General features: G+C 37.4%; 2 protein-coding genes and 1 long non-coding RNA gene across 3 annotated transcripts; 2 read left to right on the top strand and 1 right to left on the bottom strand.

The window, feature by feature from the left end:
- The first annotated feature begins 36,163 nt into the window (after positions 1-36,163).
- On the top strand, positions 36,164-40,140 carry LOC138891282 (uncharacterized). The gene is made up of 2 exons (XR_011407671.1): positions 36,164-36,349; positions 36,922-40,140. It is a non-coding gene; the product is annotated as an uncharacterized lncRNA (long non-coding RNA).
- A 1,324-nt stretch (positions 40,141-41,464) lies between these two features.
- Positions 41,465-44,416, top strand: LOC104226804 (uncharacterized). The gene is made up of 6 exons (XM_070146880.1): positions 41,465-41,669; positions 42,094-42,298; positions 42,476-42,782; positions 42,839-43,025; positions 43,593-43,780; positions 43,973-44,416. The coding sequence occupies exons 1-6, from the start codon at positions 41,465-41,467 to the stop codon at positions 44,414-44,416; spliced, it is 1,536 nt and encodes a 511-aa protein (XP_070002981.1).
- An 11,027-nt stretch (positions 44,417-55,443) lies between these two features.
- LOC138869275 (uncharacterized) lies at positions 55,444-56,610 on the bottom strand. The gene has a single exon (XM_070146879.1). It carries the CDS (start codon positions 56,608-56,610, stop codon positions 55,444-55,446), a length of 1,167 nt encoding a protein of 388 aa, XP_070002980.1.
- Positions 56,611-72,089: the final 15,479 nt, after the last annotated feature.

The following is a 72,089-nucleotide window of genomic DNA, read 5'->3' as shown; positions in this document are numbered from 1 at the left end:
TGTGAGTTGATTCAAACGAGGTCGAATGTGAGTTGATTTGAACGATGTCGAATGTTTGACTCTTTAAATGATTCGAGCGAGGTCGAATATAAATAAATTTGAGCGATGTCGAATGTAAATAAATTCAAGCGAGGTCGAATGAAAATAAATTCGAGCGAGGTCGACTAAGAATCAATTCGAACGAGGTCAAATGTATGACTCTTTAAATGATTCGAACGAGGTCGAATGTAAATAAATTTGAGCAAGGTCGAACGTAAATAAATTTGAGCGAGGTCAAATGTAAGTCGATTCGAACGAGGTCGAATGTCTGACTCTTTAAGTGATTCGAACAACGTCGAATGTAAATAAATTCGAGCGAGGTCGAATATGAGTCGATTCGAATGAGATCGAATGTCTGACTCTTTAAACAATTCGAACGAGGTCGAATGTCTAACTCTTTATATGATTCGAATGAGGTTGAATGTAAATAAATTCGAGTGAGGTCGAATGTGAGTCGATTTGAACGAGGTCGAATGTCTGACTCTTTAAGTGATTCAAACGAGGTTGAATGTGAATAAATTCAAGCGAGATTGAATGTGAGTCAATTCGAACGAGGTCGAATGTCTGACTCTTTAAATGATTCGAATGAGGTCGAATGTAAATAAATTCGAACGGGGTCGAATATTTGCCTTGGCTTAATATATAAACTTGGTGGAGATAAATTCATGCGTGCATATTTTGCTTTGTTTATACATATCCATTGGAGAAGTTTACATATGTTGGATAGGTTTACATACGTTGAAGTTTGCATGTTTTTCTGAAGTCCCAGTCCATCTAGTCCATTCATTGGTCAACCTGGAAAAGTAGTTGATAGGTTGAGCAATGAACTGATACTAAAAACTCTGAGATGATATCTTTGTCGCCTCGTTAAAAACCTTCCCGAGAAAACCCAGCTGGGACAAAACTTTGGTAGAGGAAAAAAGAGTACGACTGAGGAGACATCTATCTTTAGAAGTTGAAGTATTTGAGGTGGGCGACGTTCCAATTGTTTGGTAGTAGCTTGATTCCATTGTTTCCAGTTGGAATGACCCTTTGCTTGTTACCTCCATGATTTTATATGGGTCGTCCCAATTGGTTCCCAGTTTGCCTTCTCGTGGATCTTTGTTTGCTTGTGTTTTGGCTTTGAGTATGTAATTCCGACTTTGAGTGGCCTAATTTTGGCTTTTTTGTTGTAGTACCGCTCTGCCTATTGTTTTTGAGCTATCATTCTTATGTAGGCCATGTCTCTTCGCTCTTTGGCTTCATCGAGGTCTTGCCTTCTGTTCTCGTCGTTGCTTTGCTTGCTTTAATTTGAGTATCTCAAGTTGGGCTCCCCGACCTCAACTGGTATCATTGCATCAGTTCCATATACTAGTGAGTATGGCGTTTCCCTTGTGCTCATTTTTGGTGAGGTGCGATATGCCCATAGAACTTCTATTAACACTTCCGGCCATAATTCTTTGGCATTTTCGAGTTTCTTTTTCATGATATTTAATATTGTTTTGTTGGAGGATTCTTCCTGATCATTGTCTGCGAGGTGATATGGCGTGGAGTGTATTCTCTTGATGTGCCATTTTTTGAAGAACTCGGTGGTCTTTTTTCTAGTGAACTGAGGACCGTTGTCGCAGTTGATTTCTTTAGGGATGCTGAAGCGGCATATGATGTTCCTCCATATGAACGTGATTATTTCTTGTTCGCGTATTTGGGCAAACGCACCTGCTTCTACCCATTTGGAGAAATAGTCAGCTAAACCTAAAAGGAATTGTACATTACCGTGTCCCGTCGGGAGGGGTCCGAAAATGTACATTCTCCACTTGATGAAAGGCCTCAAAGTGACTAAATGAAGGTGTTCTCCCGCTTGGTGAATCATGGGAGCATATTTTTGGCATTGCTCGCACCTTTTGACGAAATCGGCGGCTTCCATCTTCATCATGGGCAAATAATAGCCCGCCCGTATGAGGCATTTGACGAGAGCTCGGTTGCTTATGTGAGCCCTGCAGTGGCCCTCGTATACTTCCTTAAGGACGCGCCGTGTTTGATTTGTCCCTAAGCACTTTGCTAGGGGGCTGCCAAATGTTCTTTTGTACAAGTCGATACTGACGTTGTTGTACCTGGCCGCCTGCATTAGAAGCTTCTTGGCTTCTTTTTTATCGGGCAGGAGCACTCCGTCTTGCAAGTATGAGATAATACGATTGTGCCAATCCCAAGTCAGGTTTATAGAACATACCTCGATTTGGTCTAGTGATGAATGAAGGAGAGTAACCACGTCCCTCTCTCCGGTTATGCTTTTGGTGGTCGTTGCCACTTTGGCGAGGCCATCCGCTTCGATGTTCTATGCTCGAGGTATTTGATCGAGCTGGCATTCGTCGAACTCGGGTAATAGTTTGCAAATCTTGGTCTTATATTTCTATAACCGTTGCTCCTTAATTTGAAAAGTCCATGTGACCTTATTGATGACGAGTTGCAAATCCCATCAAAGGATGACTCGTTGTGCTCCGTATTTGAGTGCTAGTTTCAACCCTACAATCACGGACTCATACCCGACCTCGTTGTTAGTCATATCAGGGTATCGTATGGATTGGCAAACCACTTCATCGGTTGGGAGCTCAAGCAGAAGTCCTAGTCCAGATCCAGATGCCTTAGAAGCGCCATTAGTGTACAGGACCCACAAGTCACGTACTTCGGTAGAGGTTTCCTTCTCGACTTTGGACATTATCTTTGCACTGACGTCGGTGGCAAAGTCGGCAAGAACTTGCGACTTTATTGTTGTTCGCGATTGATAGGTTATATCGTGCTCGCTCAGCTCTATGGCCCACTTGGACAATCTACCCGACAATTCGGGTTTCGGCAAGATACTCCTTCAAAGAAAAGTCATGACCACCGAGATGAAGTGGCACTGGAAATAAGGTCTAAGCTTCCGTGAAGCTATGACCAGGGCTAGAGCTAACTTCTCGAGGTAGTGGTACCTCGTTTCAGCGTCGATCAAAGTTTTGCTAATGTAATTGATCGGAGATGGCGTACCTTTATTTTCTCGTACTAGGACTGCACTTACTACGACGTTGGACACAGCCAAGTAGACAAGAAGGTGTTCTCCGGGTTCTTCCTTAGCGAGCAACGGTGGCGAAGACAAGTAAGCCTTTAGTTCTTTCAAGGCGTTGATGCATTCTGTATTCATTGGAGTCCATTGTCCTTTTTTAGTACGCCAAAAAATTTGTGGCACCTATCGGAGGACTACAAGATGAAACTTGACAAGGCGGCTATTCGACCGGTCAGTTTTTGCACTTGTTTTTTGCTGGTTAGATTTTCTGGGATTCCAAACATTGGGCTCAATTCCAAACATTTTCTGAGAGCAAAATATAAAGAAAATCGGAATTGGGCTCTTCTTCAAATTCAAGCCACAAGCCCAAAAAATACCCAACCTTCCCCATGACCCAGTCCATTTCAAACCGGGTCGACCCGGTCCATAACCCAAATACCCAACACCCCCTATCTTACACAAAGCAAAACAAAAAAAAACCAAAAAACCCTAAAAACCAAAAAAACCATCCGCCCCCCTCTCTCTTTCCCTCTTCTTCTCCAAAACCCTCCAAGCTCCCCCTCCAATGGCTGCCCGAGCCTCCATCGTCTTCTCCTTCACGCCCAAACGACCCCTGCTGTTTCGTCCAGCTTCCCCCGTCGTCGGACCACCCAAGTCGACCCCCCGTCTGCCATTAAAACCAAATGACCACCTTCGAGCTTCGTCTCGACATCCATGGCAGAAACAACCAACGTCCATGGTTGCTTTACCATTGCGTCTTCTACTACGTCCAAACGGAACCCATTCTTCTACTTCTTCAACGAACAATGACCAGCCACAAACCACCACTGCCACTACTTCGTCCGCCATGAACGACGTAAGCTCCAAGCTCGATTGTGTGTTGTCCAAACATCTGCTTCTGCTTCCTGCTACTTCTGCTACGACCAAGCAGACCAAACATCTGCTTCTGCTTCCTGCTGCTTCTGCTACGACCAAGCCAAGGCGTCAAGCAACTCCTCCCAACCACCCATACCAGGCCACCATAGCTGCTGCCTCTCCCCGTCGCATGACTGCCTCCTTCACCTCCCCAGTTGCTCGTCGAACACTCCTGCTCCTTCATCGAACACTGCTGCTCGTCGAACACTAACAGCCTCTCCCCGTCGCCTGCTGCTTCGTCCAGCGAACAACAGTCCAAACGCTGCCTTTTTCTTCGACTTCTCCATCACAGTAGCTCGTCGCTGCTTCACTTTGGTCGGGGTTTGTCGAAACAGTCCATACACAGTTCGAGTTCGTCGTTGTTCGTGATTCCGATCCGGTTAGTGGGTTTTGAGTTTCACTTTTGTCCGTATTTTGTTTTTGATATTCTCAAATCTAAAATCGGTAAATGTTTGATTTTTGTTTTGTTCGTGTTCATTGTTTTGTTAATTTTTCAGTTTGTTCATGTGAAATTGTTAGTTTAATGTCGTTAGATTCAAATTGAAGTTTAATTAATTATTTCTTTAGTTTGTTTCATGTGTTGTTATGTATTTTTTCAGAAATTGTTAATGTTGGTTAAATCATTTGAATCAGTCATGTTTGTTGTTTAAAATAGATTTAATTCATGTTCATCTTTGTTTGAAGTAAGTTTGTAACCCCAGTGATTTAATGTGAGTTTTTGGTTTTGGTTTTTGATTTGTTGATTTAGTTTGAATCATGTATTTTGTTGTTGATATTGTGGTCTCTTTGCTCATTCATTTTTGGTCTAAGTTAACCAGGATTGGTTCCCAATATGGTTAACTTATTCCCATTAATTTGAAGCTGTATGATTCAATGTGTTTATGAGATTTGTTGTTGAAATTTGTTTAGAAATTGGTCATATTTGCTGTATTTTGGTTGAGATTGATTAGGTGATTGGTTATAGCTGATGGGGGTAGTTTGGTAATTTGCAGTACGTTCAGGGGTAAAATGGTAATTTCAGTAAGGTCGGAGGGGTATTTTTGGAATTGAACATTTGAACAATTATTTAATATAATGGGGGACAAGACATAAATTAGTGGGGGAATAATGTAATTGTTTATGTTAAGCATGGGGGACAAGATGTAATGGGTGTGGTTGATATAATTGTTTAATATAATGGGGGACAAGACATAATGTAGTGGGGTGGGAATAATGTAATTATTTATGTTAAGCATGGGGGACAAGGTTTAAAATAAAAAAAAACATTAATTAGTGGGGACAAATCATGCAATTGGGGGAATATTTCGGGTTGGGGATTCAAGACAAGAGTCTTGTTATATATATAGTCATTTGACACATTTTAAAAAAGGAGCTTTAAGACTAGAGAGAAAAGACTTGAACTAAAAAGACTTACTTAGAAAGAGAGGAAGATATTCTGAAAATCCTAAGAGAGTGTTGGAGAGTTTAAAAAGAGAAAACAAAAACAAAGTGAGAAACTGATAAGATCTGTGCCAAGGCCTCTTGAAGACCCGGCTGAGCTAGAGGTGCCCCCGGCGTCTTTAGTCCCTGCACTACTTGCTCAGGTGTGCGAGCAGCAGGGGTCTGATTGTCTCCCCCGGCCTGTAAAGTAGTTGCTGCAGTAGTGGCTGAAACTGCCTGAGCCAAGCCACTGCAAACCGATAAGATCTGTGCCAAGGCCTCCTGAAGACCCGGAATCAGGATGGGCATAGCTGGTGCCTGAACTGGTGTTGCTGGAGCCTGGTCCAAAGCTGGGGCAGCTGGTAGATCAACAAGTTCTTCCCTCGCTGCTCTGCCTCTGCCACGTCCACGACCGCGTCCACGGCCTTTGGGGCCCCAGTGGGTGGCACTGGTGGTCGTCCACCTCGTCTGGTAGCTCGCGTCCTCACCATCTGTGAGAGAATAGAATGATCGAAGTTTAGTTCTCGAATCAACAAAGTCGCACGATAGAATTTCAAGGATGTGAAGTTTTTCCTAAAGGTCCTGCAACCTCTCGAGGATAAATACAGACGTCTCTGTACCGATCCGCGAGACTCTACTAAACCGGCTCATGACTTGTGAGACCTATGTATCCTAGGCTCTGATACCAACTTGTCACGACCCCAACCCCGGTCGTGATGGCGCCCAACATACTGCTAGGCAAGCCTGACCAACTAACAACCTCGACCCATTTCTTATACAATTCATTATTATCTAACACAGTTAAATTGCCAATTTATCATAATAAAAGTTTAGGACAACGAGTCAAATATGCGGAAATTCAGATGATAATACCACTACATAACCCATACAGATCTGGTGCACAAGTCTCGAGCCTCTAGCACAAGTTTAACAGCCTAATACATAATCAGTTTAGGAAATGTGGATAAAACGAAAGGATAGAAGGGAGAGATCTAGGCTGCGGACGCCGTGCAGCTACCTCGATGCTCCTAGATATGAACTGATCGACTCAATATCCTCACTCAGCCTCTGGAACACCTGGATCTGCACACAAGGTACAGGGAGTAATGTGAGTACTCCGACCCAGTGAGTAATAAGCATAAATAATGACTGAGAATAAGAAATCACAGAGTAATCTATAATGCGACATTTTAAACAAGTAATATGAAAGCAATAAACCAATGCAAGCGAAATATGGAGATGCTACAACAAATAAGCAGTTAAGTGACAGACATATAACAAAAATCAACACATAGAACGGTACCCTATAGTACCCGCTGCGGCGTGCAGCCCGATCCATATATTAATCATCGACGGCGCTCACTAAGGGTGTGCAAACTCCGGGAGGGGCCCCTTATGGCCCAAGCGCAATATCAAGCCATCTCGTGGCATCAACTAGGCCTTTGGACTCATATCAATATCAACATAATACTATTGCGACGCGCAGCCCAATCCCATAGTATCCTCACATCTGGTCCTTCGCCATACTCAGTCCAAAAATCATATAAGCCTCTCGGGCATTTAGTAACACAGTAGTTCTCAGCCCAAAACATCATTTAATATATCTTTTTAGTTTCAAAAACCGAGTAAAAGTGGCTGAGTTGTAAAACAGTGGAAAACGGTACGACTGAGTTCAAGTAGTAAGTCTAAACAGTGAGGAAATAGTGATAAAACTCCCCAGATGGTTCAAATAGTTGGCACGAAGCCCAAATATAGCAATCAATCCAAATAATGAGGATAACAAATAAGCTTTAATCAAATACGCGGTAAAAGCGTTACTCGGGATGGACCAAGTCACAATCCCCATAGTAAACGATCCCACGCTCATCATCAAGTGCGTGTCTCACCTCAATATAGCACTACGATGTGCAAATCCGGGGTTTCAAACCCTCAGGACATCATTTACATTCATTACTCACCTTGAACCGGCCAAAACACTAGCTCGCTATGCCCTTGCCTCCCAAATCGGCCTCCTCGTGCATTGAATCTGACCAAAACCACAACGAATACGTCATAATATGCTAAGGGAACAAAACCCAATCGAAAACAATCGAAAAATATCAAAATTCCCAAAATTAGCAAAACTTGAGCCCCGGTCCCACTTCTCAAAACTCAGAAATTTTCACATCATTAGACTCCTTATCTCCCCGCGAGTTCATACATATTAAAATCACAAGAATCGGAGTTCAATTGGCCCTTCAAATCCTTAATTTATGCTCTCTTAAGTTCAAACCCTAAACCACCATTTTTTTTGTCCATTAATTCATTAAATGTTCAGTCCTAATTCATGAAGTAACACCATAGAATCGTGTTTGAGGTCCAAGAATCCTTACCTTATTGAAGCTCCTTGAAATCCCTCTTAAAAATCGCCCACAATTCTCCAAGTCCGAAGTGAAAATGACTAACCCTTCAAAAATTCGCGAAGAAGAACTTAAATACATTCTGCCCAGACATAACCGCTTATGCGGTAAAATTACCGTTCCACGGTATTGCTTATGCGGTCAAAACTCCGCATCCGCGAAAATCACTTAGCCTCCCTGGAATCGCTTCTGCGGTCGAAATCCCGCATCTGCGGCTTCGCAGATGCGGCTCCTAGTCCGCTTCTGCGGAAACAGCTCACCAGGCCAACCCTCACTTCTGCGGCCTCCTCTTCGCATGGGCGACACTGCTTCTGCGGTCCCAATTCCGCATAAGAGGAAATACCAGAAGCAGCAGCAAATTCTGAGTTGCACAAGTCCAAAACTTCCCGTTAACCATCCAAAATCACCCCGAGGCCCCCTGGACCTCAACCAAAAACACAAACATTACCCAATACCTTATTCAAACTTGTTCCAATCATCAAAACACCTCAAACAACACCAAATCTACTAAATCACATCGAATTCAAGCCTAATTTTCTAAAATCTTCCGAAATACGCATTCGATCAAAAATCCAATCAAATTACCTCCGAATGACCTGAAATTTTACACACACATCCCAAATCACATAACAAAGCTACAGAAACTCTCAGAATTCCATTCCGACCCTCGGATCAAAATCTCACCTATCAACCGAAATTCGCCAAAATACTAACTTCGCCAATTCAAGCCTATTTCTACACCAGACCTCCAAAACCAATTCCGATCACACTCCTAAGTCACAAATCATCCCCCGAAGCTAACCGAACCACCGGAAATCACATCCGATCCCTCTAACTCATAAGTCAACATTCGGTTGACTTTTCCAAACTAGGCTTTCCTTAAAGAAACTAAGTGTCTCATTTCCTACCCAAACCAATCCAAATCAACTCGATCACACCAAATACAAAAAATGAAGCATAAAGAAGCAGAAAATGGGGGGAACGGAGTGGTAACTCATGAGACGACGGGTCGGGTCGTCACATCCTCCCCAACTTAAACAAATGTTCGTCCTCGAACGAGTCAAGAAAGATACCTGAAGCCTCAAACAGGTGAGGATATCTGCTCTGCATCTCCCGCTCGGTCTCCCAGGTAGCCTCCTCCACGGGCCGACCTCTCCACTGTACCTTCACTGAAGTTATATCCTTTGATCTCAACTTTCGAACCTGACGACCCAAAATAGTTACTGGCTCCACATCAAAGGTCAAATCATCATCCAACTGAACCATGCTGAAGTCCAAAACATGAGATGGGTCCCCAACATACTTCCGGAGCATAGAAAAATGAAATACCGGATGCACACTCGATAAGATGGGTGGCAAACCAAGCATATAAGCCACATCCCCAATCCTTCTAAGTACCTCAAAAGTCCCAATGAACCGTAGACTCAACTTCCCTTTCTTTCCAAATCTCATAACACCCTTCATGGGCGAAACCTTTAGCAAGACCTTCTCACCAACCATGTAGGATACATCTCGAACCTTCCGGTCCACATAACTCTTCTGACGTGACTGCGATGTACGAAGCCTCTCCTGAATCACCTTCACCTTCTCTAAGTCATCCTGAACCAAATCTGTCCCCAATAGCCTAGCCTCGCCGGGCTCGAACCAACCAACTGGAGATCTACACCGCCTCCCATACAAAGCCTCGTATGGAGCCATTTGAATACTCGACTAGTAGCTGTTGTTGTAGGCAAACTCTGCAAGTGGTAGAAACTTATCTCATGAACCTCCGAAATCAATAACACAAGCACGCAACATGTCCTCCAATATCTGAATAGTACGATCGGACTGCCCGTCCGTCTGAGGATGAAAAGTTGTGCTCAACTCCACCTGAGTACCCAACTCTCGCTGAACAGACGTCCAAAATTGGGAAGTAAACTAAGTACCCCTATCTGAGATGATGGAAACCGAAACACCATGCAACCGCACAATCTCCCGGATATATATCTCTATTAACCACTCTGAAGAATAAGTAGTACACACAGGAATGAAGTGCGCAGACTTGGTCAGCCGATCCACAATCACCCAAATTGCATCAAACTTCTTCAAAGTCCGAGGAAGTCCAACCACAAAGTCCATAGTGATCCTCTCCCACTTCCACTCAGGAATAACCATCTGTTGAAGCAAGCCACCCGGTCTCTGATGCTCATATTTCACTTGTTGAAAATTGAGACACCGAGCTACAAATCCCACAATATCTTTCTTCATTCTTCTCCACCAATAGTGTTGTATCAAATCAGGATACATCTTTGCGGCACCCGGATGAATAGAATACCGCGAGCTATGGGCCTCCTCCAGAATCAACCCTCTAATCCCATCCACATTGGGCACACAAATCCGGCCCTGCATCCTCAACACACCATCATCACCGATGGTCACATCTCTGGCATCATCATGTTGAACTATGTCCTTAAGTACAAGCAAATGCGGATCATCATATTGGCGCTCTCTGATGCGATCATATAAGGAAGACCGAGAAACCACACAAGCCAACACCCGACTGGGCTCCGAAATATCCAACCTCACGAACCGATTGGCCAAGGCCTGAACATCAACTGCAAGGGGTTTCTCCCCAACTGGAATATACGCCAAACTCCCCATACTCACTACCTTTCGGCTCAAAGCATCGGCCACTACATTGGCCTTTCCCGGATGATACAGAATAGTAATATCATAATCCTTAAGAAACTCTAGCCATCCCCGCTGCCTCAAATTAAGGTTCTTCTGCTTGAACAAATGCTGAAGATTGCGATGATCAGTGAATACCTTACAAGATACGCCATACAAGTAATGCCTCCAAATTTTCAATGCATGAACTATGGCAGCCAATTCCAAATCATGAACAGGGTAGTTCTTCTCATAGGGCTTCAACTGACGAGAAGCATAAGCGATAACTCTACCCTCCTGCATCAATACACAACCAATCCAACTCTAGAAGCATCATAATATATGGTATATGAACCTAAAGCTAATGGAAAAACCAATATTGGAGATGTGGACAAAGCTGTCTTGAGCTTCCGAAAGCTCTCCTCACACTCGTCCGACCATACAAATGGAGCACCCTTCTGAGTCAACTTGGTCAAGGGCAATGCAATTGATAAGAATCCCTGAACAAACCAGCGATAATAGACTGCCAACCCAAGAAAGCTACAAATCTCTGTGGCTGAGGATGGTCTAGGCCAACTCTGAACCGCCTCTATATTCTTCGGATCAACCTGAATACCCTCGCTGGACACCACGTGTCCCAAGAAAGCCACTGAACTGAGCCAAAACTCACACTTGGAGAATTTTGCATAAAGCTTCTCCTCCCTCAATCTCTGCAATACAACTCGCAAATGCTCTGCGTGCTCCTCCTGACTATGCGAGTACACCAGAATATCATCAATGAATACAATAACGAACGAATCCAAATAAGGTCGAAATACATTGTTCATCAAATGCATGAACGCTGCTGGGGCATTGGTCAGCCCGAAAGACATGACAAGAAACTTATAGTGACCATATCTAGTCCTGAAAGCAATCTTAAGAATATCTGAATCCCTAATCTTCAACTGGTGATAGCCCAAACGGAGATCAATCTTATAGAACACCCTCGCTCCCTGAAGCTGGTCAAATAAATCGTCAATGCGAGGCAAAGGATACTTGTTCTACTTTGTTACCCTGTTCAATTGCCTGTAATCAATGCACATTCTCATTGTGTCATCTTTCTTCTTCACAAACAGAACCGGTGCACCCCACGGTGACACACTAGGCTGAATGAACCCCTTATCTAGGAGTTCCTGAAGCTGTTCCTTCAATTCTTTCAACTCTGCTGGTGCCATACAATACAGTGGAATAGAAATGGGTTGAGTGCCCGGCACCAGGTCAATACCAAAATCAATATCCCTGTCCGGTGGCATGCCCGGCAGGTGTGCAGGAAACACATCGGGAAAATCCCTCACAACGGGAACAGAATCAATACTAGGAGTCTCATCTCCAACATCCCTCACAAATGCTAGATATGAAAGGCAACCCTTCCCAACCATACGCTAGGCCTTCAAGAAAGAGATCACTCTACTAGGAGCATAATCAGTCACGCCACGCCACTCGATCTGCAGTACACCCGGCATAGCCAAAGTGACTGTCTTAGCATGACATTCTAGAATAGCATGACATGGAGATAACCAATCCATGCCCAAAATAACATCAAAGTCCACTATGCTCAATAGCAATAGATCAACTCGGGTCTCCAACCCCCAATAGTCACAACACATGACTGGTACACATGGTCCATAACAACAGCATCACCCACCGGGGTAGACACATGAACAGGTAAAGCAAGAAACTCCCGGGGCGTACCCAAATAATGAGCAAAATATGAGGACACATAAGAATAGGTGGAATCGGGATCAAATAATATAGAGACATCTCTGTGGCAGACTGAAACAATACCTGTAATGACAGTATTTGAAGCAATAGCATTAGTCCTGCCTGGAATAGCATAGATACAAGCTTGGCCACCACCTGATCAACCTCCCCCTCTGGGGCGACCCCTGGCTGCCTGACCTCCACCCCTAGCTAGCTGGGTGGGTGGTGAAGTAACTAGAGCAGAAGTCGAGGGCTGACCCCTCTGCTGAGACTGACCATCACGAAGTCGAGGGCACTGCCTCCTCATATGTCCAAACTCTCCGCACTCATAGCAACTACCCGGTTCTGGAGATGGGGACTGAAGGGAACCCTCGCACCGGAGTGACTAGCAGATGCACTCGGCGCAGAAGAACCCTGAGCTGATGGGACACGAGATGAACTCTGAGCTGGGAGGGCACTAAATGAAGGTTGGCCCTGCTGAGACCCATGATGACCACAACCTGAAGATGCCCCACGATATTATGGACGGGCCGACTGAGCAGGCCTGAAAGAACGACCTCTACCATGCTGGAACTGGCCCCTCAAAGGAACACCACTATAACTGCCTGATCCTCGAGGCCTATTGGCCACCTTCTCCTCTCGCTCCTGATGGCGGACTGTCTCAATCTCACGAGTGATATCAACCACTTCCTCGAACGTAGCACCCAATACTCTCTCTCTAGTCATCAAAATACGAAGATGGTAGTTAAGGCCATCCACAAATCTCTTGATCCTCTCACGATCTGATGGAATCATCCAAATGGCATGACGAGCCAACTCAGAAAACCTCATCTCATACTAGGTCACGGTCATATTCCCCTGTGTCAACCACTCAAACTGCCTACACAGCTCCTCTATGCGGGACTGCTGTAAGCACGTGATTTTTTCCCTATGAAAGAATTACTCCTAAAAAAATCAAAATAAAATGATTCTCCTTGGTGTGCAATTTTGAGAATTTTTGTGACATTTTGGATAATTATTTGTATTTGTCTATGCATGTTTATTTGTTAAATTAATAAAAAATACAAAAATATGCCGCATTTTGCATGTAGAATTTAATTCTACAATTGTTAGTAATTAAGTTTGTTTTACAAAAATTGAAAATTACAAAAATAGGCATCTTTTGCATTTTTAGCATTTAATGTCCAAATGTACAATTTTATGCTTAATTATTACTTAATTGTGCGTTAATTGTTATTGGGAGTTAATTTGCGCTTTTATAACTTAATAATAATTTAAGGATTTTTAGAATTTAGTTTTAGAAAAATAAAAGAAGAAAAGAGAGCAAAATATAAAGAAAATCGGAATTGGGCTCTTCTTCAAATTCAAGCCACAAGCCCAAAAAATACCCAACCTTCCCCATGACCCGGTCCATTTCAAACCGGGTCGACCCGGTCCATAACCCAAATACCCAACACCCCCCTATCTTACACAAAGCAAAACAAAAAAAACCAAAAAACCCTAAAACCCCAAAAAAACCATCCGCCCCCTCTCTCTTTCCCTCTTCTTCTCCAAAACCCTCCAAGCTCCCCCTCCAATGGCTTCCCGAGCCTCCATCGTCTTCTCCTTCACGCCCAAACGACCCCTGCTATTTCGTCCAGCTTCCCCCGTCGTCGGACCACCCAAGTCGACCCCCCGTCCGCCATTAAAACCAAACGACCACCTTCGAGCTTCGTCTCGACATCCATGGCAGAAACAACCAACGTCCATGGTTGCTTTACCATTGCGCCTTCTTCTACGTCCAAACGGAACCCATTCTGCTATTTCTTCGACGAACAGCGACCAGCCACAAACGACCACTGCCACTGCTTCGTCCGCCATGAACGACGTAAGCTCCAAGCTCGATTGTGTGTTGCCCAAACATCTGCTTCTGCTTCCTGCTGCTTCTGCTACGACCAAGCAGACCAAACATCTGCAGGTTATAGTTGATGGGGGTAGTTTGGTAATTTGCAGTACGTTCAGGGGTAAAATGGTAATTTCAGTAAGGTCGGAGGGGTATTTTTGGAATTGAACATTTGAACAATTATTTAATATAATGGGGGACAAGACATAAATTAATGGGGGAATAATGTAATTGTTTATGTTAAGCATGGGGGACAAGATGTAATGGGGTGTGGTTGATATAATTGTTTAATATAATGGGGGACAAGACATAATATAGTGGGGTAGGAATAATGTAATTATTTATGTTAAGCATGGGGGACAAGGTTTAAAATAAAGAAAATATTAATTAGTGGGGACAAAGCATGCAATTGGGGGAATATTTCGGGTTGGGGATTCAAGACAAGAGTCTTGTTATATATATAGTCATTTGACACATTTTAAAAAAGGAGCTTTAAGACTAGAGAGAAAAGACTTGAACTAAAAAGACTTACTTAGAAAGAGAGAAAGACATTCTGAAAATCCTAAGAGAGTATTGGAGAGTTTAAAAAGAGAAAACAAAAACAAAGTGAGAAACGTGTTTAGTTTTCAAGTTTAATACACGCGTGGGTTGTTGCTGTTTAGTTTGTTTACAAACTTTTGGGTTTGTTCTATTGAGTTGATCCGTTTTTCTTCAAAGTTTTCTGGGCCTTGAATCTGGGTTGAATTGCTGCTGGGTTGCTGTTGTTGTTGTGTATTTACACTACTGCTGCTTCTACTGATCTTCATCTTCTTTCCTTTCTTTCCAAATACCAGGTACACAAACTGATACACTAGTTCATCTTGTAAGCCACTCGAAGCATGAATGCAAAAATGAGAAAGATTTGAAGTTGTAGTTTAATGTAGTCTTTTCTTTCTTTTACTGTCTGTATATAGAACATTATATCCGTTGTCCATGTAAACTCTTTAAACGACTCATTTTCGAAACTTGACTATAATAACTCGAAAGTATGTAAATAAAGTAGGACCTTTTCTTCATTTATTTTAGAAAACGAACTTAATAGAAAAAATGTAGTCACTATAGGATTATCCTTTTAAATAAAAATGAAACGAGCCTCGCCAAATAAAACGCACAGATTGCGGGGCCCTTACAAAATGTATGCTTTAATTATTTAGAACTCGGGATCGGCCGCTTAGCGAACTCCACGGCCTTATCCAAAATAATAAATACGCTAATCGCTTTAGGCACGCATTTTAATAATCTTACCTTCTTAAACTCGGGTGTGCATTTCATGCGAACCAAATCCAAATCCCAAAACATTGAATAAAAATGTGTTCCGGATTGCGGGTGCATTTCATGTGACGCAACCCAAAGACATGTTTTTAAACGATATTCACATTCTTTTAAAAAAATATAATAATAAAAGCGGTAAAGAGTTAAAACTTGCACATGAGCGCATAATTGTATAAAATCAGATAAACAAGCCGAATATGACAGTTGAGCGACCGTGCTAGAACCACGGAACTCGGGAATGCCTAACACCTTCTCCCGGGTTAACAGAATTCCTTATCCGGATTTCTGGTTCGTGGACTGTAATACAGAGTCATTCTTTTCCTCGATTCGGGATTAAATTGGTGACTTGGGACACCCTAAATCTCCCAAGAGGCAACTCTGAAATAAATAAACAAATCCCGTTTCGATTGTCCTTTAATTGGAAAAACTCCTTCACCCCTCGCGGGGGCGGAAAAAGGAGGTGTGACAGCTCTGGCGACTCTGTTGGGGATTTGAAAATTCGAGCTTATATAAATTGTTATATTTGGTTTTATCTGATTTTGTTACATGTTTGGGCTCAATGTGCTAATTGGTTGCCTTTTACCGCTTTGATATTATGTGAACTGTATATAAACTGTGCCGAAACCCATCTCATCTCTGAGTCTTCTGAATCATGAAGAAGGGTGTACTTCGTACGACTTCTTTTCTGTATAGTGTCAACTCCCAATTTAGAACGAGGTTCGGACAAGTTGCTAAGCCGGTGAAGCTTCTGTATTCCCGGTACGCTGCCCCCCCCTCGGCTGGAGCTGTTCGCTCGGGTAAGCCAGGTCTAGAACAAATACCCAGGTTCTGAACCTAGAATAACTCAACTTCATGCCGGATCCCTAGTAGGAAGGCTTATCTGCATCATGTGCATTTTTTACTTGGGGACTCAACACAGGGGTTGGGTCCATCTAGGAATAGCAACCTGAAATAGAAAAGACCATCCTGATGCATCCTACTCACTGCTTGTGCATTTATTTGCTTTGGACTTGCATGATGACCGGTTTTGAATATTGGGAAAAATTTTAAAAAAAAAGAGAAAGAAAGGAAAATAGCAGTGTATAGGGTTACTCTTCTGTTTTGAAAAAATAACAATGTCCAAATACTGGCGAAATTCTACCGAAATTTTGGGGAAAATGAAAAGAAAAGAAAAATATTTTTTATATATAGTTTGTTTCGCTCAAAAAGCAAAAGAAAAAAAAATAGAAAAGAGTCCCTTATTTTTAGGTTGAAGAATAGGTTGGTCATTTTGTTGAAACTAAAAAATCTTCACTTTGTCTTGTCTTCAAAATGAAAAAAAAAATAGTTTGTCTTGCCATGAAAAATGAAAATGAAAAAAGTGTTGTTCTTAAAATAGATTTTTTATTTATTTGTTTGTTTATAAAAATGCCAAAAATGAAAATGAAAAGAGTCTTGCGTTGAAAGTGGTTTTACTATTTGTTGCAATATATATATATATATAAATCCAAAATGTATTTTTCTGTATTTCCTTTCTAGAAAAGTTTTTTTTAGACCCCCAATTTTTAAGCAAAAATCCAAAATATTTTCCATTATTGATGTCTTTAGAAAGTCTTTTTAATTGTTTTAAAAAAAATTAAAAAAATAAAAATATTTTCTTTTAATTTCTTCCAAAAAAATCCGAAAATATTTTCATTCTTCTTTCCAAATTGAAAAGATAAGTCAAAATTCAAAAATATTTTTTAGAAGCATTTCTTTCATCGAAAGTAAAATTCCAAAAATATTTCTTTCTTCTTTAGAAGTTTCTCTTTCAAAATTCAAAAAAATTTCCTTTAGAAATCCTTCTTTGAAAAAATGCTCCATTTCTTCTTTATAAGTCTTTCCTTCAAAAAATAAATAATAATAATAAAAAAAAGTTTATTTACTTTATTCATGATGTCCCGAACTACGCGGGTTTGATTCTCACCGGATGTGAGATACGTAGGCAACCCTCATCGGGTCCAACCTCTCATTTTGCTAAAATAGCCAAAAACAAATAATAAAAACAAAAAAAAAACATTTCAAAATTTTTTGGGTGATGTCGAACCTCCCCTTTTGCAAAAAAAAAAAATAGCAAATATATATATATGTGTCAATTTTTAATTTTATCATAAAGAAGTCGGGTGACGCTGTTTTGTCAAGACATAGCCGAATGTTCCCGAAAGGGACGCTGGAAGGCTGACTTTGCATAAACAGCCATCTTTTGGGTCATGTTTAAGATTTGGTCCAGTTGACCCACACAGCCTTAAAAATCTTCGTCCCCGAGGCGTTGAAAGGCCGTGTTTGCAATATTGAGTTTTCTATTTTGAAAAGCGATAAAAAGGGTCATAAACAAGTTGGGTGATGTTGTTTTGTCAAAAATAGCCGAATGTTCCCGAAAGGGACGCCGGAGGGCTGACTTTGCATAAACAGCCACATTTGGGTCATTGTTTTAGATTTGGTCCAGTTGACCCACACAGCCTTAAAAATCTTCGTCCCCGAGGCGCTGAAGGGTCGTGGTTGCAACACCAGATTTTATTATAATTTGGAGAAAAAAAAAGAGTCAGCGGTCAGGTGAATACCGTTTGGGCTTTTGGTCAAAATAAGCCGAGCAAGCTTCGGCAGTGTCTTAAACCGTTCTTGCCGAAATAGCCTTAGAGTATCTTTCAGTTGTCGAAAGGTTATTTTCGTAAAAGAATGGACAAGTTTGTAAAGTGTCATAAAATAATCCTCCCGACCTCAAAATTCATGTGAAATTTGGAAGGGGCCACATTTGCAAAAATAACTGTTTGGTTGCATTTGTCAAACGGGGAAAGGAACTGGCCATTTGTTTTTGAGTTTGTAATTCTTTGATTAGAGTATGCGAGTTATTTGATTTTCGAGTCCGTTTGTTGTCTTTTGTCAAAGTCTGTTAGTATGGTCAGTTTTTTAAACTTTTGTAATCAAGTTTGTTTTAATATGAAAATTGAAAATTCCAGAAAAAAAATGTTTTATTACTATTTATCTTTTATTGGGCCGAACTACGCAAGGTCTGATTCATGCGGGGTCATGATACGTAGGCAATCTCTCCATAAGATTCGACCACAACAAAAAAAAAATGAAAAAAAGGGAAAAGAAAAAAATGAAAAAAAATGGGAAAAAAAGAGAAAAAAAAAAAGAAAAATGAAAAAAAGAGAAAAAAAAAAGGAAAAGATGTTGTTAATAATGAGGACCAACTGAGTCCATTCTAACCTGTTTTGTTTTGAATCACAAAGAAAGAAGGTGGTTGGTTTGTGGTAAGCCGGAAATACAAGATACAAAAGCACACTTTGCGGGGATTACGCCTGATGATAGAAGCATTCAAGTCCTATTGGGAACTTGTTGACTAAGGTTGATGATATTGAAGTTGGCAATGGTTTGGGCGATACTGATGCGAAGCTCAGTGGCTAAGATGCCAGTTTTGATGAAGTGGGAGGACGCTCCGTTCCTTGGTTAGCAAGAGAGAAGCTTTTGGTGGCTTATTTTGTTGTCATTTCTGTTGTCCGGATTATTAGTGTTGTAATTCGGATATTGTCTTGTGTCAAACTTTCTTATCTTTCCATTTGTCATAGCGGTTTGTTTAAGTTTTGTCCAGGTTGTTTTAGGATTTTATTCTGGTTTGTTTTTGTTTGTTTTGTTATTCAAACCATTTCACCGGTAGTCTAATGCAAAATCCGGTCTTTTATTATTTCCAGTCATCTTTTTGTTTAGTCCTTTTATCATTTTTGTTCAGCGCTGATTCTCGTGACATGACATGCGCACACAATTTGGGCCTAATCTTAAAGGTTAATCATAAAACCCCGGAAAGGTGATCAGAACATTTAAAGGAAATAAGGACGGTTTGAGATTATTCGGAGCTCGATTCATGTGAAACTAGGGCAAGTTAAACACAAAGAAAACCGTTAAAAGCAAGATTCGCCAAATTGGCATGAGGGTTGTTCGTAATAATGAGAATGAGAGTGTCGCCCAACGGTGCTTTAGAAATGACAAATGGAAAAGCAAATGTGAATATAATTGTCAAGTCCAGCACCATCAGAAGAGGCTACAAATCTTTGTTTAAATTATGTTGTTTGCACTTGGCATGTTTTGAAGACTGGAATGACGAAGGCATTTTGTTCTGCTACCTAAACACTTTATCCTTCGTTACCCCTTTTGAGCCTTATTTATTTTTCTTTCATACCCCTCATTCGGAAGCGGTAACAACAGGTTAGAAACACAAAACATGGAAGATAAAAAGAAAAAAAAGAGAGAAAGAAAAGAAAACAACAAAACGAAAAAAAGAGAAAAGAAAAGAAAAATGCTAACAAAAAAAACAAAAGAAAGTCAAATGAAAAAAGAGGAATTGGGAACTACGTTTGACCGGATTCCTCAAATAGGATACGTAGGCGCCTCACGGCTCGGTCATAGGGTGCATAATATGCATAGTATGCATAATGTAACATAGTATAACAAAAATAAAAAATCCCCAAGCAAGAAACTGGGGCAAGGGTTGCGCTTGTTGTAAACAAATATGGTTCCGAAGGTTGTAATTTTGAACCCCAAACTGATTTGTTTTTTGAGCCTTTAATACCCTTTCTTTCTAGCCCTATCCAAAACCCCACATTACGGTCCAAAGAAAGACCTTTTGATCAGTCTGCAAAAGATGCTAAGTCAGACAAATGAGAGTTTTACCGGTGAACATAACACTTTATTCCACAACAGAAAGGACTCTAATCTCCAGCAGAGAGAATCATATCGGCAACACTCCAAATCCCCAACTAGAAAGTGATACAAATGAGAGAGTCTTATCGGTGAAAATCTTCATGGGCACCATAAGGCGATGAAAGCTAAGAGAAAAACCAAAATGAGAGAGGCTTGATAGTGAAAACCCTTCGGGCACTACAAGTCGAATAAGATTGAGAATCAGATAGAGAATCGCCAAGCGAAGATCTTGAAAGACGATTGACGGTAGAGGATAGGCCACATGCGCATGTCATGACCATTAGAGTCGGTATCTGCGTTTTATAGGTTTTTATTTATAGTTTCTCTTGTTAAAGAGTCATCTTTTTCCTTTGTCTTTTATTCGGTTTCCTTTTTGTTTATCTTTCTCCTTTCATAGAAAATTCCCCAGTATAGTCTATTTGGTCAGAACAAGTGAGAAATGACTTCAAAATCTGCCATCAGCTTTCCAATTATACAAGATGAAATCTGACTAGTACATCCAAGTGGTATAGTCAGCAAGGAACAAGCGCGAGGCCAGTGTCAAGAAAGATATCCCCAGCAAAAGGGAATTGACAAAAAGATTGACGAATGTCAAGAGGGATATCCTTGCCGAAATCAAAGGTTATAAACCTCAAGGCCAAGGCCCGGGGACAAATCAAGAAGAGCAATGTACATGATTTGGGAAATTCATACGAGACTAAAAGGTCGGGAAAATGACAGTTTCCGAACTATTCCACAAAGAAGAGGGATATCCCCAGCAGAAAGGGATCATTCCTAGCAAATAATATCATCCCCAGCAAGTTTTTTGGAACGCAGAGTAGGGAAGGAGAAAGGGAAAAATCATCCCCAGTAGGAGTATCACAACCAACCACCATAGTCGAATCTTAAAAGGAAATGGCATTGATGGAGGGAAGGCATGCCATAAGGGAGGCCGTCAAACTGGGGCAGAAAATTTTCCTTTCATTTAGAAAATTTTCTGGAAGTCAGATACCCATTCGGAGAAGAATAAAGATAGCACCAGTCTCAAAGAAAGTGGTCTTTGAACCAGTTTTAACCCCAGCGTAACAAGTTTTAATAAAAGAAGTTGTTCCCCAGCGGACAGAACAAAAGGATGAAACTTGTGCTCGGAAAAAGCAAAAGGCCAGTATCATTCCCAGCAGCCTTCCGAAGAGTGAAGCACTAGTTCTGAAGGAATCAGAATCCCCCAGCAGTGTTATCCTCGATAGCATTATCCCCAGCTGATAACATTTTATCCCCCAACAGGTAAGTAAATAATTCCCCAGCAGTGTTATCCCCAGCAAGTTTTGAGGTAAGACATTTTCAAGTTTTGAGGATATGTCGGGTTCATCCGCCCTCGAATAGGATATTTCGTGTTCATCCTCCCTCGAATAGGATATTTCGGGTTCATCCGCCCTCGAATAGGATATGTCGGGTTCATCCTCCCTCGAATAGGATATGTCGGGTTCATCCGCCCTTGAATCGGATATGTCAGGTTCATCCGCCCTCGAATAGGATATGTCGGGTTCATCCGCCCTCGAATAGGAAATGTCGGGTCCATCCGCCCTCGAATAGGATATTTCGGGTTCATCCGCCCTCGAATAGGATATTTTGGGTTCATCCGCCCTCGAATAGGATATGTTGGGTTCATCCGCCCTCGAATAGGATATGTCGTGTTCATCCGCCCTCAAATAGGATATGTTGGGTTCATCCGTCCTCAAATTGGATATGTCGGGTTCATCGGCCCTCAAATAGGATATGTCGGGTTCATCCGCCCTCAAATAGGATATGTGGGGTTCATCCGCCCTCAAATAGGATATGTCGGGTTCATCCGCCCTCGAATAGGATATGTCGGGTTCATCCGCCCTCGAATAGGATATGTCGGGTTCATCCTCCCTCGAATAGGATATGTCGGGTTCATCCGCCCTCGAATAGGATATTTCGGGTTCATCCGCCCTCGAATAGGATATGTCGGGTTCATCCGCCCTCGAATAGGATATGTCGGGTTCATCTGCCCACGAATAGGATATGTTGGGTTCATCCGCCCTCGAATAGGATATGTCGGGTTCATCCGCCCTCGAATAGGATATGTCGGGTTCATCTGCCCTCGAATAGGATATTTCGGGTTCATCCGCCCTCGAATAGGATATTTCGGGTTCATCCGCCCTCGAATAGAATATGTGGGGTTCATCCGCCCTCGAATAGGATATGTCGGGTTCATCCGCCCTCAAATAGGATATTTTGGGTTCATCCGCCCTCAAATAGGATATGTTGGGTTCATCCGCCCTCAAATTGGATATGTCGGGATCATCCGCCCTCAAATTGGATATGTTGGGTTCATCCGCCCTCAAATTGGATATGTCGGGTTCATCCGCCCTCAAATAGGATATGTCGGTTCATCCGCCCTCAAATAGGATATGTCGGGTTCATCCGCCCTCAAATAGGATATGTCGGGTTTATCCGCCCTCAAATAGGATATGTCGGGTTCATCCGCCCTCAAATAGGATATGTCGGGTTCATCCGCCCTCAAATAGGATATGTCGGGTTCATCCGCCCTCAAATAGGATATGTCGGGTTCATCCGCCCTCAAATAGGATATGTCGGGTTCATCCGCCCTCAAATAGGATATGTCGGGTTCATCCGCCCTCAAATAGGATATGTCGGGTTCATCCGCCCTCAAATAGGATATGTCGGGTTCATCCGCCCTCAAATAGGATATGTCGGGTTCATCCGCCCTCAAATAGGATATGTTTGGGTTCATCCGCCCTCAAATAGGATATGTCGGGTTCATCCGCCCTCAAATAGGATATGTCGGGTTCATCCTCCCTCAAATAGGATATGTCGGGTTCATCCGCCCTCAAATAGGATATGTCGGGTTCATCCGCCCTCAAATAGGATATGTCGGGTTCATCCGCCCTCAAATAGGATATGTCGGGTTCATCCGCCCTCGAATAGGATATGTTTGGGTTCATCTGCCCTCGAATAGGATATTTTGGGTTCATCCGCCCTCAAATAGGATTTTATTTTCAAAGTAGTTGTTGAAGTCAGGAGCCCGCCTGAAGAGAGGAAAGGCGTTTTATTTTTAAAGTTGTTAAAATCTCGCCAACCTTAAGAAAGGAATGGCATTTTATTTTCAAAGTTGTTTGTTGAAGTCAGGAGCCCGCCTGAAGAGAGGAAAGACGCTTTATTTTTAAAGTTGTTGAAATCTTGCCAACCTAAAGAAAGGAATGGCATTTTATTTTCAAAGTTTTTTGTTGAAGACAGGCGCCCACCTGTATAACGAGAGGAATACATTTCAGTCTTCATTTCATGTCCTAGGTCGCCCACCAGTATAATGAGGGTATACAGTTCTATTTTCATTTCCTGTCCTAGGTCACCCACCAGTATAATGAGGGTATGCATTTTTCATTTCCTGTCCTAGGTCGCCCACCAGTATAATGAGGGTATGCATTTTTCATTTCCTGTCCTAGGTCGCCCACCAGTATAATGAGGGTATGCATTTTTCATTTCCTATCCTAGGTCGCCCACCAGTATAATGAGGGTATGCATTTTTCGTTTCATGTCCTAGGTCGCCCACCAGTATAATGAGGGTATCTAGTTCTGTTTTCATTTCCTGTCCTAGGTCGCCCACCAGTATAATGAGGGTATGCATTTTTCATTTCATGTCCTAGGTCGCCCACCAGTATAATGAGGGTATACATTTCTATTTTCATTTCTTGTCCTAGGTCGCCCACCAGTATAATGAGAGTATGCATTTTTCAATCCTGTCATAGGTCGCCCACCAGTATAATGAGGGTATGCATTTCTCTTTTCATTTCCTGTCCTAGGTCACCCACCAGTATAATGAGGATATGCATTTTTCATTTCATGTCCTAGGTCGCCCACCAGTATAATGAGGGTATGCATTTTTCATTTCCTGTCCTAGGTCGACCACCAGTATAATGAGGGTATGCATTTTTCATTTCCTGTCCTAGGTCGCCCACCAGTATAATGAGGGTATGCATTTTTCATTTCCTATCCTAGGTCGCCCACCAGTATAATGAGGGTATGCATTTTTCGTTTCATGTCCTAGGTCGCCCACCAGTATAATGAGGGTATGCATTTTTCATTTCATGTCCTAGGTCGCCCACCAGTATAATGAGGGTATACATTTCTATTTTCATTTCTTGTCCTAGGTCGCCCACCTGTATAATGAGGGTATGCATTTTTCATTTCCTGTCCTAGGTCGCCCACCAGTATAATGAGGGTATGCATTTCTATTTTCATTTTCTGTCCTAGGTCACCCACCAGTATAATGAGGATATGCATTTTTCATTTCATGTCCTAGGTCGCCCACCAGTATAATGAGGGTATACATTTCAATTTTTCATTTCCTGTCCTAGGTCGCCCACCAGTATAATGAGGGTATACATTTCTGTTTTCATTTCCTATCCTAGGTCGCCCACCAGTATAATGAGGGTATACATTTTTCATTTCCTGTCCTAGGTCGCCCACCAGTATAATGAGGGTATACATTTCTGTTTTCATTTCCTATCCTAGGTCGCCCACCAGTATTATGAGGGTATGCTGTTTTCATTTCATGCTCTAGGTCGCCCACCAGTATAATGAGGGTATACATTTCAGTCTTTACATTTCCTGTCCTAGGTCGCCCACCAGTATAATGAGGGTATACATTTCAGTCTTTACATTTCCTGTCCTAGGTCGCCCACCAGTATAATGAGGGTATACATTTCTTTTTTCATTTCCTGTCCTAGGTCGCCCACCAGTATAATGAGGGTATGCATTTCTATTTACATTTCCTATCCTAGGTCGCCCACCAGTATAATAAGGGTATACATTTCTGTTTTCATTTCCTGTCCTAGGTCGCCCACCGGTATAATGAGGGTATGCTGTTTTCATTTCATGTTCTAGGTCGCCCACCAGTATAATGAGGGTATACATTTCAGTCTTTACATTTCCTATCCTAGGTCGCCCACCAGTATAATGAGGGTATGCATTTCTGTTTTCATTTCCTGTCCTAGGTCACCCACCAGTATAATGCGGGAATACACTTTTGTCTTTTCATTTCATGTTCTAGGTCGCCCACCAGTATAATGCGGGAATACATTTCTGTCTTTTCATTTCATGTTCTATGTCGCCCACCAGTATAATGCGGGAATACATTTCTGTCTTTTCATCTCATGTTCTAGGTCGCCCACCAGTATAATGCGGGAATACATTTCTGTCTTTTCATTTCATGCTTTAGGTCGCCCACCAGTATAATGCGGGAATACATTTCCGTCTTTTCATTTCATGCCCTAGGTCGCCGACCAGTATATTGCGGGCACACATTTCATATTTTTGCATTCAGGTGCCCACCTGTATAACGAGAGGAATACTTTTGAGTCTTATACTTCTGATCTTGAAATCAGTAACCCCACCGGAAGGCAAAGGTTACAACAGGAATCCCCAGCAGGAAACAATAAAAATCCCCAGCACCGGAAAGCAGAAGGTTGCAACAAGAGGTCCCAGCACAAGTTCAAGCGCATGAGTCAAAAGGAAGAAAAGACGCGTCTTGAAAGAAGCGGCCTGTGAACATTAAATTATGCCCAGCATAACAGATCTGATGAAGAGAGCCGTATCCCCAGAGGAACCGCCGAAAAGCTTAATGAAGAAAGCCATATCCCCAGCGGACCGAACAAAATGATGAAAACTGGTATTCAGAAAAGCAAAAGGCCAGTGTCATCCCCAAAGTCTCGGAAGAAAAGCACCGGAAGAAACACAAGCCGACAAGAAAGCAAGGCAACAAGAACAAGTTGAAGATAGATGAGATCTTATGATCCGTAGTCTAGCCTAGCTTCTTGTTTTCTCTTAAGCACGGTGTAACAAGGAGATCGGTAAGCAGTGGTAATGGCATGCAACAGCAGTAACATTGCAGTCCCATGGTAGTCCCAGCTACCAAAACTTCCCGAACTACATTAACCTGATTCCCCTCTAGCCAGGGATATGTAGGAAACCTTTGAAGCAAAGGTTCGGTTAAATCTTTTTCAAAAAAAATGCTTCACACGGAGTACTCGGATGGGCAAAAATCGCTCACTTTATCTTTGCACGAAAACCCTTCGTGTCTTCGGGCAAAGAGGGGCAGCTGTAAGCACGTGATTTTTGCCCTATGAAAGAATTACTCCCAAAAAATTCAAAATAAAATGATTCTCCTTGGTGTGCAATTTTGAGAATTTTTGTGACATTTTGGTTAATTATTTGTATTTGTCTGTGCATGTTTATTTGTTAAATTAATAAAAAATACAGAAATATGCCGCATTTTGCATGTAGGATTTAATTCTACAATTGTTAGAAATTAAGTTTGTTTTACAAAAATTGAAAATTACAAAATTAGGCATCTTTTGCATTTTTAGCATTTAATGTCCAAATGTACAATTTTATGCTTAATTATTACTTAATTATGCGTTAATTGTTATTGGGAGTTAATTTGCGCTTTTATAACTTAATAATAATTTAAGGATTTTTAGAATTAGTTTTAGAAAAATAAAAGAAGAAAAGAGAGCAAAATATAAAGAAAATCGGAATTGGGCTCTTTTTCAAATTCAAGCCACAAGCCCAAAAAATACCCAACCTTCCCCATGACCTGGTCCATTTCAAATCGGGTCGACCCGGTCCATAACCCAAATACCCAACACCCCCCTATCTTACACAAAGCAAAACAAAAAAACCAAAAAACCCTAAAAAACCAAAAAAACCATCCGCCCCCTCTCTCTTTCCCTCTTCTTCTCCAAAACCCTCCAAGCTCCCCCTCCAATGGCTGCCCGAGCCTCCATCGTCTTCTCCTTCACGCCCAAACGACCCCTGCTGTTTCGTCCAGCTTCCCCCGTCGTCGGACCACCCAAGTCGACCCCCGTCCGCCATTAAAACCAAATGACCACCTTCGAGCTTCGTCTCGACATCCATGGCAGAAACAACCAATGTCCATGGTTGCTTTACCATTGCATCTTCTGCTACATCCAAACGGAACCCATTCTGCTACTTCTTCAACGAACAATGACCAGCCACAAACGACCACTGACACTGCTTCGTCCGTCATGAACGACGTAAGCTCCAAGCTCGATTGTGTGTTGTCCAAACATCTGCTTCTGCTTCCTGCTGCTTCTGCTACGACCAAGCCAAGGCGTCGAGCAGCTCCTCCCAACCACCCATACCAGGCCACCATAGCTGATGCCTCTCCCCGTCGCATGACTGCCTCCTTCACCTCCCCAGTTGCTCGTCGAACACTCATGTTCCTTCATCGAACACTGCTGCTCCTTCATCGAACATTGCTGCTCGTCGAACACTAACAGCCTCTCCCCGTCGCCTGCTGCTTCGTCCAGCGAACAACAGTCCAAATGCTGCCTTCTTCTTCGACTTCTCCATCACAGTAGCTCGTCGCTGCTTCACTTTGGTCGGGGTTTGTCGAAACAGTCCATACACAGTTCGAGTTCGTCGTTGGTCAGTCGTTGTTCGTGATTCCGATCCGGTTAGTGGGTTTTGAGTTTCACTTTTGTCCGTATTTTGTTTTTGATATTCTCGAATCTAAAATCGGTAAATGTTTGATTTTTGTTTTGTTCGTGTTCATTGTTTTGTTAATTTTTCAGTTTGTTCATGTGAAATTGTTAGTTTAATGTCGTTAGATTCAAATTGAAGTTTAATTAATTATTTCTTCAGTTTGTTTCATGTGTTGTTATGTATTTTTTCAGAAATTGTTAATGTTGGTTAAATCATTTGAATCTGTCATGTTTGTTGTTTAAAATAGATTTAATTCATGTTCATCTTTGTTTGAAGTTAGTTTGTAACCCCAATGATTTAATGTGAGTTTTTGGTTTTGGTTTTTGATTTGTTGATTTAGTTTGAATCATGTATTTTGTTGTTGATATTGTTGTCTCTTTGCTCATTCATTTTTGGTCTAAGTTAACCAGGATTGGTTCCCAATATGGTTAACTTATTCCCATTAATTTGAAGCTGTATGATTCAATGTGTTCATGAGATTTATTGTTGAAATTTGTTTAGAAATTGGTCATATTTGCTGTATTTTGGTTGAAATTGATTAGGTGATTGGTTATAGATGATGGGGGTAGTTTGGTAATTTGCAGTACGTTCAGGGGTAAAATGGTAATTTCAGTAAGGTCGGAGGGGTATTTTTGGAATTGAACATTTGAACAATTATTTAATATAATGGGGGACAAGACATAAATTAGTGGGGGAATAATGTAATTGTTTATGTTAAGCATGGGGGACAAGATGTAATGGGTGTGGTTGATATAATTGTTTAATATAATGGGGGACAAGACATAATGTAGTGGGGTGGGAATAATGTAATTATTTATGTTAAGCATGGGGGACAAGGTTTAAAATAAAAAAAAACATTAATTAGTGGGGACAAATCATGCAATTGGGGGAATATTTCGGGTTGGGGATTCAAGACAAGAGTCTTGTTATATATATAGTCATTTGACACATTTTAAAAAAAGGAGCTTTAAGACTAGAGAGAAAAGACTTGAACTAAAAAGACTTACTTAGAAAGAGAGAAAGATATTCTGAAAATCCTAAGAGAGTGTTGGAGAGTTTAAAAAGAGAAAACAAAAACAAAGTGAGAAACGTGTTTAGTTTTCAAGTTTAATACACGCGTGGGTTGTTGCTGTTTAGTTTGTTTACAAACTTTTAGGTTTGTTCTATTGAGTTGATCGGTTTTTCTTCAAAGTTTTCTGGGCCTTGAATCTGGGTTGAATTGATGCTGGGTTGCTGTTGTTGCTGTGTATTTACACTTCTGCTGCTTCTACTGATCTTCATCTTCTTTCCTTGCTTTCCAAATACCAGGTACACAAACTGATACACTAGTTCATCTTGTAAGCCACTCGAAGCATGAATGCAAAAATGAGAAAGATTTGAAGTTGTAGTTTAATGTAGTCTTTTCTTTCTTTTACTGTCTGTATATAGAACATTATATCCGTTGTCCATGTAAACTCTTTAAACGACTCATTTTCGAAACTTGACTATAATAACTCGAAAGTATGTAAATAAAGTAGGACCTTTTCTTCATTTATTTTAGAAAACGAACTTAATAGAAAAAATGTAGTCACTATAGGATTATCCTTTTAAATAAAAATGAAACGAGCCTCGCCAAATAAAACGTACAGATTGCGGGGCCCTCACAAAATGTATGCTTTAATTATTTAGAACTCGGGATCGGCCGCTTAGCGAACTCCACGGCCTTACCCAAAATAATAAATACGCTAATCGCTTTAGGCGCGCATTTTAATAATCTTACCTTCTTAAACTCGGGTGTGCATTTCATGCGACCCAAATCCAAATCCCAAAACATTGAATAAAAATGTGTTCCGGATTGCGGGTGCATTTCATGTGACGTAATCCAAAGACATGTTTTTAAACGATGTTCACATTCTTTTAAAAAATATAATAATAAAAGCGGTAAAGAGTTAAAACTTGCACATGAGCGCATAATTGTATAAAATCAGATAAACAAGCCGAATATGACAGTTGAGCGACCGTGCTAGAACCACGGAACTCGGGAATGCCTAACACCTTCTCCCGGGTTAACAGAATTCCTTATCCGGATTTCTGGTTCGCGGACTGTAATACAGAGTCATTCTTTTCCTCGATTCGGGATTAAATTGGTGACTTGGGACACCCTAAATCTCCCAAGTGGCGACTCTGAAATAAATAAACAAATCCCGTTTCGATTGTCCTTTAATTGGAAAAACTCCTTCACCCCTCGCGGGGGCGGAAAAGGAGGTGTAACAACTGCGGTACATACTTCTCCAAGAAGAGAGCGGAGAACTGCTGCCAAGAAAGAAGTGTTTCACCAACAGGCCTACGCCTCTCAAAATCCTCCCACCAAGTAAAGGCAGCTCCCAAGAACTGAAAGGTGGTAAATGCCACACCACTAGACTCAAGAATCCCTGTTGTACGGAGCATCCGCTGACACTTGTCAAGAAAACCTTGGGCATCCTCGCCCTCAGCGCCACTAAACGACGGAGGCTGGAGCCTACCAAACCTCTCAAGATGACGTTGCTCATCATCTGGCATGGCTGGTACTACGAACTCCTGAACTGGCGCAACCGGCTGAGCTAGAGGTGCCCCCGGCGTCTGTAGTCCCTGCACTACTTGCTCTGGTGTGCGAGCAGCGGGGGTCTGATTGTCTCCCCCGGCCTGTGAAGTAGTTGCTGCAGTAGTGGCTGAAACTGCCTGAGCCAAGCCAGTGCAAACCGATAAGATCTGTGCCAAGGCCTCCTGAAGACCCGAAATCTGGATGGGCACAGCTGGTGCCTGAACTGGTGTTGCTGGAGCCTGATCCAAAGCTGGGGCAGCTGGTAGATCAACAAGTTCTTCCCTCGCTGCTCTGCCTCTGCCACGTCCACGACCGCATCCACAGCCTCTGGGGCCCCAGTGGGTGGCACTGGTGGTCGTCCACCTCGTCTGGTAGCTCGCGTCCTCACCATCTGTGAGAGAATAGAATGATCGAAGTTTAGTTCTCGAATAAACAAAGTCGCACGATAGAATTTCAAGGATGTGAAGTTTTTCCTAAAGGTCCTGCAACCTCTCGAGGATAAATACAGACGTCTCCGTACCGATCCACGAGACTCTACTAAACCGGCTCATGACTTGTGAGACCTATGTAACCTAGGCTCTGATACCAACTTGTTACGACCCCAACCCCGGTCGTGATGACGCCCAACATACTGCTAGGCAAGCCTGACCAACTAACAACCTCGACCCATTTCTTATACAATTCATTATTAGCTAACATAGTTAAATTGCCAATTTATCATAATAAAAGTTTAGGACAACGAGTCAAATATGCGGAAATTCAGATGATAATACCACTACATAACCCATACAGATCTGGTGCACAAGTCTCGAGCCTCTAGCACAAGTTTAACAGCCTAATACATAATCAGTTTAGGAAATGTGGATAAAACGAAAGGATAGAAGGGAGAGATCTAGGCTGCGGACGCCGTGCAGCTACCTCGATGCTCCCAGATATGAACTGATCGACTCAATATCCTCACTCAGCCTCTGGAAACCTGGATCTGCACGCAAGGTGCAGGGAGTAATGTGAGTACTCCGACCCAGTGAGTAATAAGCATAAATAATGACTGAGAATAAGAAATCACAGAGTAATCTATAATGCGGTAGTTTAAACAAGTAATATGAAAGCAATAAACCAATGGAAACGAAATATGGAGATGCTACAACAAATAAGCAGTTAAGTGACAGACATATAACGAAAATCAACACATATAACGGTACCCTATAGTACCCGCTGTGGCGTGCAGCTCGATCCGTATATTAATCATCGACGGCGCTCACTGAGGGTGTGCAAACTTCGGGAGGGGCCCCTTACGGACCAAGCACAATATCAAGCCATCTTGTGGCATCAACTAGGACCTCGGCCTCATATCAATATCAACATAATACTGTTGCGGTGCGCAGCCCAATCCCATAGTATCCTCACATCTGGCCCTTGGCCATACTCAGCCCAAAAATCATATAAGCCTCTCGGGCATTTAGTAAAACAGTAGTTCCCATCCCAAAACATCATTTAATATATCTTTTTAGTTTCAAAAACCGAGTAAAAGTGGCTGAGTTGTAAAACAGTGGAAAACGGTACGACTGAGTTCAAGTAGTAAGTCTAAATAATGAGGAAATAGTGATAAAACTCCCCAGAGGGTTCAAATAGTTGGCACGAAGCCCAAATATGGAAATCAATCCAAATAATGAGGATAACAAATAATCTTTAATCAAATACGCGGTAAAAACGTCACTCAGGATGGACCAAGTCACAATCCACAATAGTAAACGACCCCACGCTCATCATCAAGTGCATGTCTCACCTCTATATAGCACTACGATGTGCAAATCCGGATTTTCAAACTCTCAGGACATCATTTACAGTCATTACTCACCTCAAACCGGCCAAAACTCTAGCTCGCTATGCCCTTGCCTCCCAAATCGGCCTCCTCGCGCGTTGAATCTGACCAAAACCACAACGAATACGTCACAATATGCTAAGGGAACAAAACCCAATCGAAAACAATCGAAAAATATCAAAATTCCCGAAATTAGCAAAACCTGAACCCCCGGGCCCACTTCTCAAAACTCAGAAATTTTCACATCATTAGACTCCTTATCTCCCCGCGAGTTCATACATATCAAAATCACAAGAATCGGAGTTCAATTGGCCCTTCAAATCCTTAATTTATGCTCTCTTAAGTTCAAGCCCTAAACCACCATTTTTTTGTCCATTAATTCCTTAAATTTTCAGTCCCAATTCATGAAGTAACACCATAGAATCGTGTTTGAGGTCCAAGAATCCTTAGCTTATCGAAGCTCCTTGAAATCCCTCTTTAAAATCGCCCACAATTCTCCAAGTCCGAAGTGAAAATGACTAACCCTTCAAAAATTCGCGAAGAAGAACTTAAATACCTTCTGCCCAGACATAACCGCTTCTGCGGTTAAATTACCGCTTCCGCGGTACCATTTCTGCGGTCAAAACTCCGCATCCGTGAAAATCACTTAGCCTCCCTAGAATCGCTTCTGCGGTCGAAATCTCGCATCTGCGGCTTCGCACATGCAGCTCCTAGTCCGCTTCTGCGGAAATAGCTCACCAGGCCAACCCTCGCTTCTGCGGCCTCCTCTTCGCATGGGCTACACTGCTTCTACGGTCCCAATTCCGAAGAAGCGGAAATACTAGAAGTAGCAGCAAGTTCTGAGTTACACAAGTCCAAAACTTCCCGTTAACCATCCGAAATCACCCCGAGGCCCCCGGGACCTCAACCAAAAACACAAACATGACCCAATACCTTATTCAAACTTGTTCCAATCATCAAAACACCTCAAACAATACCAAATCTACTAAATCACATCGAATTCAAGCCTAATTTTCTAAAATCTTCTAAAATACGCATTCGATCAAAAATCCAATCAAACCACCTCCGAATGACCTGAAATTTTACACATACATCCCAAATAACATAACGAAGCTACAACAACTCTCGGAATTCCATTCCGACCCTCGGATCAAAATCTCACCTATCAACCGGAATTCGCCAAAATACTAACTTCTCCAATTCAAGCCTATTTCTACACCGGACCTCCAAAACCACTTCCGATCACACTCCTAAGTCATAAATCATCCCCCAAAGCTAACCGAACCACCGAAAATCACATCTGATCCCTCTAACTCATAAGTCAACATCTGGTTGACTTTTCTAAACTAGGCTTTCCTTAAAGAGACTAAGTGTCTCATTTCCTACCCAAACCAATCCAAATCAACTCGATCACACCAAATACAGAAAGTGAAGCATAAAGAAGCAGAAAATGGGAGAAATGGAGAGGTAACTCATGAGACGACGGCTCGGGTCGTCACATTGTCATCCATTTCTTCGAACGTTTCTATGGAGTGCGCAAGTAACTACGAGTACCAAGTTAGGTCTCTCCAAATTTCTTCAGCAATATGGATGATACTTGTTCTTTTGCAAGGTCGTTACCTTTCACTGCAGTGACATAGTGGGTCACGTGATCCTCCTGATCCGTTGTGCCGTCATATATTTTCAAATATGTCGGCATTTTGAAAGTTTTTGGTATAACATGTGGCACGGCCTCATCGCTAAATGATTGTTCCATGAACCGACCGGCGTCCCATTTTGGTAGGAGTTTTGGGGTGCCCGGTATCTTATCTACCCTTTATTGATGCTCCCTCATTTGGTTATGGAGTGCCTTATTCTTGTTTTTCATCTCTTCCATTTTTCTAAAATAGCAGTGAGGCGTCGTTACCTTCATCATTAACAGGGTGAGTAGTACTTGTCGTGGGAGGTTAGGTGTGCTGCTCATTGGTTGTTGTAGCGATGTTGACTCGCACACTCCCTCTCCTCGCCCTCTGAGTGGGTTTATCTAGCATGTTGTTCAGTGTATTCATTAGCCATGCTTCTAGTAGCTTCTTTACCGCTGGTGGTGCTTCTTCCGCAGTGGACGTAGAGGCTCCTTTTCCATGAGAATCAGTAACCCTGCCATGAGGAGGGGGTGAATCACTTCGCCTGGGTGAGGCGCTTAGTGTCGTGTTCTCCTCGTCCTCTCCTTGAGCTTCGTCGATGGTGTTTAGGAGATTAGCGGTGAGATTGGCTATCGCCTTTCTCTTTTCTTCCCCATTGCCTGCCATGTCAAATCTGTGCAAACAACGAGAAACAGGACTGTGCAGAGTTTTTGTGCGTTGTTTTTTTTAGATCTAGAAAAAACTAAAACTTTTAACTAGAAAATCCCCACAAGTGGCACTAAATGGTTTGACCAAAAAGTCTTAAATCTTTTTGTTAAACTAATTAAGTGAATGATGATGGGTAAATGCTAGTTAAATATAATAAGTTCTAGATCTGAGATTAGAGTTAGAGTGAGGCTATTTGTCAAATGGTTATACCAGCATATTCAGTCATTAAATGCACGCTTTTAAGGAGTAAATGAAGGGTGAGTAATGCGCAATAAATATGAGAAATAACAATAAATATAAATAAGAAGAACACCTCACCCAAATATCAAATGATGTGGAAGATTCTTCCTTCTGACAACGAGATATGGCAGTGAACAAGAATATAAGCAATGTTTTCTTGGATCATGTGAGTAAAAAGGAAGAATAATCGCTGAAATCAATCACTATGGAAAGATAAAGTTTGTATATTCTTTCAATGGTCAACTTCTTACAATAGTGTTCTCAGATTCAATCTCACGTGCCCATTTTCTTCTCTCTCCCTTACTATTTATATGGGATATTCTCTAAATACCCTAAAAAGTACAACAAAGGGAATATTCAGGAGAATATTCTCGTACTAGTCCCAAGACTACACTAGCCGTTATTCCTATCTTTCGCTATTCGGCCTCGACCTCTACGACTCGCTCTGCGATTGCTCATTATTAGGTTTTGGTCGACCTCGTCTCATCTGCCCAATTCGGGACACAGTCTTTCACTTTACGTTCTTTCCACGCCCGACTTCCTTAGCAAGATTTTGACCCACACAGTCTTAACAAAAGATGAAAGTCAAAGATTCTTTTGAATTTTATTGGTTATTATATTACTAGTAGTATTTAGTTGTAAGACCGAATCTAATTCTAAATTGTGGTGGTATGTCTGGCAAGAAAATCTTAATTTTGAGTTGGCAATGTAAACTCCTGTTCCATTTACACCAACCTAAACCTTAGACTTTGGAAAAGTTACAGTCAACAATAGTTGGCATATTTTCTGAAAATTATGTAACATCGAACTGAGTAAATACTCGATGAAATTAGGTATTCGGAGTACTTATAACAGGATATATGTCTGCAAAATCATTTTATAAGAAAAGCAAATAACTCACTGTTTTCAATGCGTTGGGAAGTTTAAACCGTAAATTTGATGTTGATACCGAATTATTGCGAGACTAATGTATATGTACTTCTTTAAACCATAAAAGAATTATCCTTCTATTTTGAACCTGTAGGTTTATATTCATCATTTTTAAAATTTGTTTTATATGCTGATTAAATTATGTTATAAAGATAAAAAAAATTTAAGCAAGGGTGGTGTCCAGTTATACGTAGCTCGACTATTATATTACACACTTGGTACCTTCCAAACGCATATGTATTAGGTAACTTTTCCAATTGAGTATATTTTTTTTATATATATATATTTGTTGAAAATATTCAAACCTTAGTCTTCAAGGTTTGCACCTACTTTGTTAATCATTATTCGCACCCTTGAATATAAAGATAAAATTTATATATATTTATAGAAATAGAGATTTAAATAAGAGTTACTAACCCAAAATATTGTAATTTATAAATCCTAGGAAAAATTAAATCAACCACAAAATGAAGATTTGGTCATGGTTGAATGAACCAAATAGAAGGGAAAGATTTTTTAGTTAGAGACATGTCAACTTCACCCCAAGATTAGGTTCACATTTTCTTTGACCCTATCCTCTTTTAGGAAACTACTGTTGTTTGTAATACATCAATCATTTCACTGGCTATAGGGTCATCATATTCAAAAACGATATATGACAGCTGCAATATTAGACTGAATACTAATTCAAAGCTTCTTTAATAACCCATATTTAAATGTAAAATGTGTGAGCTTAAATATCACAACTCAAATGTTTAGATCTCTCTCAAGCTAATTATCAACAATTTCTCTTTGTGTGCTTTTTGAGCATTGGGTGGTGTACCCCAGAGGATTATGATGGCTATTCCTTAAAGGTATGTGATCTATTTATTTTTTCTTGATTACACAAAATTATAAACAAAGCAAGAAACAGATCATTTAATAGGTGTTTTTCTAAGTTACTTCTTTAAGTTTCTAGACAAGAGGGGTTGCTATGATGGTAAGCAACCTCCACTTCCAACCAAGAGGTTGTGAGTTCGAGTCTCCCCAAGAGCAAGGTGGGAAGCTCTTGGAGGGAAGGATGCCGGGGGTCTATTTGAAAACAACCTCTCTACCTCAGGGTAGGGGTAAGGTCTGCGTACACACTATCCTCCCCAGACTCCACTAAGTGGGATTATACTGGGTTGTTGTTGTTGTTGGTTGTACTTCTTTAAGTTTCTAGTTTGTTCTTTTGCATCTCTGCTTAATTTCTTTCTCTGTTGATCCTACAAAATGAACTAAAGGATAGGAGGATTGGGTACATGAACTTTCAAATTGAAGGATTTGTTTCTTACTCAGACAGTCCTTCTAAATTTGTTGTTCTACTTTTCTTTTCTTTTTTTAATTCTAAATTCCCGACTAGAAGAACCTTTAGACTCAGATAGATTTTTTTGTTTTTTTTTATTAGGTATTCAATATTCACTTTAGCAGCGGTGGTTTAAGGGTAAAGCGCATGAATGCACCAATTCCATTGAGCCGTCCGTGCACTTTAGGATCTGATACTCATCCAGTTCACACTTGGAAGTCCCATTTTGGGGTAAAATACTCCTTGCCAAAGATAATTTGAATCGAAATTTGAATTTTTTATTAAAGATGAAGAGATATTTACCACCTCATTATAGCTTATAGTGGTAAATCGATAGAATAGGTATTTCTGTTTTTACAATTTTTTGTTACAATAGGAATAATTCCTCAATGATTTTACAGTGAAGCAACAACAATTACTCATTAGCTTAAATTATTTCAACCTTTAAAAATATTTTGTACAGCCCCTAAGCATATCTTGATTAATCTTACGGAAATAATACAATTTTACATTTGGCAATATTGGTGGAAGATGCAACTGTTCAATTTTCACCGTCTCCTTACCTTTTATCTTTTTTGGTGCAATTATATAATAAAAATAAAAATAAAGATATCTTATCAATAAGGTGAATTGCTTGACCAGATCAATTCATATTTATATTTGTACTTAAAAACGAGGGTAATTATGGATAATAAAAACCTCTTACGTATATTACTATATTATAATTTATATATAGCCTTACTCTCCCGTTCATATTTTATTTTCTATTGCATGATTTAGTGTCAAATCTAAGAGCCCGTTTGGATTAGTTGATCGTAAATAGCTGATAAATTTGAAGTGTTGAAAAATATTTTTAAGTTTGAAACTGATGTTTCAAATAAGTATTTACTTGTTTGTCTACGTTTTGAAACTGATAATAAGCAGTTAATATGTTTGGTAGAAAAATGCTGATAATTTATTTTATTTTTTTAATTAAAATAACTAAGATATCCTTGAAAACTTTACAAAAGATTATAAACTAAAAAGTTTCTTTGTTGAGAAAAAGATGAAAAACGAATATGAAATGAAAAGAAAGTTAGAAATTTTATTTTGGAAAAAATATTTTGTGAATTAGAAAATATTATTAGGGATAAACTAGTAAAAACTTTGGTCAAACTAAAAGTGTTTATAAGCTAAAAAGCCATAAGTTGGGGATGACCAACTTATGATTTATGATTGATTTTAGCTTATAAGCACATGGCTTATAAACACTTTGGGTATTTATCAAACACGTAAATAAACCTAAAAAAGCTTATAAGCCAGTTTGACCAACTTAGTCAAATACCCTCTCTGTCTTTTTTAACTTATATGCACCTAGTAGTAGTAATATTTTTCGTTTTGCTGCTTTCTTTTACTTAGAATGATTCTTACTCGGGCAGATACAAGATTCAAAGTTTATGGGTTCAATTTTAAGGTTTTTAATATTGAACCCATTATATTTTTAAAATTATGGGTACAAATATACTATTTGTTCCAATTTTAATATATTTTTACGCATAAGTTTATTCAAAAGTTATGGACAAATTCTTTTACCTTGCATCCGCCACTGTTCTTACTCCGCTATCTATTACTCGAACTCAACTTTTAACTTTCAACCGCGTAGCTTCAAGGAGGTGTAAACTATCTGTCGCACCTCCGCAGCGTACTGCCGAGGCCCGCCACGAGCGGCGATTATCACGGCGGAAAGGAATAGTGAACAGCCGCGGAACTGTTGCGGCGATAGATCTCCGGCTTATTAGAACAAAGACGATTACAAAAACAGTCCAAAATGAGCCGTGGTAGGCCCAATCGCTCTTCGAGATTTCATGGTAAGCGCTCTCTCTCTCTCTCTTCTCGTAGGATTTGCCGTTTTAGAATTATCAAGTTTGAGGCTCATGTTAAGGCCCAGCATTTGAAGGTTAGGATATTTAGAGTCCAAACTTTAAGGCACTTGTTCATGGTGATAAGCTCCTTGACCCACTAGATGAGGTTTATATGAATGGGTTACACAAATAAGCTTAGCTATTTCGGTGCCATTTGAAAAGTTGTGCAGAAATATCTTTGAGATAGAAGTTGGAGTTTGATTTCGGGCGAATGTCACAAAATTCGCCTTGCCAAAACTAATGACGGATCACCAGGAATTTCTGATGAGATGAGGTTGCAATAAATTTTGGCGAATCACCAAGAGTATAGTACAAGTTGTATTGTAACATTGCAATAATTTATTCATAAATTGCGGTGGAGCACTAGGAGTGTTGTTAGGACTTAAATATAAATAGTGTCGTAAGTTCAGAATGAAGTTTATGGGAAATTTTACAAATACGTTTTTTTTTTAAAGGATTATAGCACATGTCACTTGACCTAATAGCCCAACCGAAAATGGCTCATATTTGAAGCTCTTACCCTATTTAGCCCATATTTTACATAATTTGAAAGAAACTTTTCAGCCTTTAACCCACTATTAAAGACATAGTTTAGGGTTTTTATTATTTTCTTCTTTCCTCATTCCCTTCTCTCTCACCGCCTCTCACTTCTTTCTTTCTAACCCACATAGATCCCTCATCCTCTCTTAAAATTAGCCATTAGCAATGTATTATGCTTCTCTTACAAACACACAGCATCTGCTACATATCTGCCTCCCCCTTTTCCGCAGATTATCTTAGTCAATAGTTGAAGCAACTTCAATTTGTAAGGAGCACAACAGCTTTATTCCCCCTCCTCTACCCCCCCCCCCCACGCAATTCTGCCATTAATGGCTTAAGAAGGCTCGGGCTCCTACTCCGTTGTCCATGGTGGCAAGCAAAAGAATATTGAAGATTTTTGAAAGAAATATGAAAATACACACAGATCTGTAAATAAATAGCTCTCAAACTTGATTTGTACCAAAAAAAACCACTAATGTTGGAAGATTTTGAAGTTTGAAGTTCTGGTCATTATTATTATGACCTTGAAGTCTCGAATCTGAAATTGGGTTTGTATAGAAATCATAACTATGTAGCAGTTTGTATCAACATTGTATACTAGTGTATAATTGTGTATATGGATATACAAACACCTCTTATACACTATTATACATGTTTATACAAAGTTATACAGTATTGTATAATTGTGTATAAATGTGTATATTTGTGTATAATATTGTATAATTATATATTTTTCAATTTATAAGGATGTATATACATTGTTAGTGTGTAAGAGGCCTCTACAGAAGTTTGACACTTCTTTCTCATCTTCTTTTTCGTGTAATGTGTTGTATGAGCGTTGGAAGGATTCTACAATTTATTTACCAAGTTTTTATTTTTCTTTTATCCTGTTGGATTGCTTCAGCAATTGCACATAAAAGTGTTTGAATTTCTTACCTTCAGATAATATGTATTATTCAGGATTTTTGAGTTGTGTTGTGGCTGATTTGCATTGTTTTATCAAATGCTTAATAATCAAAGGAAATCAACAGAATGAAAACAACTGGTTGTATACAGAGGGAGCAAAATAAGCTTTTTTCGGGAATTAGCTTATTATTTTTTGGGCTATAGATTTGCAAAGTGGTATCTAGGCTGTTATGTTGCAAGTCAGATGAGTGAGTTGTATTTATGTAAAATTATTCCTTTTTTTGTGCTTTAAAATTGATCCAAATCAACTTTAAATGACTGCAAATATTATATCCAACATTCTAATACTAATCTCAATAATTGCCAATGATTAGATTCAACCCAAAGCTTTAAAAATCGGGAGACACTTTCTCTTCTTCAATAATCAAGTTGAACATAACTCAACAGAGGAGTAGTAAACTTTTTTAACAAGGACAAAAGTTAAACTGCGCTAGTGAAATCTCTTGCTAAGGGACAGATTTATGGACTTTTAGTAGTTTGCGTCAAAAATTTCATAGCCCAACATATTAAGCATTCTCAATAGAGGATGTCCATGTGAGCTTAAGTTTGTAAATAAGATAGGGATTTTTTTCCTTCCTATACCATATATGAAACTTTATTACCAAATATGTGCATAGTTTCTAATTTATCCGTCATGTTCACACTTTTTCTACAATTATTATACTATTTATTAAATACTAATTATTAGTAGTCGAATATTCCTAATTAGGCGCGCTACAAATCAGAAACAGAATATTCTAATTGATTTAGCGACCTTCAGATCAAATTTGAAATGAAAATCCTTTATCTTCAATTTAAAATCAAATTACATAGATTCTTTTCTGCAAAAACTCTGTTCTTCGATATTTTTCCTTAAACCACAAATCAAAAAAAGACAAAATCGTAACAAATTCGAATCAAATTGAAGAAATCAGTTCTACAAAAGTTGAGCTCGTCGACTTTTTTCCTCAATCCACTGATCAAAAAAGCGACAAAATTCAACAAATTCAAGTCAAATTGTAGAAATCAATTCTGCCGATACTCTGTTCTTCGTCTTTTTTTCTTAATCCAAAAAAGCGACAAAATATTAAACAATACATCAGCAACGACACGCAATCATGTCTGAAATCTCAATCATGCTACAATTAAATGGGAATTGGGATAGCTATGGCAGATTTAGAGATTTTTAAGTTGATGGCATTGTGCTCGATGAGGATGCAAGTTACAGTATGTTGATTTCTACAATTATAGAGTAATTAATGATTGATACTTCGGAAAAAATTGTAGAAATCAAATACATTGTGAATGAGAATTGTCCTCCAATGGAGATTAGGAACGATATAGGGGTTCGTGTGTATATGGAGACAAAAAAGGAGAATAAAAACTTAGGATTGTATCCGTTATGTATAAGTGTACGAGATTTCAATATGGAATTGACTATTACCAATGAGAACACAAGTGCAGGTTTGTTATGTTTCAAATTCTATGAAATTCTGATTTTACGGTAATATCTATAAAATTCCTACATTTATCTACAAATAAACTACACATCAGTTTTAGGATGTATAAAGCAATATTGTTTTCATGATTATCTACAAAATTACTACATTTATACTATATTTAAACTACAATCTATGTTTCTAAAATGTTGACTACAAAATTTTTCTCTTCATCTACAAAAATTCTACAAATATACTACAAATCAGTTTAAGTATTTACAAAGCAGTATTATTTGTAAGGGTATCTACATAATTACTACATTTATGCTACAATTAAACTACAATCTATGTGAAAAGAAATGTTGACTACAAAATTTCTCTCATCTACAATTTATCTACAAAGATTCTACAAAATTGCAATGACACTGTTTATCTTTATTTTCATGCAGGTTCGTCTGGGACAATAAAGTTACTTGATATGCCAGCCTTTCCCTTCATAGAGGAATATCAAAGTAAAATAATAACTGAAGGTACACAAAGTATTATCGAAGAAGGACAAGTGTATCAAGACAAGCAAACAATTGCAACTGCAATGAAGCACTATTCTGTCATGCACAAGTACCAATTCAGGGTTAAAAGATCTAGCCACAGAAGGTATGAATATATTAATGGTGAAAAGATCATTATAAACAGTATTTTCCTTGTGATATGTGTTTTTCAAATATTGTAGATGAAAAGTAGTTATATTGTATAGTGTGTTACTTTATGTTAAAACAGTCATTTTGTTACATCTACATTGATAACCTGTATTATAAATGTATTTTTTTGTAGATACTGGCTTATATGCGTTGGAGAAAACTGTAATTGGCACTTCAAGGCAACATCAATTAATGATTCTGCAATGTTCAAGGTCAGGAGTTTCAACCGACAACACACATGCACCTTAATGGACGATACATTCATACAGCGCAAACGTACTGCAGTTGTAGTTGGTAGCATGATCATTCCAAAGTATTGTGATCCTAAGACAGTTTACACACCAAAGGACATACAAATTGACATGTTGTCCCAACACGGAGTGAACCTAAGCTACATGCAAGCATGGAGAGCAAAGGAAAAGGCTTTACAGTTTTTGAAAGTCATCCGGCTGACTCCTACAACAAATTACCAAAATATTTTTATATTCTTGAGAAGACGTATCCTGGTTCAGTTGTTAAATTGAAGAAGACAGCAGATGAATGCTTCTTATATGCATTTGTTGCTCTTTGTACATCAATAAGTGGTTGGGAATATTGTGGACCAGTAGTAGTGGTTGATGGGACATTCTTAAAGTCAGCCTATAGAGGGATTATGCTTACAACAAGCACAATGGATGCAGCAGGTAAAATTGTAGTTATTTGTAGGCAGTTTATAAATTGTAGATACATTGTAGATACTTTGTAGATATATTGTAGTTTATATGTATTTGTGTTTTTATATGCATTTTCAAAGTTGCCATGAATTTATTTTTTTACTAATAATGTAGGTACAATATTGCCTTTGGCATATGTTGTGGTTGATTCGGAAAACAACGCATCGTGGAAGTGATTTTTTGAGCAATTCAAGCAAGCATATGGTGAAAGAACTTCAATGTGTGTTGTTTCAGATAGGAATGAGAGTATCCTGAAGGCAATATAAATTGTCTATCCGGGCGTGCCACACTACTCTTATATGTGGCATATTTGGACAAATATAAGGGCAAAGTTCAAGAAGGGTCATCTACAATTAAATGAATTGTACTTTGCTAAAACACGGTCATACACTCTGCATGGGTTTAATGAAAGGATGTTGAAGATTGAAGAGATAGACCCGTGTGTTAAATCATACCTTTATGATATTGGGTATCATAAATGGTCAAGAGTGCATGCAACAATGAATAGAACTTGGACTATGACATCAAACATTGCAGAGTCGTTGAATGCTGTAACAAAAGATGCAAGAGAGCTGCCAATATTTGACCTATTAGAGTATATGAGGAAACTTCTTGAACGTTGGACGAACGAGAAGTTATTGAAGGCAAAGGGTACTTTCACATTCCTTGGGTCCAAATTCAACAAAGAATTGGAGAACAACAGAACATTATCTCAGAAACTTAGGGTAAGATCTGTTTATTTGGTGCAGAAAAATAATATTTTAATATACAGTGTTTCCATATTGTAGATAAATTATAGACAAATTGTAGTTAATTTGTAGATTGTAGATAATTTGTAGATAAATTGTAGATAAGTTGTAGATAATCTATTTTTATGATTGTAAATATTTTTCTTTCTATTTGTTATGTAATTGTAGGTGAATGCTTCAATAGATCATATCCATACTGTGATAGATGGTGCGAAGCGGTACATTGTGTGTCTTGAAAGCAAGAAATGTAGCTATGGCCAGTTCCAACTTGATGAACTTCTATGTGTGCATGCTTTGGCAGCTTTAAGGCACAGGAATGAAACTTATGAAAACTATTGCTCTCCGTATTACACAAAGGAGAGTCTACTGTGTACGTATGAAATACCAGTAAATCCCCTTCCTGATAAAAGCAAATGGAATGTGCCACAACATATATCTGATGAAGTAGTAAATCCACCTACGGGAGAGAAAAGGCAACCAGGAAGACCTCAAAAGGAAAGATACAAAACATATGATGAACTAAAGTCAAAGAAGTACAAGTTGTCATGTGGCAACTGTGGAGGTGAAGGGCATAACAAAAGATCTTGCAAGAATGCGCCCAAAAAGAAATAAATATCATGTAGTTAGAATAGTATTTCAAAATAATTGTTAGTGTGTTCAAGTTAACAGAATTTTGTGTGTAATCGTTTAAGTTTTTAAGATCATAATGTAGTTAATTTTAATTTGTTTCTTTGTTTTTTAACATGTTTTTCTGTATTGTGTCAAGTATCTACCTCCATTTTTGATATTTTATTCATAGCAGTTAATATTTATTATCTGCAATATAACTACAAGTTAAAAAAAATTAATTTAACTTGAAATGATAGTTATATACAGAAATTAAATACAACTGGAGGTATTCCCTACAGATTACATACATATTCAACTATAAAATTATATACAATCTCAACATTCAGTGTTTCCAGATTGTAGATAATTTGAAGTTTTTTTGTAGATAAATTGTATTCTAACAACATAATAACTACGTTTAAGATAATGAAGAACAAGTGTTGTAAATATTAAACAATTGGATATAAAACCACCAAGTTATTTTCAAGTGAAGTACTATACTGGATAGAAATTAACAAAACAAAAAGTCTGCTACAATAAAAATACAAATGAATTGTTCAAAATGTTGTGTACTATACTTCTCCTACAAACTAGCATCAACTAAATTACATATACATGACACTACTTCTTCTTTCTCTGGACTCTTATTTTCTCATATATGCAGGTGCACCCTTCCTCCTTGCTAGTATACATGTAACCTCACTTTCACTGATTGACCCATCTTCCTGCTTCTTTGTAGCATAGTCCCATAGGAGCGCTCCATAGTGTCTACGATGTTGGTCAATATCAGAAAGGTCTTCTGGGGGAATTGACAAATCTCCAAGGCTAACATACTCCGCAAAGGCAACAACAAATACACCACAATCGCTGCAGAACACAATTTTTTTTAAATATTTACCAAATTATTAGAAATAAAAAAAGAATTAAATGCATAGAAAGAGAGAATAGATTTTTTACAGTGACCCTTCTTTTTGCTGTGGAATCTCTCCAACGATCCACTGAATGTTAAGAGGGTTGGTAACATGTTTCTCGATGTATGCCTTTGTATTATTGAAGTTAATGTCTTTACCCTTCCCATAGAAGAAACCAGTGCATGAAAAATACAAAGGGATAATAACAGAGAACTTTTCGACACAGGATTCAACAACTTGATGGTTGCATGAAGAGACCATGGAATCATACATATAAAGTTGCATGTCTGTAATGTCGAAAACGACCAACACCCAATGAAATTTTTCTATAATATTGACGGGCATGATGACATAGTCAACTTCATCCCATGCAACATTGTCAAGTAGTCTATACCCCAAAATATATTCTGCAACAACATCTTGGGGTTTAACAACCGAATACTTTTTTTGTGGAGGTGAATTTATGAACTTTTCATAAATTTGTTCTATCCTGGTCTTGAACAAACAATCCGTTGTGGTAAACCTGGTCTTGTTATTGGGGTCATACTTGCCTCTTTTTTCTCAAGTAATACATTAAAACATCAATGTGCTGCAACTAAAAATAGTTGGCATATAAACAACAAGTTAACTTCAAATAATCTACATAAAACTACATTATAACTACAATTTACTACGAAACATAAACAAAAAATCTACAATGATGTCTAAAAACAGCTCTACAATTTAAACTACAAAGTCAACTTCAAATAATCTAAAAATAACTACAATTTATCTACAGTTACTGGGCAAACATATAACACAACATCTACAATCATGTCTACATTATATCTACATTTTATACTACAATTAATCTTGTAATATTCTACATAAACTACAAAATAACTACAATTACACTACAAACAGGAAATACAACAACAATCTATTCTGTCCACAAAATATATATAGAATTTATACTATAAATAATCTTCAAATATGATACATAATCTGAAACCTAAATAAAATTACACTAGATACATGAAAGACAACATTTACAATCATATCTACATCATATCTACAATTTATACTACAAGTCATCTTCATATATTATAGATATCTATAACATAACTACAATTAAACTACAAAACAGAAGATAAAATATCTACAAATCATATCTTGGGAATAGACTCCTTGATACTTACCGAGTTATTGAGGACTTGTCCGGGGTGAGCCAGGGAAAAGAACCATTCCTTCTTATCAACCTTTTCCATTCCAAGGTCTAACCAAGGCTTAATTTGGTTATCCTTTATGGAAAACGGAGCCTTCCTCCTGTAACAACAAATAAATGTCAAAAAAATTGTAAATTGAATTAGATATGTAAAAGATAAATGTTGAAATGCAAGTGTCAAATTATGCATTCATACCTCTTTGAACCTTTGTCGCTACAGTGGTATAACCACTTGTTGAAGTTATCTAAAACTTCCGGATCTACATCTTTACCAATAACAGTAGTAAAAGGGTGCTTGAGGTAGAAAATTTTAGGTCCAACTAAGCTGTTGCTCCAGAACTGTATAGAGGGATAAATGGTGATCGGGCATGCTTTCCCGGATGCCTTGTTCTCCCCGGATGCATAGGTGTTGCATCATCTTGTATGGGCTCGCCAAACTTAACCAACTGGGATAAGTTGTCAGGCAACTCAAAATCATCTAGTGTGACCCTCTTCTTCTCAACTCCTGATCCTTCTGAATCACCTAGATCCACATACTGTGCATCTGCACTTTCATTGTCATGTTCCTCAATGACCTGTTCTGTCTGAGCTGTTACTGTAACTCCGTGAATTGGGGACGGTGCATTGATATCTTCCATCACTGTAAAACAATTCATATCTTACTTAACAAGAATGTTAAAAATTATAAACAACAAGAAAATATCTCTGAATGACAGTGTCATACCCGCTTTGTCTTCATCAGCTGCAACTTGAAAATGAGTATATAAATCACCATGTGCTGGAAGATTTTCTTGACCAACTGCACCTTCAACATGCTCTGTTTTATAATTAAAAATGGTAAATAATACTAGATAATGGTGGCTTGAGAGTTGTAGCATATGTGTATCAAAATTGTAGATAATTTGTGGATAAGTATAGATATGTTGTATATACACTGACACAAATTGTAGATACTTTGTAGGTATTTTGTAGATACCTATTTTGCTGGTGTTGGCCTGCACTTGTTCCCCAATATTGAAATGAAAATGCTGCTTGTTCAAGTCTTTTTGTTGAACTGCCAGCAAACCGAATGTTTTATGTTAGTTTGTATATATTTTTTCATATGTCTAAATTGTTTTGCTATAAAAATAAAAGTCAGATCTTACCTTTGCATCATCTTGCACATTTCTACTGTTTATCATTTGCAAAACAGTCTGCACAGACTCATTTATAAACCCTCGAAGGCTATCGAGTTCTACAAAGACAGCTTTCCTAAAATCTTCAAACTTTCCATCAACCTACAAGTTACAATATAGTAAGCTGTTAACTTCATAATATGTCCTAACATACATTCAAAAACATATGCAATTATATATAGATATATATCAGAATTTACAAATTTGTAGATATTTTGTAGACAGTTTATGAAATGTACATATATTGTAGTTTATATATATTACCTGCTCAATTCCTTTTTCTAATTTTATGATCTTCTTAGCAATAGACTCTTTGTCCTCTTCTCCATATATTTGTTTGGGTTCCAACGTAGGAGGATCAGCATTGGGAATCTCAGATGTTTGTTCACCTTCTTGAACTTTGTACTCAATTTTGTCGGGCAAATTCAGCACTGCAATCTCTTCTCCAGATTCACCTATGTTGGTAAACTGAATGAGGAAAAATAAATTAGTTTGATCAAGGCAGAAAATGTAGAATAATTGTAGATATTTTGAAGGTAAATGTATAATCATAAAAAAAAAAAAAGAAACTTTACCTTTATCCACTTAGGCTTTATCAGCTTCTTTTTAAAGGCAGCTAACCAAATCTGTCTCTTACTAGTTGACCATCTTAGTATGCGAGGTATTAAGTTAGAACACCTCGTAGCTAGATTAATGCTAACAGTAGAGCAACACTCATAAAGCCATACTTGCAATGCTAGTGAGTATCTCCACATGAGATAAGAATGTACATACGGATTTAGTCTGTACCTAATAGATTCCATCATCTGGGTGAAAGATTTAATACCCCATGGGTATGACTCATACTGCCAGATTCTACCAAATAGATTCTAAAGTGATCTACAAAAGAAACATGATCTTTGTCCGAAGGACAAATGAAAAATTCTTAAAGATAAATGATGCACAACTTCACCGCATCCTCATCATTTACCCAGGATCTAGTGGTTACTATCTTTCAAATAAGACTTCTCCACTCTTAATTTGTTAGAAAAATAACTGCTCATTATTTTGCTAACATAAGTGGGAGTATAACCAAAATCAGTAACCCGGGCAACACATCTTAGATCAGTAATTAATGCAAATTCACTCAATCCAAAATTTAATGTATCATCCTTTAACTATACAGAAAAATATGATGCATTGGATTTGGTCAATTCATACTTCATCAGAAGATGAATGGCTTGGTTTTGCATGCATATGGTGGGAAGAGACAATAAGTATCCAAAATACGTCTTTTTGAAAAGACTCAACCCATTTGAGGATAGAAGCTCTTTAATCTGGCTAGGAATGCTAGGATCACACAAAGTGTGGAATCTAAGCACCCCATAATCAACATTATGAGGGGCAAAAAAGTGTCCATTCTGCACAAATAATAAATTATTTCACATTAATAAAATGCATAAAAAAGATACATTCATCTAAATTTTATCTACAACATAACTACAAATGATTACATAATATCTACAATTTAAAACATTTTCTACAAAAAGCAGCAACAAAAGATAACTACAATTCTGCTTCAAATAGTACAAGTTACCTAACAATATAACTACAAAATATCTACAACTATAAAGGCAGAACATCACAACTATAAATAATCTTCAAAATTACGACAATTACTCTACACTTGTCTTAAACACGTATAACACAGATTTTACCATCATAAACCAAACTAAAAAATTAGAAATGAAACTACTAAATGTTTACCTTCACCAATGATTGGTTGCGAACAATTTTAGGGTATTTTTTTTGAATGTTTCTTCATTTTTGGATTTTTCGAACCAGGAGACACCTTTGCTTTCTTTCCTATTCGAAGATTAGGGACCTCTTCTACAAAGTCTTCATCTACCAAAAGCTCTTTTCCTTTTCGTTTGATTTGTTTACCTGGTGTAGAAGTTTCTCCAGCATCTATATCATGTTTTTGTTTGGTTCTCATCTCGGCTCTGATTTGTCGGGGAGAGGAACTATGAATAGTCTCTGCAATTACATGTGGAGATTTGCCTTGCTTTTTGGGTGATTTTAGTGATAAAACACCCAAATCAAATGAGGGTATATTAGCTACTGCTGATTTTTTAGGACTTTGTTTCGAAGCTTTGTTGTTCTTCATTGATGAACTTCAACTGGAGTAAAATGGGAACCAATTTTGTTGAAGGGTTTCTTCAATTTTCTGTGAATTTAGAGGGAGAATTTGGTTTCAGAAGATGAAAAATGGTAAAAAGAACGGGTGGGGGGTGGGGGGGCTGAGGGGTTAGGAGAGAGAAACGTGGGATGAGTGAGGATACTGGGATATACATATTCCTTTAATTAAGGAGTAAAAACGTACAATTAATTATACCCTTAATTAATTATGGTATAGAATTGGAAATTTGGTATACTAAGTGTAATTAAGTCAAACCTTAAATATTGAGGGTACTAAGGTTTTCTATGTGGCATAGAAATATAAAAATTCCAATAAGATATGGAATTATAGCCCAATATGTCAAGGTCTTAGACCCAATAGCCATGTTTGAAGCTTGAATTTGTAATAGGGTATGGTCCCTAGTTTTCGTTGGTAAAGCCCTTTATAGTTGTTTTGGGCTGTTTGGGCTTATGTATTCATTTGTGGGGCAAAGTGCACCGCTAGCCACTTTTATGCCTGCTGTTTAACATATATCTACTATTTATAATATATTTAAAGATTAGTCAATTCATCCAAATCTCATGATAAAGTATCCTGAATTTGAAAATTCAGGATTTAGTGTCCTAAAATTTTGAGCTGCTAATTTCAAATTCACGACCAAGTGTCCCAAATTTCTGAACTATTAATTTAAATCAGGACATAAGATTCGAGCTTTTGGACATAATTTTCGAACTTTAGGACACGATATCCTGAAGTTTGAATTTTGAGGTTTAAACTCTAGGACGTCGTGTCCTGAAGTTTGAGCGAATTGGCTAATGTTTAAATACATTGTAAACTGTGAATATATTTTAAATTACATGTTTAAAAGTGACTATCTGGTGTCATTTCCACGCATTTGGGCGGTTCTGAGGTTATTCATATAGGGTGAAGTACAAATAGCCCTCAAAGTAGATGGTCTTAAATTTTTCTCCGGACTTGCCTCACGGGCAAAATTTCAAATTTAACAAGTGTTGCCCTCGCTTATCCTATAAGCACACTTTTAATTTTTAACCTTGGGAGTTTTTCCTATGGGGCAAATGGAGTCAAAAGTTAAAACCACCTCGTATTTCTGCAATTTTTTTGCTTTCTGTAAAAGAGTCAATTCAAAGACATCAAATATAGAGATGGAAGGATAAAAAGCTGTATTTAAAGGTTGAAAATATGAACGTAGATAACAATTTTAAAAGGAACTTAGTAATTAAGAGTGACTTTCTTGTTATTTTCTTTAACCTACTTCTACGAATGATGTTCAAGCTTAAAGATTTTTCCTACCTAACCTTCAACAAAACAGGGATATCAACTCAACGTAACAGCTACCAAATAATTAATGACATCTTACAAGAAAAGTGAACTAGATCTTGTATTTCTCAGATACGACAACTTTGTGAGAATTAAATGGACGGCATGTACTTTGTGCAAGCTCATCAGAAAATTTATACATATAAAAGAAAAGAAAAAAAGTAAATTTTGGACGTACATTACCTTTTTTTCTTTCTTTCTATCTACGCTTCAAACGTATACCTGAAAAGTAAAAGTTTACCTATGCTGGGAATTACTTGCTCGCCTATAGTTAGAATTTTGTTTTCGTTGCGACTTGTGGGTCTTACATACAAAGTCGATTGCTAGGTCGATATATGAAAGAATTGAAGAAATCTGATTTGAGAAAATATCGTGTATTTTCTATATTGAATGAAATCAGCACTGTACAGTGTACTATTTATCTACAGCAAAAAAAATCTAAAAAATAACCACCTATACACTTGTCTCTATTCTATTGGTTATTCTATAACTACTCATATGCTATTTACAATAATAAAAAGAATGTGTAAAAATAAAAATGGCTTCATCTTCAGCTGACCCAACACTAATCACCCAAACTCTAAATACTGTGAAAAGCCCAATAACCCAGTAGGCCCAGCTGTGTGTCCAAAAGATGTTTAGACAACATCAATTATATCGAAGTCTTCTCAGTGGAGCATTTTACTCTTCTTCTGCATCTCTACTTTATTCTTCTTCTTCTTCTTCATCTCCTTCGTTTCTTCTTCTTTCTCCTTGATAGCTCCATGAATCATATAATTAGGATGTGGTTTCTTTTTCTCAACATCCCCCCTCAAGTTAGAGGGTAACCTTGTGACCCCTAACTTGCTCAAAATCTGTGAATGAGAAACCCCTGAAAGTGACTTAATGAAGAGATCCGCCAATTGATCTTTAGAAGGAACAAAAGACAGACTGATTAGCCCAGAAAGGAATTGTTGACGGACAAAATGACAATCTATCTCCACATGTTTTGTCCGTTCATGAAAAGCGGGATTACGAGTGATATGTATAGCTGTTTTGCTATCAGAATGAAGTGGAATGGGAAGAGCCACTGGTGCAGAAAGATCTTCAAGGAGTCGAACAAGCCAAGTAAATTCTGTTGTAACTCGTCTCATAGATCTGTATTCCGCCTCTCCTAATGACAAAGATATTGAAACTTGTTTCTTTGATTTCCAGAAAATGGGTACTCCTCCAAGTGTGATGAAATAGCCATTGACATATCTTCTGGATTCCTTACAAGAAGCCCAATCTGCATCGCAGAATGTAAGCAGAGAAAAGGATGGTGCAGCTGAAAGAAGAATACCCTGACCCGGATCTGCACTCAGATACTTCAAAACTCTCAATGCAGTAGTGAAATGAGAAATACAGGGCCTCTGCATGTACTGACTGAGAGAGAGAACTGCAAACGAGAGGTCTGGACGAGTATTGGTTAAGTAATTCAACTTTCCAACCAAATGACGAAAGACTGGGATTTTCCAAAGGTCGTCCATCATCAGAGTCAAGCTTGGAAGAGGGATCCGGGGGAGAGCTAACTGGTTTCAAGTGAGAGACATCAAATTCCTGTAGCATATCTAAGGTAAATTTCCTTTGATTCAGAATGAATCATTCCTTTTCTCGCAAAATTTCCATTCCTAGAAAATAATGTATGTTCCCTAAATTTTTGACCTTGAATTCAGTATTGAGAAAACCTTTGATATGCTGAATTTCTTCTAAATCATTTCCAGTAAGTAAAATATCATCTACATATACAGCTAGAATAGAAATTAACTTTCCTATACATTTAAAAAATAAAGAATAATCATTTAATGATGATGAATATCCTTTAAAACTCAAAGCTCCAGCAAGCCTGGCATACCATTGCCTAGAAGCTTGCTTCAAACCATACAATAATTTTCTGAGAAGACATACATGTTTAGGACTAGGAGGTGTAACACTTGAGGGAAATTTCATGTATACCACTTCCTGAAGATCTCCATGCAAGAATGCATTGTTGACATTCAATTGAGAGACATTCCAATCTCTCTTGGCTGCTATAGTGAGCAAACACATTATAGTTGTCATTTTCACAACTGGTAAAAAAGTCTCACTATAGTCTATCCCTTCTCTTTGAATATCCTCCCTGACTACTAGTCTGGCCTTCAATCTTTCAATAATTCCATCTGAGAGGTGCTTTACCTTATATACCCATTTGTAAGGTAGAGCTTTTTTCCTTTAGGCAATTCAACCACATCCCATGTGTTATTGTCTTCTAGGACCTTGATTTTTGATTCCATTGCCTCTATCCAACCTGGATATTGACAAGCTTGAGAAAAAGTGGTAGGTTCAGTGAGTGTAGAAATAGATTGTATGATGTGTTGATTATTAGGTGATAGGGAGGAAAAATAGTATTGTCTAGGTTTACTTGGTTGATTGAAACAAGCAGCTTCTACATCTGTGAACATGATGTTGCTGCACACATAGTCCTTCAAATAAACTGGTTGATTAGATACCCTTCCTGATCTTCTCACTGGTGTGGGCTGTTGACATGCTTGGGTAGGTGAGGTGAGATATGATGTGTCTAGGATAGGTTTAAAAGAGGCTGGACTAGGAGACTGTTGTGAGGGAGACTGTTGAGTACAAGTATGTGGAGATGAGGGTGAGGAAAAACTGTCAGAATTCTAAGGCTCTAAAAGAATGGGTGAGATTTGATCATCTGATGGTTGTGGATGTGTAGGTTCTGTGGTGAGAGTTGGATTTGGGAATATGGGTTGGTATGAAGACTTGTTTTCAACAAAGGGGAAATGTGATTCATGGAACTTCACATCCCTTGACACAAATACCTTTCCTGTTTTCAATTCCAACAACTTATACCCCTTCTGATGGAGGGGATACCCAAGTAAGATACAAGTTGTTGCCCTCTCATCAAATTTCTCTCTTCCTTGAGCCAGTGTTGAAGCATAAAAAAGACAACCAAAATTCCTCAAGTAATCATACTTAGGCTTTTTCTGAAACAAAACCTCATATGGTGTCTTTCCATTGAGTACACTAGAAAGCATCCTATTAATGAGGTGTGTAGCAGTTAGGATAGACTTCCCCCAATATTTCATAGGCAGTTTAGACTGAAACATTAAACCCCTTGAGGTTTCTAAGAGGTGTCTATGTTTTCTCTTAACAATCCTACTTTGTTGAGGAGTTGCTACACAAGACAATTGGTGTAGAATTCCTTGAAAGGAAAGATAAGCTGCCTCTTGTGTTCCTTTTCCCAATTCTAGTGCATTGTCAGACCTTATGATTTTCACCTTTACATCAAATTGTCTTTCAACCATAGACAGAAAAACTTTGAGCATAGGAAAAGCATTACTCTTTGTATTTAACAAGAATGTCCATGTTCCTCTACTATAGTCATCTACTATAGTTAGAAAATATCTGAAACCATTGTAGATGTTTGACCTATAGGGTCCCCATGTGTCAACATGAATGAGTTCCAATATTTGTTTGGACCTTATTGTACTAACAGGAAAAGGATTTCTAGTTTGTTTAGCCCTAGGACAAATATTACAGATAAAAGCAGAATCTGGTTTACAATGAAGAAATTCTAAATGTTTTATTGCTGAAAATGGGAGGTGTCCCAACCTTACATGCCAAAGCTTAAAATCACTAACAACATTAGCTTGAATTGAACTAGAAAAGGAAACTGACTTTGAAATGGAATTGCTTCCTTTTGAAATTGAAAATACATCATTACTAAAAACACCCTTAGACTTGACACTATTTGGTTCCAATAAATAGAGTCCCTCTCTAACTTCACCAAAAGCTTGAGGACTCTTCATTGAAAGTCCCTGCAACACACACTCAACAGATGTGAACAATACATCATATTTGAATTGAAGACAAATTCTATGAACTGATAACAAATTGTATTTGAACTCTGGAACATGCAGTATATTGTTCAGAGTATGAACAGGTAGAATAGAGATACTTCATATATGAGTAACAATTACCTTGAAAGAGTTAGGCAAACTGATGTTTAAAGGTGTAGGGAGAGGAGTTAAAAACAAGAAAGAATTTGGATCAAAACACATGTGCTCTGAGGCACCTAAATCAATGATCTAGGTGTCTGATTTTAGAGTAGTAAATACTGAACTTGAATATTTTAGAATTGTACCAGCAACTGCATTAGCATTGATCCTATTATTTCCTCCATGTGTTAGCTTTGCCTGCTTATACATCTGCATCATTTCTGCTACCTATTCCTTGCTGAGTTGCTGACCAAAATTGTTGTTGTGTTCACTGTTTTGTCCTGCTGATCCTTCATGTTCTTCATATATTAGTACTGTATTTCCTTTGATTTGATTCTGATACCCTTTCTGATTTGTAAACTCAAAATCTTCTGGGAAACCAATGATCCTGTAGCAGTCTTTTTGAGAATATCTTGTTTTTCCACAATAAGAACAGGTCACGTTTGGATTATACTTCTTCCTCCCTTTGAATTTCTGCTGAGGCTTAGCAAACCTCTGCCCTGTGTTGTTGAACTTGGGCCCTATGCCTCCTCCTCTTTGTGCTTGATTTCTGCTTCTTTGAAAATTCTTGCCTTGTCCTGTGCTCATGAAAGCTGTAAAGTCAGCTAGAAGTTGTGCATTAGGTAGCTTGTCTTCTCCTACTACCATGAATGACACTGACTGAGAATTGAATTGTGCATTAGCATAAACTTTTCTTTGATTCTCATCTTGCAGGAGGAGTGAATAAGCAACATCCATGCTAGGTAGATGATTCATCATAAGAATGTTCCCTCTTGCCTGAGCATAGGTGTCATTTAGACCCATTAGGAATTGAATCAATCTCTGATCTTCCAGCGATTTTGTTAGCTTTGCCTTTCTTTCACAAACACAAGAACAACATATGATAACATTCAAGGCATCTAATTCATCCCATAATCTCTTGATTTTAGTAAAGTATCCTGCAATGTCACAATTTCCTTGTGCTAATCCTAATAATTCCTTTTGCAGATGATATAGCTTGGCTCCATTGGATCTTCCAAATCTTTGCTCAAGACTCTCCCAAAGGTCCTTTGCAGTCTTGGAGTAGATCACACTATCTGCAATGTAATTTGAAAGAGCATTTAGGATCCAAGAGATGACCATGTCATTCACACAACTCCATTGCTCATACTCTGGGGACTTCAGATCTAGAGGTCGACAGCCTCCATTGATAAAACCAATCTTCTTCTTGGCTGATAAAGATAGGAGAATGGTTCTTCTCCATCCTGGATATCCTCTTCCTTCAAATACAGAGTTCACTAAGGTCATTCCAGGCGAGACAGAACTGTTGAGATGATAGGGATGATTAGCATCATAGGCTACAAATTTGGCAACACTGCTTGCTTCAGCAGTAGGAGTTATAGTTGTTTCAACCATCTTAGGCTACTGATTTGAGATTGAATTTTGATATAAAAAAAATTTGATGGATGAACTGTTGGATCGAGCTCACTGCTTTGATACCATGAAAGAAATGAAGAAATCTGATTTGAGAAAATATTGTGTATTTTCTATATTGAAAGAAATCAGCACTGTACAGTGTACTATTTATCTACAACAAAAGGAATCTAAGAAATAACCACCTGTACACTTATCTCTATTCTATTGGTTATTCTATAACTATTCACATGCTATTTACAATAATAAAAAGAATGTGTAAAAATAAAAAATGGCTGCATCTTCAGTTGGCCCAACACTAATAACCCAAACTCTAAATATTGTGAAAAGCCCAATAACCCGGTAGGCCCAGCTGTGTGTCCAAAAGATGTTCAGACAACATCAATTATATCGAAGTCTTCTCAGTGGAGCACTTTACTCTTCTTCTTCATCTCTGCTTTATTCTTCTTCTTCTTCTTCATCTCCTTCGTTTCTTCTTCTTTCTCCTTGATAGCTCCATAAATCATATAATTAGGATGAAGTTTCTTCTTCTCAACAATATATGATATTTTTGTATGATAGTGATTACTATTGAGAGGCTGACCTGAGATAAAGTTAAATTGAGAAACATGACAATGAATATTAATATAGTCGACCCAACTTATTTGGAATTGAAACATAATTGTGTTGTTATTGACTTAATGTAATAACTCTTGAGGTTGCTACAATTTTCTTGTCTCAGTTATGATTTGTGTTACTAAATATAATCATTTCATTATATTAATTCAGCTATATATATATATGGCTGATGTTGACTAAAAACTTTTTTTTTACGTGTCCAATACTGGCCTTTTAATCATCCTAACCACCATATAATATGATTTATATATCTTAATATAAAGTTATTATCAACTAAACACGTGAAAACTAAATATTGCAATACAAATCTTTCTAGATACCGATAGAAACTTGCATTCTTTTGATATCTTCACTAGTATATGCAATATCATGCATATATTTAGTTATTTAATTATGTTTTAATACACCACCTCACGTACGGGGCTTGAATTTTTTTTATGAGCCAAAGACGTGGAAACTCTTTTTGATATTGAATGGAGGTGAGACTCGAATCTAGGACCTTTGTTTGCGCTGATACCATATTGAAGTGTGTGATCATCTCATCTAAAACTTAAGCTGTTAGAGAGAGTATACCTATATTTATTTAAGTATATCTTCAATAGTTTTCGACCACAACATTAGATAAATAGATCCTACATTACACAACAACTTGAAATGTGATTTGATGGAGCCAGTACTCTAAACCTGGAACAATATGAAAATCAGCCGGTTGTATTATTCAACTACAAGATAAGACTGCATAAATTGACACTTCATAAAATTTGGCTTCTCCTATAATGTGAAAATCTTGCATTGAATTAATATTTTCTTTATGAACTTTAAGTTTTTAAAGAGTTTCAAGAAATGTCAACGGACATTAATGAACACTTTAAAAATGAAATTGATTGATTAGATGGTCATGAAGAAACTTCAATTAGTGTCTGTTTGCTGTTTCAAATTTTATCAGTTGTGGTGACCTCCTCTGGGAACCATTTCCTAGTAACTTTAGCTCGAACCTGCATATGAGTTAAAATAATTCATTACATAAGTACAAATAATAGATTTTAAAATTACTTAATCAAATAGAATATGGTAGAATTTCAAATTTGAACCCATAAAGTTCAAATTGTGAAGCCACCTCTACTTAAACAACACTTTTATGAAATGAAATATCAAAATTTTAAAAATTAAGTCAATATTAGCCAGTTTTCATGTGTGATAACAGTGTTGTCAAAAGCGAAAAGTATTAAAAAGTGCTCCAGGTCTATCAGAGCTTTAAGTCCGAAGCGTAATTAAAGTGTGAGATTTTGTTAAAAAGGGCGCACCAGAAAAAGAAAAAAGAATATTAACGCAAGAAAATATTAAGAATATTGTTCATAATAATTTCCTAAACAATTAACATGTCTTTATTGATTTGTATCGCTCTAGTCATGATTAAGGGTGAGAATTTGAGCACAAACCTGCCCAACCCGCCCAAGGTTGGGCTGGTCATTGTCTCATTGACTCGCCTATTTATTGAATTCAGCTCATCTTGGCCCAGCCCATCTCCGCCATTTAAAGTTGGACTCATTTTTAGCCCAAATTAATCCATGAGTAACTTTACTAAAATATTTTAAAATATTATTTTATTTGATATGTTATATATGACTATAATATAAGTAAAAAATATTATTTGGTAATTAAATAATTCATAAGAAAAAAGTACACATTAATTAAAATTTGGTAACAGTTGAGCGGGCTAGACTATGACCCAAATTTTAGTCCATCTTAACTCAGCTCATCTCAGCCTAAGTACTTTGGAGTGAGGGGGGGATTGGGGGAGGTGGGATGGATCTTTGATCCGCCCATTTATTGACTCAACCCATTTTGACCCGCCCAAAATCAGTCAAATCTGCCCATTTGACACCAATGGCGTCGACAGAAATTCCGTCAAGGGTGTTCAAACTTTAAACAAGTCAATAAATTTTTTATCAATGAATGTTGAACTAAATTTTTAGATCAAACTACGCAACATTTAATTAGCTAAACAATAATTTTTTTAATAGAATTAATTTTATAAATTAAAATTAAAATAACAAAAACACAACATTAGAAATTTAACTAATAAAAGTAAGCATAAAACCAAAGGAAAGAGAGAGTCGAGAGGATTTGTAATTTGTAGAGAGCTTTTATTGAAGAAATTTTTGTAGAGTTTGACTTTTAAATTATAAAATTTATTTAAGAAATAACTTTTAGTAAAAATTTACTTTTAAGATTAGTTGTTTATTTCTACACAAATTTTATATTATAAGAGTTATTTTACTAGAAAACTTTTTAGATTGAAAAAGAGTCAAATAGACCATACATGGTAGTCTCCGTTTAGTTTTGGTAAATAAAATGGGCAGAACTTTGAACCCGTGAACAACATGTCACTTTGAACACCCTGAATCGCTGGACTGCCTCACTCAATTGTGTTAGGCCTAAGGGCATTCAAAATATAATACAGTCAAACCTATCTATAACAACATCTTTTGTTCCGAAATGTTTCGCCTTTTATAGTGAATGACTGTTATATACCTATAACAGCATTTGTCATTTAAATATATTTTGGTTGTTATAGACAAAAACTATCCAAAAACTAATTATTTTCTTTTTTAATATTATATATAAAATATTAATAAAATAATTAAATTCAAAATCTCAAAAGATATAAATATTTCACAAATTAAATGCTAAAGAAATCTAATACATTATTAAAAAAATTCTTAACTAAACGCATAAATATTTAAACTCTAAAGCATACAATTAAAAAAATACGAATAGATTACGTTTACATATTATTGGTAATTGTCCAATATAAGATATATCATGTGTACATCATCAAATATAAAAAAATGATATACATATCTTCAAAAGGTATAAATAGATCTTTTAAGTTTCTTTTGGCATTTTTCTAATGCAAGATATATCATTTGTAGATCTTTAGTTATAAAATATTTGATGTGCATATGTTCATGGAACATACTGCTATCCTTAAGATAATATATATAGCTATTATAAGTTGTACATTAAAGTTATAAAATATTTGCTTAGATATTTAGAATTATTATTAGTAATAATCTTAATAAATCTGCATGGCTGGTATAGAGGAGTATTTTTACAAAGAGCGTACTGTCATAAAGATGATTGTTGTTGTTATAGGCAGAATGCTGTTATAGAGAGGTAAAATATAACATAAAAAATTGGTTCTGAGAAAAATTAGGCTTTTATAGTGAATGACTGTTATATATGGATGTTGTTATAGAGAGGTCTGAGTGTATATAGCCATATAAAATAGTATTTACTTATATACGCTGTATAATTATTCTGCGAAGGGTGTGCACTTGACCACCCTAGGCATAAGGTGGCAAGCTAGTGTTTGACATCCCTATTCAAGATAGAACTTGTGGGCAATGAGGTACATGTCGTACTGTCTTGCCTACATGGAAGCACAACCCAAGTGGAGTGAAGCGCATACCCTAAGTTGTTATTAGCTTCAGGGCTTAAGCGTGAGCCTTTAACAATAATCCGAGTCAAACCGAGAAAAAAAACCCGACTATGGTTTGGTATTGAAAAAAAAAACCCGACCATAATTGATTTGGTTTGGTTTTAACTAAAGAAAATCAAACCGAAACCAAACCAACCTGACATTACATATATAGAATTTTTAGATATATTTAATATATAAATATACTTATTGTGATGTAATTTATAAATATTTCTTAAAAGATTTCATAATTTTATCTTTTGAGGTATTATTTCAAGGTTGGACTTAGAACTTTTGAATGTTCCAATAAGTTTTATAGGCATTAACATTAGTAAATTAAATAGTGCTAACAAAAGACCAAACCAAAATTAAATCAATACTAATGCTAACAAAAGACATTCAATTCAATACTACGAACGGGAATAGATTGAATATCTATTTTTTGTTTTGTAATAATTTAGATAAAAATGTATAACCTATTTTTATTTTTTCTCTAGCGTTTAGTCATGTAATTAATACTCCCTTGTTAGTCTACTTATTTTAGCATGACGTAGTACTTTTAGATTATGTTTATTTTTATTATGGCTTTTAACTAGCAATGTTTATATTACATAATTTTATTGTCTTTATTGTTAAATATTTTAGGATAATGCTATGACATACCGCATATTGTGTATTATTTTCTTGGAAAATACTTTATATAGTTGTATCTTACTAAGATTAAAGAAATACTTTGAGCACAATTCATATGTTTTGTTCTACAAATATTTTACCGGAAAAAAATCCCAAAAATACCCGAATAACCCGAGAAAATCCGAGAGCAAAAAACCCGAGTTTTATTGGTTTGGTTTGGTCTTTAGATTTAATAACTCGACACAATTGGTTTGGTTTGATAATTGTAAAATTCGAATCAACTCGGCCTATGTACACCCCTACAAATGAAACCGACAAACTGCACCAACCCGATAATCCGAGTCAAACCGAGAAAAAAAATCCAACTTGGTTTGGTTTGACTTGGTTTGGTGTAGGAAAAAAAACCCCGACCATATTTGGTTTGGTTTGGTTTTAACTAAAAAAAGTCAAACCGAAACCAAACCAACCCGATATTATATGTATAGAAGTATTAAATATATTTAATACATAAAAATATTTATTGTAGTGTACTTTATAAATATTTCTTAAACTTTTTCATAGTTTTATCTTTCAACGTATTATTTCAAGCTTGGGCTTATAATTTTTGGATGCTCCAATAAGTTTTATTGTCTATAAATGTTAGTAACTCAAATAAATTCTAAACCAAAATTAAATCAATACTAATGCTAATAAAAGACATTCAATTCAATTGTACTATGAATGAAAATAGTGTTGGATATCTATTTTTTTTAGTTTTTCCATGGTTTAGATAAAATGTATAACTTATTTTTCTTTTAGCGGTTAGTCATGTAATAATAGTACTTATTAGTCGTAATTTTAAATTATGTTTGTTTTCATTATAGCTTATTAATAATATTTATTTTATGTGATTTTATTATCTTTATTGTTGAATATTTTAGTACAATGCCAAGACTCATTTCATATTTATGTTATTTTATTGAAAAATACCTCATATAGTTCTATCTTACTAGGATTAAAGAAATATTTGGAGCACAAATTTTACGTTTTGTTCTATGAAGACTTTATGAAAAAAAACACGAAAACCCGAAAAACCCGAGATTAAAAAACCTGACTTTTATTGGTTTGGTTTGGTATTTAGATTTAATAACCCGATACAATTGGTTTGGTTTGATAATTAGAAAATCCGAACCAACCTGACCTATGTACACCCTACCTACGAGCAGTGATTAACTTTCTTCTCCTCCTACCAATCGTGGTGTGTTAGTAGCAATGAGAACGACTAAATTGAAAAGTATGAAATAGTAGCTAATTAGATACAAAATTCAGATGCGTGTCCTCTGTAAAGCCAGTTATTTGATCATAAAATTGTAAATATGTAGTGATTAACTGTCAAAGTCACCATATTTCAATGTCAATTAGCTATTTTTATGATGTCACTGCCTAAGGAAATTAAGTCAAGAAACAGGAAATAGTGGACTGACAGCTAGAAGATAACATCTACTCCTAATATTATAAAGTTCAAATGTGGATACGTTAATTAAATATGTTTAAAAGGAAACATTTAACTATAATCTTATAATTATTAATTATGCATCAATTGATGCTCGTACAATATGCCTTTTATTCCAAAAATGCTGGGCATAACGGTTGGGAAAACAAGATCGAGAGTTGTATTTTAATATGTAAAGTAACGTACAAGATTTAAGCATTCTTTTGTTAAAATTTTGATTATTGACTGCTATGTTTTGTCAGCACAAGAAAAATAAAATAGATTTTCTTTTTAAAAAAATAAACTAGAGTTAAGTGCAGATGTCTGCTATGAGGTCATGATTAGGAAAGACCAATCGTATGCCAAAGCTTTAGTCCTATAAGAGAGAATGTTATATCTTTTACACTTTATTTTCGTTGAAATGGTAAAGTCGTACAGATATGATTAAATTAGAACAGGTTATATTTGACTCCTCTTATTTTCTTATGGCTTTCAACAAGAGTTGTTGGGCTATTAGAAGTTAAAAAAGTAAAACACATAAAATTCATTTGTTCTCAGAAATGTACGTTTCACGTGTCTCAGAAGTAATTGGAACTCTTTATATTTGCTGTTTGCATTTCTTAATTAAATTATGTATATTACATAAATAGTTTATTAAATTGTAGTAGTACTAGTACCTAGCCACCTCTAGCCTAGTATATGTAATGTAAGTGTCACTATCTTAGATATTAAGTTTATTGAGAAATTAACCTCATTTTTTTAATGTATTTTAGTTTCTTCTTTTCTTAATTATTCTAGCCACTCCTATTATTGAATTAAATTGAAACTTTTGTCTTGTTTTGTCCTAATGCTGTTTTTTTTGTTCTTCCAAGTTAGCATTAGAAGGCAATGGTAGTTTCTAGGTTCTCAATGGAAGGGATTATGTGCAAAAATCTCATAACTCACATGTCAAACAGATAATTATTAGGTCTGAATATCAGTTAATTAGCAAAGCTTGTTTAACCACCAAGGTATTGAAAAGGATGGCACTAACATTTTCATCTAGCTGGATCATGCTGATATACACACACCTTAATTTGGGTGAAAATCTCCAATATGAATGGAAAATGAAGTGCCGAGTCAGTTTCCTTCCTGATGTTGATTTCTAGAGACTCTAGGTTTTAGAAATAAAAAGTTATATTAGTGTAAGAACACTCTGGATAATCATAATTATTAACTTTATGGCATAGTGGCTTTAAGTTTTTTCTTTTGGGCCTAAAATTAAAGTTGCAGTACAGTAATTACATAGTCAAAGCTATATATGAGTCTATAATGCAAGAAGAGAGTTGGGATCTATAATTAGATGCAATTAGTTCTAGGGTCTAGACATCACACAAAAGCATTTCTGGTTTAACAAGCAAGTTACCTAGAAAGATTGTCCCTTAGCGACCAGAGATTTGTGGTACAGTTAGATGAAGGGCTGACCTATATTATCAGTTAAAATTTCGGAGTAGCAACTTTCTATTGTCGTGTGGACCCTTCACCCCCAATCCTCCCGCCCCCCCGCCCCCCCCCCCCAAAAGACTGGTGGTTATGAATACATCACGCTATGTGTAAGGATGGCAATGGAGTGGTTCGGGTGCGGGGCAGTGTGGGTTTAGACATATGCAGGGCGGTATGAGTTTAGATATATGCGGGTGTTGTACGGGTTGAAATAAAAGAAATTTAATTCTACGCGGGTATGGGTTTAAAATTTTTTCGAAATTACAGCTTTTCAAGCTCTTATGGGACTAAATTACATTACTAATATGAACAAAATGCTTTAATTTTCTGACAAGTTTCAATGACCTTTTAGTAGACAGATTTTGTAATTTGTTTTTAGTATCTCTCTACTGCACATTTTTTGAAAGTTTATAAAACTGCTATTTCGAGTTCCTGGTTCTTAAATTGAATATTTGGATGTGTATCACATTTTGATTCTTAAAATTTTGATTGTACTCTTAATGATTTGGAAAGATCGGCTTTTTTGCCTTACTACATACTTCATTTATGTTGCTATTGGATATTCATTTTCTTTAGAAAATTGTACCTTCTCAAAATATAACTGGCAAAAAGACTTTTGGCATTCGAGGGTAGAAAATTTAAAATTTGATTGACGAATCTATATATCTATATATAAAGTTGGGAGTAGGAAAGCTGATGTGACATCTTCCATAAATGAGGATTGTTATTTATCTTTTTTTCTGTTTTTCTGAATTTTTTTGTCCTAAAATCTTTTTCCCTTTCAATGGACTTTGTACTATAAAATATATTACATTTATTACACTTAATTGTAACGTTTCTTCCATTTCTTAGGCAATTTAATTCATCATAATTATTGTAAGCACGTAATTTTTGCCCAATATGAGAATTACTTCCAAAAATTCAAAAATAAAATGATTTTTCTTTGGTGTGCAATTTTGTGATATTTTGAATAATTATTTGTATTTGTCTGTGCGTTGTTTATTTGCTAAATTAATAAAAATACAAAAATATGTCGCATTTTGCATGTAGGATTTAATTCTACAATTGTTAGTAATTAAATTTGTTTTACAAAAATTAAAATTACAAAAATAGGCATCGTTTGCATTTTTAGCATTTAATGTCCAAATATACAATTTTATGCTTAATTATTACTTAATTGTGCGTTAATTGTTATTGGGAGTTAATTTGCGCTTTTATAACTTAATTTAATTCTTAATAATAATTTAAGTATTTTTATAATTTAGTTTTAGAGAAATAAAAGAAGAAAGAGAGCGAAAATATAAAGAAAGTCGGAATTGGGCCTCTTCTTCGATTTCAAGCCATAGGCCCAAAAAATGGCTCAATCTTCCCTACAACCTAGTCCATTTCGAACTGGGTTGACCCAGTCCATAACCCAACATCCCTATTATTTTACAAACAAAATAAAACAAAAAAAAAGAAGAAAAAACCCTAAAACTACTAAGTCATCCGCCACCCCCCTCATTTTCCTTCTTCTTCCTCAAAACTCCAAAACACCCCATCCATGGCTGCCTCCCCCCACAAACCCCAGCCTGCAACGTCGACCACCCTCCCCCATGAACACCCCCTCACGTCGTCACACTCTCACACACATACACAACCAAACGACACAACCACCACGATAGTCCATCGCCCCAGCGTTGTTTCTCCATTGACGAGCTCAAGCTCGACCATGGACTGCCCGCTGCTTCATCGTCCAAACCACACCGTCGTCGCTGCTCCTCCTCGCGTCCGAGCTGCTGCTGCGTCCATTTCAAGCTCCGATGTCAAGCAGTAGCGATGCTACTGCTTCAGTCCAGTCGAGTTCGCGATGGCTTCTTCATTAAGCTGCTGCTGCGTCCATTTCTCTTCATCGTCAACTGTTTCTGCTTCATCTTCGTCATTCAGTTTAAGCGCCGATGTCCAGCAGTAGCGGATGCTACTGCTTCAGTCCAGTCGAGTTCGCGTGGATGAGTTTTGGTCGATGTCGTCGATCACTGTCCGAGTTCGTCGTTGGTTGGTCGTTGTTCGTCGTTTCATTTCCGGTTAGTTTGTTTTTGAATCTCATTTATCGTCCATATTTTTGTTTGGTATTTTTTGGATCCAAAATCGATAAATGATTCAATTCTTGTTTGGTTTGTTCTTCGTTGAAATAATTTTCTAGTTTGTTCATTATTTGGTGAATTTTTCATGTTTATTTCATGTTTGTTTTATTGTTTAGGTAAATGTTGTTAGTTTAATGTTAGTTAGATACAAATTAAAGTTTAACTAATTGTTTCCTCAATTTGTTTTATGTATTTTATGTATTTTCCAAAAATGGTCAATATTGTTAAAGTTCAAGTTTAAATTCATAATTGTTTCTTCTTAGGTTTTGTTTTGTTATTTGCCTAAAAGAATTTAGTTGTGATAGAGAAGTATGTTGGTTTAATCATTTGAATCCGTCATTTTGTTTTTGTTCAAAATAAATTTAATTCATGTCCATACTTTGTTTAATTGTTCTTGAATCCGAATTTTGTATAGTTTGATTTCTTGTTTATCATTTATGATTATTTCTTGAATTTGTCTCATAATCTTGTTTAAAGTTTAATATAGGAATTGTTTGTTGTAATGTTGTTAGAGTTGATTTTAAGTTCAATATTATTGAATTTAGAAATCTAAATATACTTGTTTGTTGTTGTTGTTGAATCCGAAAATAGGATTGTTTGTTGCTAAAATATTGTTCAATCAAATTTTAGTTGTTCTTTGTTGTTCAATTTGTGTTCATATGATTTGTTGTTGAAATGTTGAAGAAATCATGTTCATATGATTTGTTGTTGAAATGTTGAAGAATTCATGTTCATGAAATTTGTTGTTTGAACATTGTTAGAAATTAATCATATTGTCTATATTTTGGTTAAGTTTGATTAATTGATGTGTTATAGCTGATGGGTAGTTTGGTAATTTATAGTACTTTCGGGGGTAAAATAGTAATTTGCAATAGGGTCGGAGGGGTAGTTTAGGAATTGTACATTTTGTAATTGTTTATTTGAAGCATGGGGAACAAAATGAAATGGGGTGGGTTGTGATATGGTTATTTAATATAAAGGGGGGAAAAGACAAAATTTAGTGGGGGGAATCTTGCATTATTTTATGTTAGGCATGAGGGACAAAATATAATGGGGTGATGTGATATGTTTATTTAATGTAATGGGGATGAGTGGAAAGATAATGGGTTTGGTAGAGAAAATGGGTTGATTTTAATTGATTAAAAGATTTATGGGATGGGATATAAGTAGAAGTCTTGAAATCAGAAAAACATAGACACAAAAAAAAAACGGGAGAGAGAAACAAATCTGAAAATAAGAGAGAAAAGGGCTGAACATTTAAGAGATAGAAAATTCCGAAAAATATTTAAGCTTTCAAATAAAAAAAAACTAAAAAAATATTCTGCTTTCTTTTGTTGTTTGAAATCAGAATTAATTGTTGTTTCATAAAAGCTGGAAGCTTTTGTTTTTTTTGGATTACTACTCCACCGGTCTGTTGCTGTGTTGTACTGATTTTACTGCTGCTACTGATTCTCATATTCATTTTCTTTTGCTTCCAATATCAGGTACACAACTAAAAAGCTGTTTATTGTAATCCGAAATATGAAGCGTGAATACATATGAAGAATGAAAATTTGAAGTTTTAATTTCGTTTTTTCTTTGTTCCTTTTGTTGATTGTATTTAAGCTATTTCATGAATTACTAAATAATAACTGGAATAAGAAAATAATATCATAAGTTAGTCTGTAATAAATCAGTTCGGCAAAATAGGTTAATTCACTAGTTATGAAGGCTTCAAGATTATAGGTTGATCATGAACAAGTAGCTAAATTTAGCTAAGACACGAATTTAAATTAAACATCGTAAATTAGGCATTAAGGCATGACTTGAGCTTAAGCAAGATTAAAAGAACGTTTAAGTCTAATAAACTTTCTAATAAGCTTTAGTAATTATGGTTAAATCTAGTTTCAAATGATTGTGAATAATTAATCTCAATAATATTTTTTTAAAAAAAATAACAATGCTGAGTTTTAATCTAGCTATATTTGTTTATTTTGAATATTAGTTGTTGAATTTTTATTTTATTTATAATTTCGAAATTAAGAGTAAAATTCCTTTTTCATCAATATTTGTATTAATCAAGCAATTAGCATGTCATGTCTTCTTAAAATAATAAAAAGCTAGTAATTAATTAGGATTTTCTTTCTTTATTTTAGAGACTAATTTTTATAGAAAAATGTAGTCGTTTTAAGATTTGTCCATTTAAAATAAATGAGATGAGCCTCGCTTAATGAAATGTATAGATTGCGGGGCCCTCAATAAATGTACATTTAATCGCTTAGAATTAGGGAGGAGCCGTTTTAGCAAATTTCACGGCCCTACCCAAAATAATGATACGCTAGTCGCTCTAGGCGCGTATTTAATAATGTTATTTTCTTAAATACGGGTGTGCATTTATGTAACCCAAATCTAAATCTCAACGGAGTCGAAATGTGTCGATAATCACGAGTGCATTGATTGCGACGTGATTTGAAATACGTTTTTACAATGTTGCAATTCTTCGTAAAATAATAACAATAAATAAAAAATAATAATAATAATAATAATGAAAGCGGTAAAAAGATAAAACTTGCACATGAGTCCATATTTGTATAAAATCAGATAATCAAGCCAAATATAACAGTTGAGCGACCGTGCTAGAACCACGGAACTCGGGAATGCCTAACACCTTCTCCCGGGTTAACAGAATTCCTTATCCGGATTTCTGGTTCGCGGACTGTAATACAGAGTCATTCTTTTCCTCGATTCGGGATTAAACTGGTGACTTGGGACACCCTAAATCTCCCAAGTGGCGACTCTGAAATAAATAAACAAATCCCGTTTCGACTGTCCTTTAATTGGAAAAAACTCCTGTACCCCCGCGAGGGCGGAAAAAGGAGGTGTGACAGCTCTGGCGACTCTGCTGGGGATTTTTATGGCCCAGAACCACTGGTTCAGGGTTAGAAATTCGAGCTTTAGATGAATTGTTATATTTGGTTTTTATCTGATTTCGTTACATGATACATGCCTAATGTGCTAAATGATGCTTTTACCGCTTTGATATTATTTGAACTGTATATAAACTGTGCCGAAACCTTTCTCTTCTTACCTCCGGGGAGAAGCTCGCTGGTCGAGGCTCCCTATTCTGTTAGTGTCAATACCCGAAATAAGAAAGAGGACGAATAAGTTACAAAGCCGGACGGCCTTTTGGTTCCCGGTAAGTTGCCCCCTCCTCGACTCGAGTTGTCCGCTCGGGTACACAGTCTAGAACATATACCCAGGTTATAAACCTAGTATAACGAAACCTCATGCCGGATCCCTAGTAGGAACGCTTATTTGCATCACGTTGCATTTGACTTAGGGGGCTCAACACAGGGGTTGGGTCCGTCTAGGACTAGCAACCTGAAATGAAAAGACCATTCTAATACATCCTACTTGCTCTGTACATATATTTGTTTCGAACTTGCATGTTGACCGGTTTCTGAATCTCGGGAATGTTGGAAAATTGAAAAAAAAAAAAAGGGAAAAGAATATATCAGTTAGGGAGTTAATTGAGAAAAAATCAATGACCAATTACTGGCGAAACTCTGCCGAAATTTTGAAAAGAGGAAAATATTTTATTTTACTAAAAAATATAGAAAAAAAAAGAGTCTTTTATTTTTTTTGGAAAAATAGATTGTTTTATTGTTTGTTGAAAATAAAAAAAAAATCGTTATTTTGTCTTTTTCAAAAATAGAAAAGGAATATAGATTGTCTTGCCAGGAAAAAATAAAAATGGAAAAGAGTCATGTTTTAAAATAGTTCGGTTAATTTGCCCGAACTACGCGGGTTTGATTCTCACCGGATGTGAGATACGTAGGCAACCCTCATCGGGTCCAACCCCCCTTTTTGCTAAAAAAAAAGCCAAAAAAATAAATAAAAAAAAACAAAAAAAAACATGTCAAGATTTTTAATTTTGTCATAAATAAGTCGGGTGATGTCCAACTTCCCCTTTTACAAAAAAATAATAGCAAAATATATATGTCAAATTTCTAAAAAGTCGGGTGACGCTGTTTTATGAAGACATAGCCGAATGTTCCCGAAGGGAACGCCGGAAGGCTGACTTTGCATAAACAGCCACTTTCGGGTCATATTTAAGATTTGGTCTAGTTGACCCACACAGCCTTAAAAATCTTCGTCCCCGAGACGTTGAAAGGCCGTGTTTGCAATATTGAGTTTCCTAATTTGAAAAACGATAAAAAAAGAGTCATAAATAAGTCAGGTGATGTTGTTATGTCATAAATAGCCAAATATTCCCAAACGGGGCACCGGAGGGCTGACTTTGCATAAACAACCACCTTTGGTCGTATTTTGATTTTTGACCCTCACAGCCTTAAAATTTTCGCCCCTGAGGCGCAGGAAGGCCGTGTCGCAATATCGGGTCTTTTATCTAAAAATATTAGAATTAAGAATTGAGTTCTTCATTTGAAATATAGGGTTAATTTTGAGTCGATAATATAGATAGTAGTTTTTGGAGTTAAATAAAAGTTTTCTTTTGCTTAAACGCTTTAATAAATGTGCAGGATGAGCACGACAATAAATGAGCCTTTTTCAATAATGACCAAAATCCCTTTTGAGCTGCAATTGTGGTGGAATGATTTGGGCAAAGAAGGGCAAGACGAAGTGAGAAAATATTTGAAAGACCTTCCGGATTTATTAGACATTCAGCCTCGGGGGGATATCATCAGGGCATTGGTCGCCCATTGGGATTCGGCACATAATGTGTTTCATTTTTCAGACTTTGAACTCACCCCAACAATAGAAGAAATAGCGGGGTACATTGGAAGTGACCAAGCTCCATTGAGATTCAAATACTTGATTGCTCCTAGAGCCATTACCATACATCGATTCCTGGATTCCTTGAAAGTACCCCGGACAGTTCATCACCCAGATTTTGCAAAGGGTTTCTGCTGTTTCCGCTTCGTGTATGATAGATATGGCCATGTGGGCAGGTTCAATAATCCAGACTTTAAGCTTTGCAGCAGAAATAGCCGATAAAAATGGGAGAAACACAGGCGAGTGGCATTTATGGTAGCTTTTTTGGGTCTCGTAATATTCCCAAGGAAAGATGGTAATATTGATTTGAAAGTAGCAGGCGTCGTCAGTACTTTGCAAACCATGGGGAAAAGCACTTTAGCACCTATGATTGTGGCTGATATCTTCAGAGCTCTCACTGCGTGCAAAGCTGGGGGCAAATTTTTTGAGGGATGTAACTTATTGTTACAAATGTGGATGATTGAGCATTTGTGCCCGCGCTCTCAGTTATTGAGTTATGGCTCGGCTGAGAAAACTTGTATAGGGGAATTTTGTACGAGAATCAAAGGGGTTGGTCTACCTGAAGGAGTCACGGCTTGGGCATTATTATTTCGGAACCTCGAGGCTAGCCAGATACAGTGGGTGCTTGGATGGTTGTCTGTCGAGGAAGTCATATATATGCCAGCAACCCGACCGCATTTTTTGTTAATGGGACTCAAAAGCATCCAACCTTATGCACCGTATCGGGTTCTGAGGCAACTCGGTAGATATCAAGTAATACCGAGAGATGAAGATTTGAGTGCCCAAGTGGTCGAAATTAGTCCTGACGGTCGATTCCCCGAGGAAGAAGTTCGTCAAATTTGGAGTGAGTGTCAATATCTGATGGCGAACACTTGTG

The sequence above is a fragment of the Nicotiana sylvestris genome, chromosome 5 (genome assembly GCF_000393655.2).
Source record: "Nicotiana sylvestris chromosome 5, ASM39365v2, whole genome shotgun sequence".
Lineage (NCBI taxonomy): Eukaryota > Viridiplantae > Streptophyta > Magnoliopsida > Solanales > Solanaceae > Nicotiana > Nicotiana sylvestris.
This window is presented reverse-complemented; position numbering and strand designations above follow the sequence as displayed.

Coding starts and splice junctions, on each gene's coding strand:
- LOC104226804 (XM_070146880.1), top strand. CDS start 41,465: ATGATTGATACTTCGGAAAAAATTGTAGAAATCAAATACATTGTGAAT. Junction 42,299..42,475: donor AAAAGATCTAGCCACAGAAG/GTATGAATATAT, acceptor ATTTTTTTGTAG/ATACTGGCTTATATGCGTTG. Junction 43,026..43,592: donor AAGCACAATGGATGCAGCAG/GTAAAATTGTAG, acceptor CAAACATTGCAG/AGTCGTTGAATGCTGTAACA.
- LOC138869275 (XM_070146879.1), bottom strand. CDS start 56,610: ATGGTTGAAACAACTATAACTCCTACTGCTGAAGCAAGCAGTGTTGCC.